The sequence below is a fragment of the Lactuca saligna genome, chromosome 5 (assembly GCF_052625555.1).
Source record: "Lactuca saligna cultivar CGN05327 chromosome 5, ASM5262555v1, whole genome shotgun sequence".
NCBI classification, from domain to species: domain Eukaryota; kingdom Viridiplantae; phylum Streptophyta; class Magnoliopsida; order Asterales; family Asteraceae; genus Lactuca; species Lactuca saligna.
This window is the reverse complement of record NC_136421.1, coordinates 230,813,882-230,885,970: the sequence shown is the minus strand read 5'-3', so window position 1 is coordinate 230,885,970 and position 72,089 is coordinate 230,813,882. Positions and strand designations below refer to the sequence as shown.

Below are 72,089 nucleotides of genomic sequence, written 5' to 3'. Positions count from 1 at the left end.
GAGACGAATATTACAAAGAAAATGACCACCAAATAGATAGATTTAATGCCTTTATATGTCCCACTCCCACATCGGTTCATTTATTAAAGCTAAAAAAGGAAATAACCCTATATATATATAAAGATGGGAACGGCTCTTATACGTAAAATCTTAGAGCCTCCTTTTGTTTCTATAAGGTATATTTTTATTCAGAAACGAGTTTTAGGTAGTAAGAAAGGGTTCGACATACACATCTAGAGCAGTGTTTTATTAGTTCGAGGAAGATGAGGATTTCGATTAAAGGAGGTGTTTGGACAAACACAGAGGATGAGATCCTCAAGTCTGCTGTGATGAAATACGGGAAGAACGAATGGGGTCGTACGTCTTCCTTACTTGTGTGCAAATCCGCTAAGCAGTGTAAAGCTCGTTGGTACCAGTGGCTCGATTCTTCCATCAAAAAGGTACGCATCATATTCTCAAGAATTGCTACTTTACATATTGATTTTAATCTATCGAGGTGTCAATTTCTGACTAATGTTTTTTTTATCTTTAAGCAATAACGTTAATTAAGTGGTATATATGTTTCATATATACACACAAACAAGTTTTTCAAATTCTGACATGGGATATACGTTTTGGTTTACCACATACAACAAAATTAAAATTTATATGTTGATGATGTCTGTATCTTGATGATTCTTTTCTCGGGTAATGTCATTGCAAGGGTAAGTTGCATGAACTTGTTAGGAGAAAGCTTGTATATTGTTAGGTAGAGACAAAGAGATAGGAGAGACCCTTGAATAAAGAATTACCACTAAACTCTAGCTCTTGATAAAATCATTAATATTCTTGGCATCAATTTTGTAATAATCGATATCCTGAGTGTTTTTCTCTTTAAATTTCAGACTGAGTGGACCAGAGAGGAGGATGAGAAGCTGCTTCATCTTGCTAAGCTCCTGCCGAGTCAATGGAGAACAGTCGCTCCCATGGTCGGCCGCACTTCCTGTGAATGCATTGACCGCTACGAAAAGCTTCTGGATGCAGCTTGTGTAAGTGATGAAAAATATGATGATCCAAGGAAATTACGACCCGGAGAGATCGACCCAAACCCGGAAGCAAAGCCTGCTCGACCTGATTCAGTTGACATGGACGACGATGAAAAAGAAATGCTTTCAGAAGCAAGGGCTCGATTATCCAATACAAGGGGAAAAAAGGCAAAAAGGAAGGCCCGGGAGAAGCAGATTGAAGAAGCCGGTCGTCTTGCTTCTTTACTAAAGAAGAGAGAATTGAAGGCGGCCGGAATTGATGATTATAGGAAAAGGAAGAATTTCGACTGCAATGCTGAGATCAGGCCGCCAATTGGCTTTTATGATGTTGCTGATGAAAGTTCAATAGTTGAGCAACCTAAATTCCCAACCACCATCGAGGAAATGGAAGGTGAAAGAAGAGAGGCCCGTTTGAGAAAGCAGGACATTGCGAAGAACAAAATAGCATGGAGACAAGATGCTCAAAAAACCGATAGAAAAAGGCCGAAGATGGACCTCCCGACACCACAGATTCCAGATTATGAGTTACGCAAAAATGGGTCTTCAAGCTTTCAAAGATCAATTATCACAAGGAAGTAGTGTCACACGTGCTCTCCTTCCTGATTATACATGCCAAGGAAGGATTAAGACGCCGCTGCAAGGAAAGAAAGAGATGATTATGACGGAGGCCGCAAATCAGGCGAGGCACAGGGGCGGACGCAGGAATTAGTAATAGGGGTTGCACAATTTTTTTTTTCCCGTCACACATAATATAAAACATCTATTCATCTAGTACATTTTTTTTTCTCGTTAAACATAATATAACAACGATATACTAGAATTTAAATTTGTCCTCTTCGTGCAGACATCTTTTGAAACCGCTCCATTACTTTTTCATTCTCAACTTTCGCAAGTGCTTCGGTCTCGACATTACACAGCAATGCGTCGTTCAAAAATTCATCGCCAATTTTGTTACGCAAGTCGGTCTTCAAGAGCTTCATCTTTGAAAAACATCTTTCTACACTTGCGGTCGCTACAGGTAATATCAAAGCCAACTTCAATAGCTTATAAACCAAAGGATAAGATCGATGCTTCCCCGTATTAACCATCAAACGAGAAAGGTCGGAAATTCCTTTCAAACTAGCGAAGCGCTCATCTTTGATGCAAGAGTGATAAAATATCTCAAGTTGTCCTTCAAGGTCTATCATATCTGAATCATCAAAGTCATACTTGTATAACTTACCCAACTTCAATAACTTTGATTTGTCAAATTGTGCAAATGAATCACAAGGGCTCAAAGCACCCATGTATTCTAGTAATTGGGTGCTTGTTTCACTAAACCGATCCCGATATTCTGTAAGTTGCATATCTACCATCGTGTTGAAGATTTCAACCTCAAAATGAAACCTATTAGTCTTTGTAGTCCTACGGTTTCTCGCACCACTATACAACTCTTCCATATCCAAAGTATCAATTTCGTGTGTTTCACAAAAAGATGATACTTTTGGCAAAATGCTAGCAAACCCTATGTTTTTAAAAGATTGCAATGCCTCCATTGTCCCTCTAACCATCAAAGCCGCTTCTAAAATGTCTAAATCTTTTCTTTGAAGTTGCTTTGACAATGTACCCGTGAGGTGTAAAATGTCATACATCATATGTAAGTAAAACACGAACTCATATGATTTAAAATATGCTAAGATTCCAGATGCTTGTTGACGGTTTGCCAATGACCCTCCCTCCTCTTTCACAAAATCTAAAACTACAAGAACATCCGCAAATAACTTCATCAAACTTGTGAGTGTGTTGAAATGTGAACCCCATCTTGTTTCTCCTGCTCGAACAAGTGTAGTCTCTTGATTTAACCCTCTTCTGGTTTCAAGTTCACCACTACACAAGCCTTTTTGCACCGTTTCTCTTGCTTGCTCTCGTAGTAAGTCTTTTCTTTTACATGATGCACAAACTACATTAACCACCAACGAAATTTGCTCAAAAAAGTCACTAACACCATCATGCTTCTTTGCTACAGCCACAACTACTAATTGAAGTTGGTGTGCAAAGCAATGTACATAAAAAGCCGTGTCATTCTCTTGTAATATCAAAGCTTTCAAACCATTGAATTCCCCTCGCATATTGCTAGCCCCATCATAACCTTGTCCTCTTATCTATTAAAATTTAAAACAATTAATATATATATATATATATATATATATATATATATATTAAATTGAAATAACAAAAAAACTAAAGAATAAATTACCTGACTAAAACTCAACTTATTACTTGAAAGTACTTCATTTATGGCGTTTTTGAGTGTCAAAGAAGATGTATCCTTCACGTGCACTAGACCTATGAATCTTTCTTTCACAAAGCCAAGAGTATCGACATAACGCAAAACAATAGTCATTTGTTCCTTTTTTGAAACATCACTAGATTCATCAACTAGTAAAGCAAAAACATCTTGACCAATCTCTTCATAAATACTTAAAAGTACTTCTTGTGCAAAACATTGCACAAGTTCTTTTTGAATTTTAGGGGAAATTAGTTGATTGTTTTTTGGAGCATTTTCTAAAGTATTGTTGAAAATATCTTCACTAGTCTCTCGAATGGCTTTTAACACTTCAATGTATAGCCCTCTATTTTCCGAGTTAACTGACTCATCATGACCACGAAACGGTAAACCGGTTTTCAATAAAAGTCTAACAACAATAATAGAAACACGTAATCGAGCTTTATATTTATGATCCTCTGCTTCGGTTTGCCTCCTAAAGACTACATTGATAGCTTGTTTTCCCCTCATTAAAAACTCACACTTTTCTTTTGCTTTGTTGTGAAAACTATCAATACCACCCACATGAGTCCGAAATGCATCTTTTTTATTCCAAGTATCAAAACCTTGAGAAACAAATGCATCTCTCCCTCCTTTTTGTCCCATGAGGTCCCCACACAAATAACAATATAAACAATATGCACTATCCTTTTTCACACTATATTCCAACCAATCAAAGTCATCAAACCATGAAGGAACGAATACTTGACACGGTCCTTGAAGCAAATATGCTCTTCTTACATCATCTCTTATATTTGGTTTGTAACTTGTAATCAATGGCCTATCCCCCGGGTCCTTTGGAAGATCCTTCAAGTCAACATTATCATTAGGTTGGTTAGAGCATTGTGTTTGTGGAGTTGCATTAGAAACCGAAGGGATTGATTGATTGGTGATTGGTGTTTGTGGAGTTGCATTAGGATTAGAAATGGAAGGCATTGATTGATTGGTGATTGGTATTTGGGAACATTCTTCACCACTTTCATTAGGATTAGGTCTTTGTCTTTTGGTAAAAAAAAACCAGTTAGTTTAACCTATAAAAACATAACAATGACTTCAATAAAACAATTTGATTTCACCTAATCAAACAATAAATTCAATAAAAACATAACAATTACACCTAATCAAACAATGACTTCAATAAAACAAGTTGGTTTCACCTAATCAAACAATAAATTAAATAAAACATATCAATTTCACCTAATCAAACAATCAATTCAATAAAACAAGTTGCTTTCACCTAATCAAACAATAAATTCAATAAAACATATCAATTTCACATAATCAAACAATCAATTCAATAAAAAACATAGCAATATAACCTAAGCAAACAATATAACTTCAACAAAACAAATCAATTTCACCCAAGTCAATCACTAACTTCAAAAACACATATCAATTTCAAATATCTTAATGAATTGATAATTGGTAAAACTTACTTGCTTCATTGTGAAATCGATCAAGACATCAAGTATTGTGAATTTTGATCCATCAAACCATTGAAATCGATCAAGCCTCAGCCCTCAAGGTCGATTGATCGATTGAATTTTGGGGCCAAAAGTCGATAGTCGTGGACGTCGTGCCTACTGCTTCATGCGTCGCTTCTAAGTCTTCGATCGTGTTTTTTTTTTTTTTTTTTCCCTTTCAACCAATGGTTTAATTAAATTTTCACAATTAGGATTATTGGGCTATCTTTTTTACAAGCAATTAGCCCAATTGCTAATTTATCAAATTAAGTTTCATTTGGGTTTTAGGGCTTTAGACAATTTGACTAACTACAATTGAATAAAACATTTGGCTCGTTATTATTATTTTTTTCGTTCGGTAATTCCCGAAAGAGTGACAATATTTTTTTATGTACTTGCACAATTTTTTTAGTACGTGCACGATTTTTTTTACGTAGTGGCACAATAGGTAAAAATTTAAAAAAAAAAAAAAAAAATTCTACTTTGTACGCGGAAGCTAGGTGTTGCCGGTGCCACACCGGGCACCTAGCTAGGACCGCCCATGGCGAGGCAGAAGGTGAGATTGCCATATGGTAAAACTTCTTATTAGGACATTCAAGTTTGAAAAGCACCTAAATATAGTAGTAACAAGTAATGCTTATGTCAATGACATTGATATAACTTTAAATAAACAAATAAACCAACCGTAACTTGCAATTTATTGCATTTAACCCAATAAAAGTCTATCAACTGTAATCGTAATTATGATCATTTTTATTTACAAATATTTTAAATTATTGAATTTGATATTTTTGTGGTAAACATGGGTGAATTTTCTAAGTTTCGTTGCTTTTAGTGCTGAAAAAAATTTGGAATGTTGCCTTTGCTCTAGTTTTAGTGGTAAAATTGGTTGATCTTGATTGCTATTATTGGCAAAAAGGCTAAGAATGTCGACTTTACCATATTGTTTATACATAATATTTTAAATTAAGTTGCCGTATTTTCCAAAAGTAAATAGGCAAAATAAATAAGTTCATGGGTATTTGACTCATATGTTTAAAGGGTAACACATGATTTTAACATTTTTCCCGACAACTTGCAACACTATAATGAGCTTAAGGAAGAAATGAGAGGCACCTCCAATGCCAGGATATTGCAATTACTCCCACCCTCAACTTCTGGGAAATCTCCTTAAATGCAATGATTGAATCCCACAGCCAACCATCCCAATTTTGTATATCCCTTTTTATATACCTATTCAGTTGCCATCATTGACCTGCAATATGACTAGATTTACAATCAAACTTTTTTTTTAATAATTAAACATAGTACAAAGTTAAATATTTATGGTACCTACACCTTCTCCACAAGCAACAAGAACTTAAAGGTCTTATCAGGAACCATCAACAAAATCAAGTTTTCGTCAGTGTCAAAAAGTATAAAATGTTCAAAGTCATCAAATGATAACAAACTTATATAATCAGAGAAAATTTTCATATTATCATAAAGTTGGGTTGCTGTCTTATACGCCAACCTAATCTTGTTTCCACCGGGAGAGATGGTTTGATGCATGGCAAATAACATATTTAAAATTAAATACTACGAAAAAATGGTCCAAAACTGAACATGAATAGAGGAAAATTATTAACACAATATCACATTTACGTCATCCACGATAAAAGTTAGAGTTTTAGCTGAACCCCTCGCTTTGAGCGTTCAACGGTCATCTTGCATTTGTGAACATGCTTGCGGTTGTTAATGGATCAAGATAAATGTCCCAATCATGTATTAGTATGATATATTCTTTTATTTTTTTTACTTAATGTCCTTAATGCATATAGGACTTAGTCTGGTAAGATAATTTATATATGAGTTGTTTTTACTTAATAGAGATAGTCATGGATACATGGGAACATGAGCACGAAAAATAGAGGGGCCGATATCAAAATTTTAAAACGAACCATTTAAAGAGAGACATTTTTATTAGAAACGACAAATAACATTTTAAAGATAGATTGATTTTCATAATGATATCCGCTACATAAAAATTAGCAAATAACTACATTTACATAATAATCCAACATAACGAAGGCAAATATCTACTAAGAAACAACGTTGTTATTTTTCCCTGATTGTGATAAACGTTTCCATTTGGATGTGGTCCACACTTCATTGATCATTTTTTCCCAATACTCCTTTTTTATCCAATTTGGGCGATAGTCCTTTAGCAAACTTAAATCACCTTCTAGTGAGGCATTTACATTTGCAGCTTTGGCAAGTTTTAAAGATGCTTCACGTGCTCTTCGCATTACGTCAGGAAATCGTTTCTTCATACAGTCTTCCCATACCTTGCCAGCAAGAACATCAGTCTCTTCGGGCCAAACATACAAACCCTACATGTACATCACGCATACAATTATCTTTTTCACTTTATACCAATTTTTACTTTGATAAATCATAAAAATAATAAGTACAAACCTTGAAGTGTTCCCACATTGCATCACGATGTTCTTTGTCAACCTTCTTCCATGAGGTCCATGGGCCGTCAAACATCGTCTTCAGTATACATGTGATGGCTCTGATCACTGAAATCTGATCCGTAAATCTTGCAAAAAATTAAAAATTAAAAAATTAGCATTAGTATTATCATTAACAAGTAAATTCATTTTCATAAACAATGGTAAAATTAACTTTAGTACTCCTTTTCAGAATCGACTTCAATGAACTTCCTTTTTGATGGGTTACTTGGAACTTGTTCTAAGATGTTTGATCCTCTAACTGAAGAAGAAGGTTGACTTTCTGCATCATTGTATGATTGGGATGCATTTCTATCTCCAGCATCACGACCACTAATGTGACTACCACTGCGACCACCACCACGGGCTCCTCGTTGCGCCATTAGTCAAAAAATAACCCTTAAAATCAAGAATTAATAAACTATTGGTTAGAACAAGTATGTATTATAATAGAAAATTATAGAAGTAAGAGAAGGTAACATGCTATAATACACAAATAAATGAAAGTGCAATGTATATAGAAAAAGAAAACGATCATTTTAGCTAAAAAGTTATTTATAAGGTCCATTAGGCAAAATATATAGTTCCAAGTACATTGTTTCATTCTACATTTTTAGTAATTACTCATCATCAGAATTATCATCACATATGTTTTCATCTTCAATATCATCTTCGGATGAATCATCCAAGTTATCATCAACTTCTTCATCCTCTTCTCTCTCAATGTCATTGTCATTAACTTCTTCTATTTCTCCTTCAATTACATGAGAAAGGGGTCCTGCCACCTCATTTGCACCGCTACTTGTAGAAGGTAAAGTCGCTTCACTTTCTTGAAAGAATTGGTCCTCTTCATCCTCATCATCACATTCTTCAGTAACACATTGTCGTAGATCATATACACCCCTTGGTTTCGTCTTGACGACAACCCACCAATCTTTCAAATCCTTCATTGCAGGATATGGTGCATAATACACTTGTTCTGCTTGTGACGCTAGGATAAACGGATCTTCATTTCTTAACCTTGATTTGTATTTAATATCAACCAAATTATGCTTTCGATCCACACGTACCCCTTCAGTAGGGTTAAACCATGTACACTTGAACAATACTATGACACAACGCCCTATGCCTTGATATTCTACTTCCAAGACCTCATCCAACAACCCATAATAGTCACACTCAGTCTCATTGTAACAAGTACCTCTTACACATACACCACTATTGTGTGTGACCCGTCCATCACCATATTTTTCAGTATGAAACTTGTAACCATTGACAAAGTATCCTTTATAGGACCTAACATGTCGTAATGGTCCTCGTGCAAGGCATTTCAAATGTTGATTGATATAATTTGATTGTTGAAAAACCTACATTGATAAATTCATTTGTTAACTAATTCACATGGGAAGACACTTTGGTAATACAAAATTTTCTCGTATCATACTCACATGATCTTTAAACCACTTAGCAAAATGTTGATCCCTAAACATTTCAAATGCTCCACCATCCATATCAGGTTGGCTTTGGATCACATAATTTTCAAACAACCTTAAAAAATAACAAAAATTTTAGAGTTTCACGAAATCAAGGAAAAACAGATAACTTGACATACCTTAAAAAAGGTAGAACCTCAACACAATTGATCAAGATGTAATTATGAGCAATACGCATCTCATCATCTGTCAAAGGCCTCCGTTGACCACTTTTTTCGAATAATCTTCGAGATGGAACTTTGAAAATGCTTAATCGAGAGTCGACCATGGTATAACTAGGAATGTCTGGGGCAAAATTACGCGACTCACGATTCAACCGAGTTTCAATTGTAGGCAAAAAGTATTGTGAGCAAAAAGTCGATATTTCTCCAATCATGTAAGCCTCAACAATGGACCCCAACCTTTGCATGGTTTTTTATCTTTCTTTTCATTGATCCCAATTTCCTAAAAAGATGTTGGAAAAGACTTATTAGAAATTCCATAGGTTTTATGGTAGAATATTTTGTATGGTAAAAAAAATACCTTTCATAAAGATACATCCACCTATATTGAACCAGACCACCAAGCATAGCTTCTCGAGCTAAGTGGATAACAAGATGCTCCATTGAATCAAAGAATCCAGGTGGAAATATTTTTTCCAACTTGCAAATGGTTTCAACAATACTAGTTTGCAACCGTTGTAAGTGATCTACGCGTAACACCCTTGAACATATTACACGAAAGAATGTACACAACTCTGTAATTGCATCCCATGTTGAGTTTGGCACCATACCTCTTAGAGAAATAGGCAACAATCTTTGAAGAAATACATGGCACTCGTGACTCTTGAATTTGTAAAAGCTATTATCATCTACATTAACGCACCCCCCCAAGTTTGAGGCGTATCCGTCCGGGAATTTAAGTTTAATCAACCATTGGCATATTTTAGCTACTTGTTCTTTGCTCAAAGAAAACGATGCTCTATTTTTCATATCCTTATTTCCCTTCTTCCATGTATGCCATTGCACTCGATTACAATACATTTCTATATCTTTTCTTGCATTCATGTTGTCTTTGCTTTTCGGAGTGTCCATCACGGTGTTGAAAAGATTTTCAAACACATTTGTCTCAATGTGCATGGGATCAAGGTTGTGTCGTATTAACAACTTCCGCCAATATGGTAGCTCCCAAAAGATGCTCCTCTTAACCCAATTATGAGTAATCCCAAAACCAGGCAATTTTGCATTCTTCGCTCTAAAAGGTTTGCCTTCATAAACAGTTGGAAAGTGTCGTACTTGCTCCCAAATCTGATCACCGGTTAATATTGGTGGGGGGCTAGATCGCTCAACCTTATTAGCCAGAAATCCTGTTTTGTCACCCCGATATGTGTGTTGTTCAGGTAAAAACTTTCGATGGCAGTCAAACCAACATGGTTTACTACCATGGTGTAACCGAAACGACCCCGACTCACCCATACAATACGGACATGCTAACTTGCCATGTGTGCTCCATCCCGATAACATTGCATAAGCAGGAAAGTCACTAACTGTCCAAAGAAGTATAGCTTTCATTGTGAAATTGCATTTAGTCGAAGCATCATAAGTGACAACACCGTCTGTATATAGCATCTTTAACTCGTCAATTAGCGGCCTGAGAAACACATCTATATTTTGACCTGGGCTCTTTTTTCCAGGAATAACTATGCTTAATTGAACATATGGTTCTTTTAAGCACATCCAAGGAGGCAAGTTATAAATTGAAAGGAAAACAGGCCAACATGAATACGGGGTTGTATTTGAGTTATTTGGACTGAACCCATCGGTGCATAGCCCAAGGCGAACATTCCGTGGTTCACTTGAAAATTCTTGATGCATTGAGTCGAAATGCTTCCAAGCCTCACCATCACTTGGATGGACCATCAAACCCGGTTCCGTTTGATGTCCATAGTGCCATGTCATTTGCTTTGCCGTCTTTTTTGTTAAATACAACCTTTGGAGTCTAGGAGCAATTGGCAAGTACCTCATAACCAAATAAGGCAGTTTGCCACTCTTGTACCGATCATGATCACACACGCGACACTTAGTCAAATCAGAATCTGCCCCATAGAATATCATGCAATGGTTTTTGCAAGCATGGATCTTTTTTTCTGGGAGTCTAATTATTTTCAAAAGCTTCTTCGTCTCATAGAAGTTCTCAACTAGTTTCTCACCTTTGGGTAGCATCCGCTTAATTATAGGAAGTATGTGATCATAAGCAACCTCAGATATATTGTATTCTGACTTCCAATGCAGCAACTCTGTTGCAGCTTGTAATTTTGAATAATTTTCACATCCATCCCACAAAGGTTCATCAGCGTCTTCCAACATATCATAGAACCCCTTGGCATTTGGATTCGGGAGTTCCTCCATTACATCCATCAACATTTGTGTACACCCATTAACATCATCATCATCATCATCATCTTCCATCGGATCCTGCATCGGATTAGAAGATTCTTCCTCATGCTGAGATATCGTATTTCTTTCACCATGTGCCCACCAAGTTGTGTAATTAGGAGTGAAACCGTTTTGTAACAAGTGAAGCTCTACATCACCTCTTGTTTTATAATACATGTTCTTGCATTTAAAACAAGGACATCTAATATAATCCCCATCAACAGTTGCTTCATTAGAAAAAGAAACATCCAAAAATCCTTTGACGGATGCATGATATGCTGTGCTAAGATACCCATGATCTAACCTTTTGTACATCCAATCTCTATCACTACGTGTTGACATAATGACTAGCTACAAACAAATATATAACTATTATTTAGAAATTAGATAATGCAGTCATATCCACATTACTAAAAGCATCCTTGGAAACTACAGTTATACTATATGAAATACTTATTTTTATTAAAAGCATCACCAAAAAGATAATTATGGAAAACTAGAACTATAGGGACCAAAAGTGTCTTGCTTATTTCCCTCTTTCAAAGTGTTGACATAATGACTAGCTACAAACAAATATATAACTATTATTTAGAAATTAGATAATGCAATCATATCCACATTACTAAAAGCATCCTTGGAAACTACAGTTATACTATATGAAATACTTATTTTTATTAAAAGCATCACCAAAAAGATAATTATGGAAAACTAGAACTATAGGGACCAAAAGTGTCTTGCTTATTTCTAAGCTTATGTATAGATTTGATACAAATTGAAAACATGGTTTTGACAGTGAATTACTTTTTTCTGTTTATTTTAAAGGTTGAAGGGATCATATGCTAGTTGTCTCTTCCATTTGATTATTAATATCTTTAATCTATTACCCACATGATCATATATGAAATCGTTGAATGAGTTCAGTAAGAAATGAGTTAAGAAGAAGATGAAAAATCCATTATTTATGATATGTGATAAGGGACCTGAGAAATCTAAGGGACCTGAGAAAGCTATTGATTTTGGCATGTCTATCTTCTTCAAGCCAGGTGACTATATCTCTCCTTCCAGAATTACCATAAATTAAGGATTACAGCTTCTAGTCAGGAAATTAGTAGACAATTAAGGTTCCTAATCATTGTATCTATTGGATACACACAATCTACTGTCTTATTCTACTTAGCTGCCTTATCTTAAGACAAATTCAATTCAATGATCTATATTAGAAAACATTACTTAACATGAAGATTGATATAGTTGGAATAGTTAGAAATCTTTAATGAACTTTCTAATAAACAAGATATTAAATATACATGTGAGAAGTTCTCTGAAATAGTTGGAAGCCCATATTACATGGCTCCAGAGGTCCTCCTATTATGTTCATATGGAATACTACATAGTATGCTGCTAATTATTGCTAGGATCATCTTTGCTTTTGTTTTTTTGTTTGCGGTTTCAGTACCATAAGCTCCTCCTACATTATTATGAAATGGGAGCCAAAAGTTCATTAATATGATGACCTGGCATTTACAATAAAAAAAAGTTTCTTCATCTCATTGTTTTTCAGAAAAAAGTTGAAAGAGTTATCATAATAAAACTAAGTCCAATAACTATAATGCTTACTCTTTTTCTGTTGTATACCCTGCATAAGCAAGAAAAAGAAAACCATAAAGCTTTTAGTTCATCCATTCAACTTTGTATGTTGTTAATGTTATATGATTAACACATGCTAAAAAAATATGTAATAATGACTTTTTCTTAAATCAAAGTAAGTATTTTTATATTTGAATGTTGGTAAAGATTTTTTTGCTGATTTGTCCTTCAACTGCCTCTCATATGTAAAAATTCCCTAAACATAAAGCCTGAATGTTAGACACTTTGTTACAACTAACATACATAAAACACAGATCCAAATACAGAAAAAAGATAAAGTCTGGTGTATTATTTTACACAAAGAAACAATCTAATGGGCAACAAGAGCATCTGGTTACTACTATGATGCTGCTTCTTGATAGGAATCCTCACCAGGTAATTAATTAAATAAATAAATCTATTCTATTCTTATTCTACTCTCACACAACTTTATTTATATATATATATATATAAATGCACCTTCTTCTGTTAACACATCGGTCCAGTCAGCAAACTTAGATGAAAGAAATAAGGAGAAAGAGAAGATGAAAGAAATAAAACTTGCTTCAAAAAACTAAATGAAATTAAATTGACATGTAAAGAAAAAAGTTTTTGTTTTTACTAAATAGAAAAGTAGTGATATATGCACCAAAGCCTGTATCTTTTTAGGTGTACTTCAATCTTGTTTATACATTTGGTATGTTAGAATGGAATAGATGATTACATTCCAGTATCATGCTTTGTTTGTTATGTCAAGTTAATAAACTAAATGAAATTAAATTGGCATGTAAAGAAAAAAGTTTTTTTTTGTAAATTACTAAATTACCCTGACCTGACATGACAGGTGAGTCATCATCCTACCCTGATAGCCTGCCACTGTGAGGGTAGAGGGTGGAAATTTGGGGGGGGGGGGGGCAGCAACATAAGAACAAAATTTTGGGGGAGATCAATTCAGCTTGACCCTATTGGACTTTTTACCCTTGAGTTTGATGATGGTGAAGTTTTCCATTGGAGTAAGGTAATGTAAAAAAGACGATTTTGCCCTTGAGGTCAAAAATCAAAAAAGTTTCATAAATGGTCCCTCTGTGGTATTGTAAAAGAGGATTAAAAATTTTCAAACCACAGGAACAGGGACCATCCTTGAGATTAAAAATTAGTAGGGACCATTTATGAAAATTTGAACTGTTTTTTAAATTATTGTTTGTTTTGATGAATTTATTAATTTTTTCGGACCTTGAAAAACTCTTTTTTTTTCCATTAATGTATTTGCACTGATGATATCATACTTTTTGTTTTATAATTCCTTAAGACTGAGGTGTTGAGGAAGCTGTCATCGATGCATGGATCGGTGATTTCCACGGGTGGAGGTGCTGTTGTTCAGCCTATCAACTGGTATGCATATATATATATATATATATATATATATATATATATATATATATATATATATATATATATATATATATATATATAAATTGTTAGCAAAGTGTGTTGCTAATTAATTTGGTAATTATATTGTTTGCGTTTAATTTGTCAGGAAATATATGCAGAAGGGTGTTACTATATTTCTAGATGTACCATTGGAAACATTGGCACTACGAATAGTCAAAAATCAAAAAAGTTTCATAAATGGTCCCTCTGTGGTATTGTAAAAGAGGATTAAAATTTTTCAAACCACAGGAACAGGGACCATCCTTGAGATTAAAAATTAGTAGGGACCATTTATGAAAATTTGAACTGTTTTTTAAATTATTGTTTGTTTTGATGTAATACAGGTGACAACAAGTATTAAAAATTAGTAGGGTCAAATAATGTTGCATCAACAACTACAAGTATGGAAGTGAATAATTCATGTGCAGTGCCATTTAGGACAGATGCATCTGCTTTGGGGTCTTACACACCACCAGCAGCTACAGTGAGTGGTAGAAGACGGTTTTCAGAGGCGCCTGTACATGTACATGGACATGTACAGTCAGCAATGTCTGGTAAAGAACAACAACAGCAGGCTCATAGTGGTTATAGGGATCGAGCTACTAAAAGGAGGAGTTTATATGAATAATTGTTTCAGTAGTAGTCTTCTTGTTATATTCATCTTATTAATTAATTAATTAATGCTTTAAATATGAAAAAAAAAGAGGAGGATATGGATATGTCATATGTCATATGTAAAAGGACAGAGGATCTGTTTGATGATGGATAGGGATACTAGTATTATTATTGACTGTTTATTTATTTAATATAATGGATGGGCTTGTTGTAAAAGATGGAGATTCGGGTATGAAAAGAGAGGGTCTTGTAATCCAAAAAGAAATAGCCCTAGCCCATATATACAGGGGCAGCAATGCAGTTACATAGACCCTTTTGAACTTTGTGAGGCTGTTTAGAAAAGTTCATGAAGAAAACTATAAACAGGCTAAACTAGATAAGAAGAAAGCTCAGAAAGAGGTTGAAATGGAGAGGGCAAAGGGTATTAACTTAACAAAAAAAACAAATATAATAAAATTACAAGAATATGCAAAGCATGTTGATACCCACACACCCAGAAAGAAAGTCAAAGGGTGTTTGTTGACCAAAGGAACCTGAAAAGGGTATGGTTGTCCATGCACATACACCCACAGTTCATGCATCTGTTAGTTACACTTCACAGGGGTGATGTTGAAGTTCCAGTGTTAGAAAAAGTTAGTCACTATTCTAGGAACATGTTCTTAGGTTTGTGATCATGACTTTTGATCCACCAGAGCTAACATGAAGAAATGAGATTTTAAGAGAATCAATGGGGAAACACATTAATGTTAGAAGCATGTTGCTTGAAATGCTAATTGATCTAGTAGTGACCATTACATCATAATAGCTTCTTGAACAATGGCATAAGATTGCCTCCTCTAAGTTTATAACTTACTTTTTTGATGATGCAGTTCATCCTATAACTATGAGATGGGTGATGAACCTTCTCCATTCAAACAATGATTGCCTAAGAAACTGGTGTTGTTGGGCTTGCTGCAGAGCATATGGATGCATGTACAAAGATGACAGGAGAGCTTCAGGGTGAGGCTTTGATGCACAAAACTTATGCTACCAGGCTTATATAGGACTAAAGCAACCAATTAAGCCCTATATCAAGTTCTTATTCTAAGTATCTATTCTAATAAGATTGTAAACAGGATTTATGGCTAATAAGAGGAATGACGATTGTAAAGAGTAAGAAATTAAACCCCGATATGTGTGTTGTTCAGGCTACAGACTTTACATATTTGAGTCGATCAGTAGCAAAGAGTAAGAAATTAAACCCTAACGCAATCAATATAAGAGGAATGACGATTGTAAAAGGAAAAAAAAACGGAGAAATTAAACCCTAACATAATATATTGTGCAATTGAACCAAACCTAACCTAATATATGACTAAAGCAAATAAAATCAAGAGGTTTACCTGAATCAGAAGTTAAGGAAGAATAGGCTGCGGGAATCGGAAGCTGCAATGGTCCATGGTGTCGTCATCTGTTTGAATGGAGATTGTGAGATTAGGTTAAGCTGCAACTCGAGAGTCAAACTTACACAAACTTCGCGTTCAATTGGAGTGATAAAGCAGATTTGGGAGGGAAGGAGACTTACACAAACTTCGTGAAACTGGACTTGGATTCGTCAATTTCAGCGAGAGATCTTCAATTAAAAAAACATAGCGTGTGTATGCTCCCTCGGCCTTCTATCGCTAAATACATACCAGATGGCAACAAGTCGATGATTTTTTTCCCTCGTTGAACCCTCGCCAAATGCCTTCATTTTCCACTGATTACCGAGGAATAAAGGCGCGTCGATAAAGACTTGTAAGATCCGTAACTTATCCCTCGCTAAATCCTCTCTGATACGCTATATGTTGAATAAATAAAATACTTGTTTAAACCATCGCAGATCTCTCGTAATTCTCTCTCTATAAGCCAAAATTTTGCTACAGAATAGATCCTTCTCTAAATCCGTAGCTGAAAGTCAACTTTCTAGTAGTGAACTATATATTCTAACAAACAATAATTTTAACAAAAATACTAATTGATGTAACAATATAAAATAAAATTTGGTTATTAATAGATACATTATAAAATTCGAACCATACTATGGAATATCTCTACTTTGTTTGTTTTATATTTTACATACTACTTACCATACGATTGTAATTATTCGTATTATGTTTTACATATATGAATCTTAGTGACTGTGTTAATTCTTTTTCATTTACATTTCAGTGAAATAACAAATAAGTAATAAGAAGTAAGAAGTAAGAAATAAATGTGTTTATTCAATAAAGTAAATACTGTTTTTTTTGCAGCTTTTAGACTTACGTCTTTTCATATCTTTTAGATAGATATACACAATCTGTTTTGACATAGTAACTAATGACATGAAGACAAGTAGATTACTCTGAACAATTATGGACAGAGTTCTTAACAAGCATTTCGAAGACAAGTGCTAAGCAGGGGATTTCTTGTGCACGATATTGGAGTATGATAGTCCAATATGTCTATCAGAAGGAAAAAATCGAAGTTCCGGAATATGAAGACAAAGCAGTTTTCCACATGTATGGTAGTCCGAAGGAGGTGCATGATGATCCGGCTATCTTTACCACAGTTGCTCGCATTCCGGATGCGATGCTCAAGAAGGTGGATCCCACGAATAATGTCTTGGTGTCATATTTGCAATCTATTGACACAACCGTTGTTACCGGGATGTTACAACAAGAAGAGAAGAAGAAGTCGAAGAAATCAAAGAAGACAGAGGGTGAGTCTTCGGAAAAAGGGGTGAAATCAGAACAAAAGAATCAAGAGTTAATAGTTAAATCTAGAACTATCGAAGAGGTGTCGCCTGTTTTTAACTTCAGTGGCTGATACACCGGTTATCGAAGCCTCTCCATCAAAAGAAACGATTCCTTCGAAGACGGGGGTTTTTCGAAGAATAAAAATCAAGAGAAAATCTCAATTGGTGAAGAAAACACAGGTTACTCATCAAGGGGTTACTGTTCGAGAAATTCCAGCTCCGGTGTCTCCGTCTTCTAAGAAACGAAGGGCTGCAGATAATGGAAAAATTTAAAAAAAAAAAAAAAAAAAAAAAAAAAAAAAAAAAAAACCCAACGTATAGAAGAAGTGGAACAAGTTCCTGAGACTCCTGAAGATGAAATTCCTAAAGAAGTAGAGACTCTTCAGTCTACTGAAATTTCGAAGCGTGATGATATAAAGCTCATTGAATCAACATCTTTACCTCAGGTTACTTCCACAACTGATTCTCCAACATTCCAATCTATTATGGATCAACCTTTCACCACTATATTCTCAACACAATCAACCGATCCACCAAATTCATCATCACCTGTTGCTGAAACCATGGCTGTTGATGAAGAAACTGATAACGAAGGATTTGGAGGAACATTCGAAGCTCTTTCCTTTGATAAAGCTGAAGAAGATTTCCCTGACCATATGCTAATGACGATGAAGCAGTTCAAGATATTGAATTCAAAATTAAATTCTATCTTGCAATCTCAAGCGGATGTGGGAAGTGCTGAAATCACTATCATGGAAGTTGATTCCATAATGAAGGAAATGGAAAGCAGGATGATTTCGAAGGCATCAGGGTTAATACGTGATTCTAAAAGCCGCATTCTTGAGAAAACTGATCAGAATGATAGTTCTACAAAGAATAGAATCAATTCTCTGAGATCTGATTTTCTGAAGGAAGTGAAGGATTTGAAGACTGTTACGAAGGAGCGTCATGTGCTCTTCGTACAGGAAGTTAAGAAGGTTAGAGAAGACGTTAATATGCAAATTCGTGAACTTTGTGAAACAATGACGAAGGAGGTTCAGCATATTCAACAAGGGTATGAATCAGCACATCAGAAGATCGACATTATTTGTGATGCGGTTGTTCAGTGTGTTCAGATGTTCGAACAAGTCAATCCTCAGATGATCTCTCTTTCAACCACAGAAGAACAACATTTTGGAGAGTTGGTGAAACTGTTGAAAGAACTCCAAGATATATCTTCGAAAGTTTCTTCACCAATTATTTTTCAAGAATTTCTTTCTCAGAAATTCATTCATTTCGAAGCCATTCTACAAAAACACCTTGCTCCATTGCTTCGAATTTCAAGCCTTTTGCCACACGTATCAGATGCCCCACCTGCTATCACAGGGATGCAAGGGGGAGAAAAGGTTGGTCAAGCAAAGGCTGGGGAACATGAGAAGAAAACTGAAGATATGAAGGTGGTAGGAAAGGTTTATCCTTCGAAAGGTTTTTTGTTAAGCCAACAATTGTTTCAGCTGCTCCAGTTATTTCAACTGTGACTACAATTGTTCCAATTTCAAGACCTATTGCAAAAGGGATTGTAATTCTGAATCAAAGTGATGTCTCTTCGTCAAAGAATGTAGCACCTTTGAATGATAAAGACAAGGGAAAAGGAGTTTTGGTTGAGAAATCTAACAAAGAGAAGAAAGCTGAAGTGGCAGCTGAAATTGAAAGAATGAGGCAAGTTCAAAGTATAATGCGACAAAGAGCTCTAGAAGGTTCAAATGTTGATAAGGGGGATCCTTCAAAAATGTACAATTACGAAACAATAGAATCCAGGGTGATGTTCGATCACATGTATTCTTTTGAAAAGATTCCGAAGAAGAGCTTTGTGGTGACAAATACTGATTTTTGTCAACTTGATTTTCCAATCAACGAAATGATGTTCGTTATGCCACAGTTCAAAGCTGAGACAAAGTCTATGGATACCGAAGAGGGAAAGAAGATGAAGATACGTTTTCATGCAGTATTAGCAAAGGCTCAAGAAGAAGTTTGGTTCTTGGAGAAAATTAAGAAGGTGATATCTATAAAAATGGATGTCATTTTCGAAGAGAAGTTTCAAAATGTAAAATATGTTGTGGCAAGGGCGAGTGGAAAGATACAAGAGTTTATTGTGGTGGACTTTCCATTGATGAACACTTATGATCTTATCAATGTTGCCCTGATACTTAAAGACAAGTCATTCTCTTTTCTCCAAGATACAGAACCAGATGTTTTCAGTCTTGGGTTTTTATAGAGTTTTAAGAGTAGTTTTTTGATTGATTTGGTTTCCTCAACAAACAAGGTTAGATTTATTTTTTTGCAGTGATTTTCGGATTTTCAGTTCATTGTTTATACAGTCTCATAGTTATATGTAAAACTGCTTAAAACAAGGGGGCCTAATTAGTCTTTTTGGTGATATTTCGTAACTGATATACATGTATACATGTATTATGAACGTCAAAACCAGAGGGGCCATGGCCCCTCCTAGCCCCTAATGAGGTTTTTATTTTTCACCATTACATTGTAATTTTCGAAAACGTGATAAAATTCCATTATTAAACAAAAGAAATAGAAATGAATTTATACTAATATGTTTATTATTACGTCAAGGTTTCACCAGTTTTATCTATTGCGGTATAATAATAAAAAAAAACTGTTACCGCTTCTCAAGAGAAGTTTATATGTCAACCAAGCCTTATAATAATGCCATTTTTCTATAAAATTCAACTATAAATTTACAAAATGACCAATTAACACAACCAAATGTATTATACAACAATTAACATACTGTAAAAGTTCTTACTTAACCAAAACAGACTTTTTGTATGCATTGAAGCAGATTGAAGAAGCCGGTCGTCTTGCTTCTTTACTAAAGAAGAGAGAATTGAAGGCGGCCGGAATTTATGATTATAGGAAAAGGAAGAATTTCTTCTGCAATGCTGAGATCCCCTTTGAAATCAGGCCGCCAATTGGCTTTTATGATATCGCTGATGAAAGTTCAATAGTTGAGCAACCTAAATTCCTAACCACCATCGAGGAAATGGAAGGTGAAAGAAGGGCCGATAGAGAGGCCCGTTTGAGAAAGCAGGACATTGCGAAGAACAAAATAGCATGGAGAAGTTCTACCCCACATGCTCTCCTTTTCGATTCTACCCAGAAACCATGTCAGGAATGATTATGACACCGATGCAAGGAAAGAAAGGTATGATTATGATGTAGGGCGGAAATTAGGCGAGGCAAAAGTTGGGATTTCCAGCAAGGTACTTATAGAGAAATTAAGTTGTTCACTATCCACTTATTAGTTGTTATGATTATCAATATCCTGGTTACAAGTTTTGCACATTTAATACCTAATGAAATGCTTGTTATAAAAAATATCTATATTAAAAATATAAGTATATTGGTATTAGGAGTAAAACCATACAATTATATTGTTATGATGGACAAAAATATAATGAACTTTTGTTATGTTTTATGTTTACTCTTATGTAAATACAAATGGCGATGGTTGTATTTATTTGCTTGTTATAGCCACCTACTTTTGTTTTATGATTTCAACAATTAATGAACTTTCCTTAAAATTTCTTATTAAGACACTGTAGTTTGAAAAACACCTAATTATAGTAGTAAGTGTAATTCTATGAATCTTGATGATCTTACTGATATGAGGAGCCCTCAATATATACAGCAGGAATAGGATAGATTACAGGGATATACAAAGAGATATTCTAGGAAATTGCTAATCACAATCAATTTACAATAAATACAAATATATATGGAGATATGTTATGTTCTACTAATAGTCCCCCGTAGTCGAAACTATAGCTGGTCGGATGGAGAGACTGGATCGGAAGCGAGTGAAAAGTTGACGAGGTAATCCATTTGTGAAGATATCAGCATATTGGTAATCTGCCGGAACATGGAGAACTCGAAGAGAACCCATGCGAACTTTTTCTCGGACAAAGTGAATATCAATTTCAACATGTTTTGTGCGTTGGTGTTGCACGGGGTTTTGTGTGAGATAAACGGCTGAGAGATTGTCACAATAAATGATTGTGGCTTGGCGTACTGGAAGGTGTAACTCGAGAAGCAAGTTTCGTAGCCAAGTTGTTTCAGCTGCAGTGTTTGCGACCCCTTTGTAAAATAGCCTCAGCACTAGAACGAGAGATTATGGGTTGATGTTTAGATGACCAAGAGACCAGGTTATCACCGAGGAAGACACAGTAGGAAGAAGTGGAGCGTCGGGAATCCGACACCCTCCCCAATCTGCATCAGAATACGCAATAAGTTTGGCAGATTTAGAAGGAGTGATGTGTAGACCGTGGTTGCTGGTTCCTTTGAGATACCGCAGAATACGTTTGAGAAAATTGAAGTGTGGTTCACGTGGATTATGCATGAAGAGACACACTTGTTGGACAACATATGCGATATCTGGTCGTGTGAAAGTGTGATATTGGAGACCACCAGCTAAGCTGCGGTAGAGAGAGGGGTCGGACATTGGTTGGCCAGCAGTGAGGCTAAGCTTGGAGCGCGTGTCGGCAGGAGTGGTACTTGGTTTGCAGTTTTGCATGTTGGCACGTGTTAAGATGTTGTTGATGTATTGAGCTTGAGAGAGAAAGAGACCACCATTTTGATGTTGAACTTGGATGCCGAGGAACTGATGAAGTTGGCCGAAGTCAGTCATAGCGAATTCTTTAGACAATAGGTCAATGAAACGGCGAAGAAGGGATTCACTTGAGGCAGTGAGGACAATGTCATCTACATACAATAAAAGATATGCCATTTGGTGTCCATGCTTGTAGACAAAAAGGGAGTTGTCATTGGTGGTGCTTTTAAATCCACATGTTTGGATGAATGTTGCAAATCTTTGGTACCAAGCTCGTGGGGCCTGTTTAAGACCGTATAATGATTTCCGTAAGCGGCAAACCTATGTTGGGTTTTTGGTATCGACAAACCCGGGTGGCTGGAACATATAGATAGTTTCATTTAAGTTCCTATGTAGGAATGCATTCTTTACATCTAGTTGGTCAATAGGCCAAGATCGTGACACAGCAAGGCTAAGAACTGTTTGTATCGGGGTGGGTTTTACCACAGGACTAAAGGTCTCATCACAGTCGACGCCTACTTGTTGGCTTTTCCCATTGATGACTAGGCATGCTTTGTATCTTTCAAGAGTCCCATCGGCATGAAACTTGTGCCGAAATAGCCACATACAACGTATAACATGAGCATCGTTTGGTCGAGGCACTAGATCCCATGTGTGATTGTCTATTAAATCCTTGTATTAGTTGGTCATAGCTGAGTGCCAGTTAGGATCAGATATTGCCATTTTATAGGATTTGGGTAGGGGAGAAATGGTTGGGTCAGTGGAAGTGGTGTGAAGGTTGAATGGGGTTTTAGGTTTTGTGATTCCGACTTTGGAGCGTGTGGTCATGGTGTGGGTGGAGGTAGGAGGAGGGGGGTTTGATGGGGGATGTGGTGGCCGTCTGGAATATGTGATGGGGAAGGATGTGGCGTTTGTTGTAGATGGAGATATGGGATTTATTGGGGTTGTTTCAGGCGAATGATTTTCGTATGGTTGAGTGGTTGTTGGAGCTTCAGTGTCGGGGCTGGGGTTGGGGTTGTGTGAAGGTGAAGAGGTAGGTTGAGTAGGGGATTGAGGAGTTTGATATATAATGGGTGAGGGATCGGTGTCTAGGAAGGAATAATTAGGTTGCGGGTTTGGAGTAGAGAAAGGGAATGATGTTTCGTCAAATGTGACGTGACGAGAAAGGAGGATCTTGCCGGTGGATAAGTCAAGGCATCGATAACCCCGATAGTTGGCCGGGTATCCGAGGAACACACAAGCGGTGGATTTAGGGAAGAGTTTATGTGGGCGGGTGGCAGTGAGGTTGGGGTAGCATGCACAGCCGAAGACCCGTAGGTGGTCATATGGAGGGTGTTTTTGGTAGAGTGCGGAAGTTGGAGTGTGGAAGTTGAGTAGTTTGGTGGGTAAGATGTTGTGAAGGTAGGTAGCTGTATGGAGGGCGTCAACCCAAAATGTAGGTGGGAGGGAAGCATGGGTAAGAAGAGTGAGTATGAGTTTGTTGATACGAAGAATCATGCGTTCAGCTTTCCCATTTTGTTGGGAGGTGTGTGGGCAAAAGAAGCGGATATGAAGGCCGGTGGTTGAGGCGAATTGGTTGAAGTGGTGGTTGTCAAATTCGCCTCCTTTGTCACACTGGAAAGTTTTTATATGTTTGTGGAATTGTGTTTGGATGAATTTGTGAAAGTGTTTGAATTTGTCATAGGTTTCAGATTTAAATTTTAAAGGAAAGACCCATGTATAGTGTGTGTGGTCATCAATAATTAGAAGATAATATTTATGGCCACTTTTGCTTGGTAAGGGAGAGGTCCATAAGTCAGCATGGATGAGATCAAATGGTTGAAGTGTGGTTGATGTGGAGTCAGTGAATGGGAGTCTTTTGTGTTTGGCTAGTTGACATGAGTTACATACAAATGAATGATCAAGTTTATTGCAAGAAATAATTTTATTAGAACTAAGGAAGTCCATTACATGATGGCCCGGATGTCCGAGTCTGTTATGCCAAAACAAGGAATTAGAGGAAACAAAAAAAGATAAATTTGTTGGAGCGTTGATTGGGTAAAGATCCCCGGAGCTATTGTGCCTCGTCAGTAGTTTCCCACTCTTGTAGTCCTTCACAGATAAACCATAAGGGTCAAATTCGACAGATACGAAATTTACGAACGGAAACGAGGTTTTTAATTATACCGGGTGTGTGTAAAATGTATTTAAGGTGGATGGATTTAGTGGGGTAGGGTAAGGTCGAATGACCTGATCCTAATACCGACACTCGATTTCCATTCCCAACAAAAACAGATTTAATAGATGACACAGAAGGGGTAGAAATTTTACCTGCATCGGCAGTAAGGTGAGTGGTGGCGCCTGTATCCATGTACCACTGATTGTCATTTGGCTCCAAAGTCATGGTGTTAAAAGCCGCTCCAAGTTCTGTTGCTTCAAGATGATTGATATCTGTAAGATGAGCCTGCTGTGCATTGCTAGTCTGGTTATTGGGTTGGCGATTTTGTGGGTTGTTCCATGGAGAAGCCCATCCGGGCATAGTTGGATAAGGACAACGAGGTGTAGTCCACCAGGGGGTAGTAGCCCAATAAGGTATTTGTGAGGGATTGGACCATTGAGATCTCGGTGGATTAGGTTGAGATCCACGTCGATTAGAAGAAGAGGCGTGTCATTGATTTGAGGTTGGGTTGCCAGGTCGATGAGTAGAAGGACGTCGCTGTGGTTGTCGGCGATTTGGGGCAGAAGTATCACGCCGATTAGGATAATTGGGAGGGGGATTTGAAGGCTCGTGGGTGACAGCAGCAGCGACATCGGCAGGGGATAGAGAATCTCGAGCATGTTGACGTTGGTGCTCAAGCTGAAGCATAGAGCACGCAGTCTCCCATGGGGGCAGAGTTTGATTGACATACACACCGACCGGGTCGTATTCAGTGAGAAGGCCTCGAACAAGCTGAAGTACGAGGCGTTTTTCATTCACCGGACAATCAACATCGTTGAGTTGATCAGCGAGTTCTTTCAATCTTTGACAATAATCTTCAAGAGAGGGCATCGCACGAAGAGTCAAGTTGTTGAATTCATGTTCAAGAGCAGCAACCCTAGAACCTTTGTTATTGAGAAAAATATTTTGTATTCTGGTCCAAGCTTCGTAAGCTGTTGAATCTGGTTCAAGAACACGGGTGAGGAGATCGTCTGAGAGTGTCCCGTAGATCCATTGAAGAACAATGGCGTCAATCTCATAGTCTTCATCTGTTTTGGCTGGGGGTGTGGTTCCATCAATGTGGGAGAGGACCTTGTATCCACGAGCATGAAGTTTGAAAAGCTTAACCTAAGAGGAGTAGGTTACCTTCTTTCCATCCAGGATTCTGACTTTGTTTTGAATGTTTGCAACAGTGTAAACGGGATGGATGATTTTGGTGGTGTTAGGATCGGTTTTGTCACCCATAGGGAAAGGGTAGTGACTTGTTGGGAGAGAAGGTGGAGACTACACAGTCGTAGCTGTTGCAGAAGGTTCAGAGACGGTACTTGGCTCTTAGCTCTGATACCATGTAATTCTATGAATCTTGATGATCTTATTGATATGAGGAGCCCTCAGTATATACAGCAGGAATAGGAGAGATTATAGGGATATACAAAGAGATATTCTAGGAAATTGCTAATCACAATCAATTTACAATAAATACAATATATATATATATATATATATATATATATATATATATATATATATATATATATATATATATATGGAGATATGTTATGTTCTACTAATAGTAAGAACTAATGTGTATGACGATGACATTGATATAACTTGGTAGATTTTTCATGTATACTTTTAAATAAACAAATAAACGAAAGTAAATTGTAATTTCTTGCATATGACCCAAAAAAGGTTTATCAACTTTAATCATAAGTTTGATCATTTATGGTCACAAATAGTTTAAAATATTGAATTTGATATTTTTGTGGTTAATATGGGTAAATTTTCTGAGTTTTATTGCTTTTAATGGTGAAAAAGGTTTGGAACGTTGACTTTGCTCTATTTTTAGTGGTAAAATAGGTTGACCTTGATTGCTTTTATTGGCAAAAAGGCTAAAGAATGTCGACTTTGATTTAAGGGGTTCATCATTACCATATCGCAACCAAATCCCACAACTTCTTAGAAATCTCCTTCAACGACCAAATCCCACACCCAAATTTATATATCCGTTTTTATATAGCTTTTCATTTGCCATCATTGACCTGCAATATAACAAGACTTATAATCCAACAAATTTGTTTTATAATCAAACTAAGTAAGAAATTAATTATTTATAATACCTACACCTTCTCCACAAACAACAAGAACTTAATGGTCGTATCAACAAAATTAGGATTTCTGTCATTGCAAAAAATAATGGACATGAAGCTGCAAGTGTCAAAAAATATAAAATCTACAAAGTCAAAAAGTATAAAATCTACCAATTCATCAAATCGATAACGAACTTATATAATCAGAGAACTTTTTAGATTATGAAAAAGTTGGGTTGCAGTGTTATAAGCCGATCTAATCATGTTTCCACCAAGAGTAATGGTTTAATGGCCTCACATACAAACATAAATAAAATTAGTTACTATGCAAAAATGGTCCAAAAATGATCATGAATAGAGGAAAATTATTAACGTAGTTCCACGACAGATGTAAGAGTTCCAGCGGTCCCCTCGCTTTGAGCGTTTAACATGTGTGGCTCCGCAAACAGTTTCAAGATAACACAATCATCATCGTTTACTTTTATATTATTTTTTGTCTCCTATGCATCTTGCATTTGTGAATATGCTTGTGGTTGTTAATGAATGTCCCAATCATGTATTAGTACGAAATTTAATTTTGTTTTTGACTTAATGTCCATAATATAGGACTTAATCTGGTAAGATAATTTATATACCAGTTGTTTTTACTTAATAGAGAAAGTTATGAAAATGAGGTTTTTACTTTTTACCATTACGTTGTAATTTTCGAAAACCCGATAAAATTCAATCATTAAATGAAAGAAATAAGGATGTACTTATATTAATATGTTTATTATCGCATAATTATTTGGCCTTTTTTATTACAGCATAATAATAATAAAAAAAAATATGATTTAAGTTGTATTTGGAAAACCTATCATGTTTACCATTGTACTTTGAAAGCTCTATACTATTCATTTTTTATTATGACAATTTAATTTTTAAAACACTTCCTAAGTATATAATTTTCCTTGCATCTTTTTTTTTCTTATTAATACGTTGTGAGTTAGAAAATCAAAAATAGGATTGTAATTTCAACATTTTTCTAATTAGAACATTGTACTTTAGAACTTTTACTAAGTCTTATTAGGACATTATACTTTTAAAAATCGACCAAATTATATAATTTCACAAGTAATCAATTTGTTTTTTTATTTGTTTTATAGAGTCGACTAATTTTCATGTTATATATTTTTTAAAATGTCCCAGCAATTGAAAAACAAAATTATAAATGTCGAGCCAAAAGACGTGTAGTTTTCTTTGTTCGCATTATATTTAAATTTACTCTGGATTATTCGGGTCTATGTTCTGAAAAAGAAAATCAATTTGAATTCATTTGATACAATTGGATCAGCTAGATCCGCTCAAACGAGCACCCCTACTAACATTTAAAAAAAAAAGTTTGTTAATAATATTATGATTATACATATTCCATGTGTGTATGTAATCTAACAATATGACAATACCCTCTTTTCACATGCTCATACACATCTTACCCCATAAACCCACACTCTAATGAATATAGTAGGTAGAAACACTCCATATCCTTGTCAAGGAAGTTTCTGAAATGGTTTGGCTTATAAAGGTCCCTAGGATATCTAATTGTCATGATATCCTTAACATTTACTTTTTGAATACCCATCTCCTAAACTTAGAAATTCATGCATTATCCTTGACGGGTAGTTGGCCCAATCTCAATCCTGTCATTAAAAAAAATGATTAGGCATGACTAGTAGTTCATGCTGATATCCCTAAATAAGAAATTTTGGTTGATAAATAGTGGATAACACTAGATCTCATGTAACATTTGAATTCCAATGTATCAACTTTAAAAGTGTTTTGAAAAAAAATTGGCTGGCCACGATGTGGTGCAGATATCACCATGACGTGACAAAGCTTGCTTGAGGTGCACATCCTAAATGAGTACCACGACGTGGCAATATGAAACATCTCAAAGTTTCCGAGTAAAAATTTCATTTTAAATAAGTTGAAACCATCCATTCATTATCCCAAAAGACAATCATAATAAAAGTATTCTCAAAACATCAGAGTAAAACAATAAATAGTCCATGCATAATAAATCTCCATGGGATGTAGTGCGATCAATTTGGGCCCTTTCTTTCGAAACTAGCAGTACCTAAAAACATTGTAAACATAAATCGTAAGCACAAAGCTTAGTGAGTTCCCAAAAATACCACATACCAAACATACATAACAACTCAAAACTAAATTTGGTCTATTTCACCCTATAAGTCTAGTTCAACTCTTTCGGTATCTTTCAACCGATACCGGGTTTATTTCACCTCTGATTTTAACTCCTTCGGTATCTTTCAATAGGTATTGGGTCTATTTCACCCCCTGAGTATATTTCCACTCCTTCGGTATCTTTTAACCGGTACTGAGTCTATTTCACCCCTATATGTAAGCATACAGTCATATCAACAAGAGTGACAAGAAGATGAAGACCTTGCGCAACAAGGTAGTGGGTTTGGTGAAGGTGTAATGGTGGCACCATAACGGTTCCAAGTGGGCACGGGAACCCAAGGAGAATATAAGGGAGCATTACCCTAAGTTATTTGCAGCAGCGGACTTCGAGGATGAAGTCTGATTCAGTTAGGTAGAGTTGTAATGCTTATTGTTGTCGGCTCCATTGGTGAACGAGGTTTCCCCAAATGGGCGTTGGTCCTTGAAAACCTCTCATTGCAGGAGGTCAGATGGCTGGTGGGGCATTATACACTTATGGTTCTGTATCAATCCCCTCAAACTCTTCTTCTTCTTCTTCCATGGGTTCCTCTACATCCACAATTTTCTTCGGGATCCTCTTCTGGATCATCTTCCACCCAGCCTCCATTACCTTGGTTTGGGTAGTAAGGGTCCCCTGGTAGATGAAATCTGGCCATTGTGTCTGCACGAGAATAGGGATATGAGAATTGTCTAAACACTAATTCATATAAATTTGAACATCAGGGTTAAACTATTGCGTTTACAAAATACTCCTATAGTATTCTAAATGTTATGTTTGATTCTAAAGATTACATGTTTAGTAAGTTTTAGACTTGTCTTCCACTGCAACTATTCCCTGACGTATGTTAGTCGGTTCTCAGATAAATATAGTTGATCAGACTATATTCATCCCAGTCCCGATTACATATTCCAAGGCATACCTGTAGTGCACAACTCACCTATAATATTTCTATATTGTTTTTCTTATGATATTGTCACTGTCATGTAATGTATGCATGTATACTTTTAATAAAACTATATTTTTTTAAAGTATATCTCTTAATCATAGTGTTTTTGCCTAGTTGTGTTTATACATGTATATCAAAAATGGTTTTGATATACTTAGTTTACTATAAACAATGCTCTGATACCAATCTGTCACACCCCCAAACCTGAACAGCGGAAACATTCGGGGGCGGAGGACGTCATGTACAGTATCATAACAATTGAATAGTAAATAAAGTACACACCACCATAATATATATTTGAAATTTTTACATGATTGTTTTATTACATGTTTCAAAAGTCAAATACAATATGATGTTCCAAAAGATGTTACTAATGCCAGAGCATTAGTTCCCAAAAGCAGTTGTTAACCTGGTGTTTAGCGATTCCCTGAGAATACAAGTTATTTCAAAGAAAAAGTGTCAAAAATTAAGTTGGTGAGCTCATAAGTAGTTATTTGAGTAAATGCATGCCATTCAAAAGTTCGCGTTTGTTTTCTAGAAAATCTGATATTTTCTTACAAAATGAGTTATGAATCGATGTTGTATAAAATGGATGTATTTGGATCAGGAAAATCCTATATTTTCCTAAAAGAAAGAAGTAGTCTTAAATCTCCAAGACTGTAATTTGTAAGTAAAAATGACATACTTATACTGAAAATGTATAGTTGAATTAGTGAACAAAACTAGAGGAAGCCTGTATTTTTACGTAAAATAACGGTAATATTAGTTTTCCCGTGAAACATAATACCATAATAATTGTCTATCATGTGAGTTTTCATAACCGTACTATGATGGATTTGCATGTAACGATGTTCTTCAGGCGTCGAAATGTTATGACGCTTGTCACCCTTAACCTGTCGGTCCGGCTGTAGCTAGCAGCCAGGGTGCGGGATCATCAGTCCCGTATAGATCTATACACACTTATCACGTTCTCCGGACGGAGACTCTAGTTATAAAACATGGCTTTCTTGTATACCTTGATAGGTACAATGAAGACGAATGACTCACATATTCTCAATTAAGTCACGTATTTTTGAAATGAATGTGTTTATTGTCCGAAATGATTACCCTCTTTACTATGTTGATAAAGGCATAACAATCATGTGTATTTTCTTGTATATAAGTATTGTTATAGTTGAAAATGGTTACCCTTGTCAAGATGTGTTATGCAAACATATAAATAAAGCACATTTTCATTTACAAGCATAACTCATCCCGAGATGGTAAAATGGTATCGTAAGATGTTTTGCGTGCTAACATTTTTGTATGATAGTTATAACAGCAGCAAGGAGTTTATGGTAAAAGATTGATGTTTTCACACAATTTTAACAGTGTGTTTAATTGTATTCCCCCCCCCCCCCAACACCTAAAAGTGTTTAAAAAGCATTTAAAAGTGTAGTGATAGGGGTATGAACTCACTTGGTAAGAGTGATGGTTTGATGAAGATGATGTTTAACTCAGGTAACACTTCGACTAGAAAGAAGCAAGTTTCTCGGGAAATTCGGAACTTTGGGCTTCCATCAAGGCTTGGGCACGTAACCGGGGAGTTGGGGTAGTCTCGGGATGCTTAACACAGAGTAGAAGTATGAGAGGGGATAGAAATGAGCAGCCAAACTCGGAACCCTCGACTTCTATTTATAGGGTGCATTTTATGAGTTCACGTCATGAACATGAAGTTGTTCACGTCGTGAGCTCGATCTTATCTCCTCAGTAGACTCGACGACTAATAGCCCGACTCTGGCACACATTAGTCACTAGCTCACGTCGTGAGCTTATGGTTCACGTCGTGAGTTTCCTGACAGTGTGGGGTTTCGTGTCCCGAACTTCATAAATTCATATATCTCGCATACAAGTTCCGATTTCGACGTTCTTTATATCCACACGTAGACTTTCGTTTAGATTCCATCAAATAATTTTGACTTTATTTTTAATATTATATTTTTAATAGGCCGGGACTAGAAAAGTCCGTTAAAAATCCATAACTTCTTCATCCCACGTCCGTTTTTGTCTGTCTTTTTACCGTACTACTGTTGTCGAGGTCTTCGATTCTGGTTTAGATGGCGTAGGCTAAAAGTCGCTCGATCTTTATTTCGAATTTTTAACTGTCTACTGCTATATTTGAAAGTTAGAAAAACCATAACTCCTCAGACAAAGTTATATTTGGAAGTTCTTTTTATATATGTTTACGGTTTAATGACATCTACGACTTTCATTTAGATACCTATGGCTAAAAAGTATTTTATTGAAATTTCGTGTTTTATGCTTAACAGTGATTTACCGGCTGTGTTGCGGATCTTCGATTGGTCATAACTTCTTCGTTATATCTCGGATTTTAGTGTTCTCTATATTTTTGAAAACCTTGTTACGACATCTATCACTTAGTACATTTGAATTGAGATTTTTGAACATTTCATTTTTAATGCTATTTTTATTATTTCAAAAATAAGTTACAATATTTGACTTTAAGTCGTTACATTGACTTGAAATATCGGTTTGTTACACATTCATTCGTATTTAAGAATCACAATCACAATCCAGAATTCATAATCGCCATGGAAAATTTAGAAACCATGTTCTCGATTCTTATCTTCACCCTTCGACCTTTAAAAATCACAATCATCGACTCTTCTAATCTTTGTGAATCTTGATTAAAATTCAACTCGATAGTCTTTTAAAATTACTAATTCTAGTGGCGAATCTAGAACATAAAATTATGTGGTTCCTTAATTACATGTACTCGATAAAATGGAAGGATTAATTATACTTCGTGACGAGTTGGGATGTATACCTTTAAATATTTTAACATATATCTTATAGTTATACATAAAAATTTCTTACAATTACATGTACTCAATAATACCGAATGGAAGAAGACTTGAACACGACATAACAAGATGTTAATATATATCATATTACCCTTCAAACAATATATGAAATGTAAGCATCTTCATAACTAACTAATAAAAATGAGTACAAACAAAACCTATAGCAAACTAGCAAGTTTTATTGTTTTCAAAACCATATATATTCCATCGTTACGAAAAACCAAATTAAACAAAATAAAATTATAATGTTAAAGCACATAAAATCAAAATAATAACTCTAATTTAAATTTGTTTGGTTAACAACACACATTAAGTATTGTGCAAGCATAACAAGAATCAAGATAATATCATGCATGTCAAAATCAAGGTATTGTTTCTTTTCCCTTATAGATATCCTTGGGCCTCTCAATCACCAACACCATCACATATTTCTCTTATCTTTTTCTATGTTTTTAATTCTTTGGTTTTTTCTGTGTGTGTTTGTGTTTTTTTTTTTTTTTCTCTTTTTAATGAGCTTCTGATTCATGCCATATCTAACATCTCATTCAACTTGATAAAAAAATCTAGATCATGTTTTTTTTCCTGTTACTTTCATCCAAAATGCTCTAAGATAGTTCCTTAAAAATTTACTATGTAAACTGTATATAAATGTAGAACCTTAGGAAGCCGTAAGTAACTTCGCCCCTAACTAAATCAGGTATGTTTTTATTGTAACTTTCTATCTTTTTATCTTTTTGTTTCTGACTTAATGCATCTAGATTCTAATAGACTAATTTCTAAAGTATTTGTTCTAATTCAGATTTTTACATTGAGAGTCACGCTTGTTTGCTCAAGACTCATGAACAGAGTTCATTTTAAATTCAGAATTTATCAATTTATCAGTTAGCATGCCTCGTGGAACTAAAAACCATGAAGCAAGTATATTTTTTGTGTAATTGTCTTGAAAGTATATTATGAGATGAAATGAGAAAGTACTTTATTTTTTTATTTTATATATTATAAGTTTTAGGTTTATTTTTACTAAACTGCGCCTCCTTAGGTTATGTTTGACGTACTAACTGAAAAACTAACTGTTAGCTGAAAAGCTGGCTGATAGCTGAAAAACTAGCTGTTAAATTTAAAGCTAGCTGATAGTTGAAAAGTTAGCTGATAAAAAATGATGTTTGGTAAAGCTAGTTGAAATATATAAAATTACATAAAATAAAATGTGAGAGTATGTGTTACTATAATTAATTAAGGGGTGTATCTAGAAATTTTTAAAAAAGGCTTTTAAAAAGCTAGTCTAAGTAGTTTTTCAAAAGGTAGCTTATAAGTTAGCTTATAAGCTACTTTTTGGCTTACCAAACACAACAACATCAAAAAACTCGAAAAATAAGCTAACTTACCAGCTAGCTGTAACGCGCCAAACACAGCCTTAATGGGTATGATAGGTTAGTTGTCTTTTTAAAAAGAAAAAAAAAAAAAAAAAAAGTATACTCGTTAGAAAATAAATTCTCTAACATGTTTATTGTTTAACGTAAGTAATTCATTGTGTATTTAAATGAGTTGTATTTATTTTTATAATCTTATCTACTTTTTTTTTAAAACACCCCTTAAATCAATGTAAACGTGAATGTTACTTTCCAAAAACGGTTTTATGAAGAAAGAGGCGATTTTCTCACGAAGACAGTGGACCAACGATGTTATCGTGGGTCCGTACGGCAGCATATCCCGGACCCCGTTGAAAAGAAGAAAACTATAAATATAAAAAAGGCACAATCCTACGACATCCATCCGCCATGGCTTCAAAAGCGAGGAAGTGGGCAACAATCATTTCTTTCACTGCTTCCAGAATATTCTTTTTCTTCATCTTCTTCCAAATTCCTCTTTTCAGGTATCAATTTTATCGCTTCTTTGTTAAATCCATATCCTGACATTTTAATCCGCAACTTGTTCATCGAAAATCGTTGATTGAGACGTCAATTTTGACCTAATTATCTTTATGCATTCGACATTATCAGAAGCTTTTGCATTTTCATATTCATGCAGCAGTCTGATTTTTAATTACTTTTTGTACGATTTCTGACGAAAAGCGGTTCTCGATTAGGTTTTTTTTCCTACATTCAAGTGATTTAATGGCAATGCGGAAAGAAAAATCTGTTCACGCTGTTATGATCACATTTACATTCGCAAATCGTTAATTGAGAGATTAAATTTTTCCTAATTATTATTATCTTATCCGCAATCTGTTTTTAGTTACTTCATTTAACAGTTTCTGCGGAAAATCAATTCTTCCTCGTTGATCTTCCCACTTTTTCTCCAACGAAGTGATTTAACAGCAATGCTTACAGATCAGATGCCAACAGTTTTATCGCATTTTTATTTAATTCATGTATTAGCAGTTTACATCTGCATTTACTTCCTAAATTTGACCTAGTCATCATTACGTTACATCATGCACCAATCTATTTTAAATTACTTCACTTTACAGTTTATGTGCAAAATCAGTTCTTTCTTCAATTCCTGTTCATCTTCCAACAGAAATTACGTTTTTTTTTTTCTACAATAAAGTGATTCAATCGCAATGTGTAAAGAAATTTGGGATTTTTCAAGAAACAGTTATTGATACATATATATAATTGTTATATTTATGCAGATTTCCATGTAGAATTGGAACATGCATGACACCAATGGAGCTAACATCTTCTCATTTACTTGCGAGTGAAGTAATTCCTTCAGGGGTAGTGACAGCTGTCCTTTACCCTGGAGCCATTGCGAAAGCTCTTTTCAATGATAAACCTATTCCAAAATACAAAGCCTTATTAGACTCATACAAGTTAAAAAATCTCAAGCAAAACCCTTCAGTTACTGATCTTCAACATATCGAGGTTTGTTTTTTTAAATAAATTTATGTCATAATTTGGTAATGATTAATTGAAAAAAAAAATGAGTATAAATTGATGAGAAATCCATTTTTTTTAGGTTTTAGCAGGGAGTTATTTGGCGATTGCTGGTGCGATGATAGGGTTGTATAGATCAAGGAGGTTGGGGTTTTTTGGTATGATTTTGTTAATTTGGGGACTTTCTAAAGAACCCCATTTCTACAAAAGACATGAAGTTCTCAAATATTACAAAAATGCCATTTCGGTTTACTACCCGACTATGTCTATCACGGTCGTTTCTGCTTTCCTTTCTATAAGAAATGATGTTAGGAAGATTGTTTCTTGTTTCAAGTGGAGTTTTTCAAAGTCTAAATACAAATGAAGCTTTCGAAAAATCATGTATTTTTTTTTTTTTTTTTTTATTTAGTCCAAATTGGTTCATATGTTAGAATTTGTTTCTCATTGATGGTTCATGGGATGCTTATATGTTTCCTTTCTAGTTACATTTTTTATGTTATATGTTTGAGATGTGGTCAATAAATAAAAGTTGCATTAACTATGTTTCGGATGAAATGAATGAGTTGAAAATATTTGCATTATTCTATTTAATTTATCATCCATAATGACTTTTAGCGTGTTTAAGTAGGCCATTTTGAACATGTGCAACTCTTCGTGCCAGCCCTTTTTTTTTTTTTTTTTGGCAAAAAAAATAAACAATAATGATTAAAAAAAAAAATCAAACTATATCAATCGTGATTAATGAAATGAAAGAGAATGTCTTTTTCATGCAATAGTAGAAATCAACGAAACGTAAATTCTATGTGGATAACAAAACATATATTTTATGTGCATGACCTCACATACATATTTTGCTTTTGCTAACTTATTATTTTTGAATAATTAAATTTCATATCAATTATCATCAAATAACACAAATACCCATCAATCACATCATCTAAAGCTAACTGGAAAGATTTATATCCATTTTGTTCTTATTTTATTTTTTACATAAAAATGTCATTTTTTTTCACTTTACTAAAAAAACCATTTCGGGTTTTTACTATATTGTTTTCCCCAATATATATATATATATATATATATATATATATATATATATATATATATATATATATATATATATATATATATATATATATATATATATATATATATATATATATATATATATATATATGAAAAAGTTCAATAGAGATTCATAATTATCAGTTCTCCAAGGAACAAATACGTTTGGGAAAACTGCAATAAAGTCCTTACATATTGGTCTCATAATCGATTTAGCCCTTATATATATTTTTTATTCAATTAAGTCCAAAATACCGGTAATCGTATTCAATTTAACCCTTTGACCCGGTCAACAGGTCATCCAACTTTAAAAAATTACATTTTCAGCCCAGATTTAAAAATTTATTACAAATTTGGTCTAAATTTTACACTTTTGGCCCATATATTAAATTTTTTTACAAATTTGGTCCAAAATTTACCCTTTTTGACCAAATTTTAGAATTTTATTATGAATTCATCCAAACTTTAGTTTTCTTTACAACTTTTTTTCTTAAAAGTTTGTTTCTAATATATTTTTTCTTTAAAACTCATATTTATACAAAAAAAAAAAAAAAAAAAAAAAAAAAAAACATATTTTCACTTAAAAATCTTATTTTTTCTATATAAAAACTTTTTTGTATATGAAATATCTAATTATAAAAATAGGTTTGGATTATTTGTGTGATTTCTCTTAAAAATCAATTAAGAAATTAAAAGTAACCCTAAATTATACGATTAAATTATAGTTTATCAAAAACTAGTTACACTCATTTTAATATTATTTATTTGTTCTTTAATCACATTTATAGAAAAAGTTTAAATAATAGAAGATGTTACATATTGAAAACTTCGTATTTTTGTTTCTCGCTGAATACATGTTCATACATATAGTTCATCATCACTTTGGATTTCTTTATTTAAACTTCTTTGTAAAAGCGGATTCATGTGTCAATTTTGTTTGTTGTAATAACAAAAAATAACTATCTAGAATGGAGCAATTGTCATTTGTTGATAAGGAGGTTTTTGGCAGAAAATGGCATTTAACAAATATAAAAAAGTATTACAAACGTTGATAATTACAACTCCTACTGAAATCAATATGGATTGTCATATATGAGATTAGAACAACTTTACATACCTTTTGTCATACATATGTGATCGAATGTATGATTTAATTTACGAAGATGCAACAGATTGAAAAATACACATAAACAACTATATTAAAATCTCATAGAAAAAAAAATACACACTAAATAGAACACATATTAAAATCTCTATATTAATAGTATAACTTAGGGTTACTTTTAATTTAGGGTAACTAGTGTAACTAGTTTTTTTTTACAAACTATAATTTAATAGTATAAATTAGGGTTACTTTTAATTCCTTAATTGATTTTTTAAGAGAAATCACACAAATAATCCAAACCTATTTTTATAATTACATATTTCATATACAAAAAGTTTTTAAAAAACGTTTTTATATAGAAAAAATAAGATTTTTATGTGAAAATATGTTTTTTTGTATAAATATGAGTTTTAAAGAAAAAAATATTATAAACAAACTTTTGAGAAAAAAGTTGTAAAAAAACTAAAGTTAGGATGAATTCATAATAAAATTCTAAAATTTGGGCAAAAAGGGTGAATTTTGGACCAAATTTGTAAAAAAAAAATTAAAATCTGGGCCAAAAATGTTTATTTGGACCAAATTTGTAATAAATTTTGAAATCTGGGCGAAAAATGTAATTTTTGAAAGTTGGATGAACTGTTGACCGGGTCAAATGGTTAAATTGAATACGATTATCGGTATTTGGGATTTAATTGAATAAAAAATATATATAAGGACTAAATCGATTATGATGCCAATATGTAGGGACTTTATTGTAGTTTTCTCAATATTTTTTTCAAGTTCTAAAGCTTATTCTTTATCAAAAAAAAAAAACTAAAAATATATAAATTCATAACTTAACATTATGAATGTTAAATATATTTTTCAGATTCACCGTGTGAATATAGAATCACTTTGTAAATTTTCAAAGATTTACATTATGAATTTAACGGAAAAAAAAATTAATAAATTTGATATCATTGGAAAATGATAAAAAGTTATGAATTTCTATATTTTTAGTTTTTTTTATACAAAATAAGTTCTAAAAGTTGAAAAAAAAGATCGGTTCCTTAGTTCATTGGTTAATTATGGTTTTCTATTGTACCTCACCATATATATATATATATATATATATATATATATATATATATATATATATATATATATATATATTATGTATTATGTATAGTTTTAATAAAAGACTCATAAACCACCACGTGTCCCCTTATAACCCTCTTTCTTTCCACGTGTCACTCCTACAGGCATCTTTTCGCTACTTTTCTCGTCCATTGCTATATTGAAGCCTCAATATCATCTCTTACTAATCACGAAATCGGTTTCCTTAAAATCAACAATGTTTTTTAATTACCTTATCTCATACCAAATATACATGCATCATAATATGAATGAAATCATGATTACATGTATATCTTTGCCTGTTGATTACAAGTATATTTTTGCAATCTTTCTTCTTTGATTTATATCTACTTCTTCCTCTCTATAATTCTGACATAGCATCATAGAAATAGGTAAGTTGATTTTTGTTGTTTATTATTTTTCCCGTTGTTGATACTTCCGACTAGCTTCACTCAACGCCGTTGCTTCCTTCTTGTCGTTGCTACTTCACACAGATTTGGTACTTTTAATAGGATCCTGATGCTTTTCTTGAATTTGTTTTTTGAACATTTTTTTCCACTGGTTTCAGATTAATAAAAAACGATTTCAAGCATCATTCTCTTAACAAAATCCTTACAGAAGGTATGTTTTCCATGATTTGAATGAAAGTTCATGATTAACTGATATAAGGATTTTGATTACTTGTAAGCGTTTTGTTGGCGCAAGTATTTTTTGGAATATTGATCATTATCAAATTGAAACAATGGAACAAGTATTGAAGCATAACACAATAGTGTTTTTCACTTCTTGGAGACCGGGTCAGGCACATAGGTATGTGTAATATTTGCTTCCAATATGTTTTTTTATACACACGATCATTAGTTTTTATCTTTCATTGTTGTGTAGCAAGCGGAGAATGTGAGAAAATATGTTGATATGAAAGTGGAAGAATATTAGGGTGAAAAGGGTGTTGATTTTTAGAATGCTAATGATCGGAAGAAACGGCAACATGAAAACGATGACGTTTAAAAAAGGCTACCTTTAATTGAAAAAATTAAATCCCGCCTCTCCTTTTCTTCATCAATGCTCTTAAAACCCACCTCAAGTTTCCATTCAAATTCAATTATTTCAAATTACAACTTTATCTCAACCTATTCATGCTTCCAAGTCTGTCTCCTTCGATATCTGTCTTCATCTCTTCATATATTTTTGTCATTTTTATTATTTATAGGTTGTACATTTTAGCAATAAAAATGGAAAACATTACAATAATGGTCACTGTGGCAGGAAAAATACTAAATCATTGTAAGTATATTGCTATTATAGTTATTTTTTCCCATGCAAATGGTAATTATACTGAACTTATAACAAGTATTACAAATTGAAATTATTTTGTTGTAATTTAATGAATTATGTATGTCAATATTGCAATTTTGAAGTTATTGGTTTAGCGTGAAAGTATCTATCAACTATTATGTATCCTAAGTTTGGAATAGCTTTCTTATTTATTTGGTACAATATAGAAGAAAAAGAACACCAGGTCCATATTTTAGGTATTTGTCAAAGCGTATGCCAAAATCTTTTTCTTTGTCATGAATCTGTGTAAAATTTAGGGTCTCAGTCAAATCTGAAGCCAAAGTCATGGGAATCTTCTATAAAAGAATTTGGTGCCTCCCTAAACGTAAGAAACATAATTATTTTCTAAATTTCTCATTGTACCTTTAATTTTTAAATTTTTGAACCTTATTTTGATTTAATTTTCATCTATAGGTACCATGCAAGTCATATTCCAAAGTAAAGTCGTATGGTGATGATATATGCTCATTTTAATGGAAATTGGGGTTAGTATTGTTGTTTATCTTGGCTTCCTACTAATTTTAGGTGATAGTTATAATTAATTATAATTTTTCCAAAAAGAAGATATAAATAAATAGTTTTAAATAATTACATGTCCTATTATGAGCACTTTGTACACAAGTAATCTAAAATGATTGATTGTGATTGTAGTGACGAGTTGGAGTATATATCTCACATAAGCTACATGGGTATTTTCGTAAATCGTATTTTTTCGGTATTATTTTTATTTTTCAAGAGTTTTACAGACAACCTAAAATGAAAATGTTAAAGCCTGAATAAATAAAGGGTGTCTTTTGGATTTTGGTTGCAGTTGGAATGAAATAAAGGGTGTCTTTTAGTGTTAAATACAAGAAATAGCAACATACTTATGGTGAAATGCAAAAAATCAAATTGTTATCATTATTATTCTCATTGGTATTTTTTATTTGTATTTTTATAATTTATATTCATGATGTGTGTACCAAATGATTGATTCCACTTAAACATTTTATTAGTAATAATATATAAAATAATATTGTTTATATATTCAAAACATATTACAGTCCTAATTTATATTAAATTTTATTTGACATATAATAATGTCATTTCCATGATTAATTGTATTTGTTTTTTTTTTTCACTATATTGAAATTTATATTGCATTCTACATAATTAGGATTTTATCAAATATCAACATACAAATTGTCGATAAAAAATTCAAACCAGTTTTACATATTAATTTGAACTCTCATTATTATTATATCACTATAAACTTATAGAAAAAACATTTATATTTGTGAATTATTAAATTTATTATAATCATTGGTCAATCATCACACTTATCATTTAATTTTAATTTTTAATGCTTTACTTTGATGACCCGTTGTATCTATGGGTTATAACCTAATATATATATATATATATATATATATATATATATATATATATATATATATATATATATATATATATATATATATATATATATATATATATATAAAGTGATTTATCGATCAAACTTTTTTTTTTAATTTTTGCTCTTTATAGTATGTACTTTGTTTAGATTACCTTATGCAATAAAACTTATATATTTAATAATTCTTATTTTGCTGGAAAATTAGGTAATCTAACCATAATTTGCTATGAATCTAAAGAAAATAACAAAAAAAAGTTTTTAGCAAAAACAACCACTTGGCCCGGAACAGATATTTCGGACCAAGAGAAAACACTTTTTTTGACAAAAAATACTTTTCGAACTGAATTCGGGTTCCGCGCCTACATTTCGGATTTCAGACAGAAATTTAAGATTTGTGAGAAAAAAACTCTGGAATTTTAAGAACAAGTCTAAAATCTGATAAATAATTTCGAAATTTCTAGAATTTTTTTTACTTAAATCTAAAAAAAAAAAGTTAAACAAGCATAATAAATGTGAAATGTGTGTGTGTGTATATATATATATACACATATACATACATACATACATATATATATATATATATATATATATATATATATATATATATATATATATATATATTAGTGCATATAATCAGATATTTTATTGAAAACAATGACATTAAATAGGGCTGTAAACGAACTGAACGTTTGGCAAACCGTTCGTGAACTGTTTGGCGGGAAGTTCGTTTATTTAATAAATGAACGAACATGAACAAAAATTATCGTTCGTTTAGTTAAATGAACGAACATGAACAATGGTCTCGTTCGTTCATTTATGTTCGTGAACGTTCGTTTATGTTCGTTTACGTTCGTTTATGTTCGTTCGTTTCAGTTTATTTATATTCATCTATATTCAATTATTTTTTATTATATTGCTATGTTATATGTTCGTTTGTGTTCATGTATGCTCAATTGTATTTTTTTTTTTAATCTTTGTTCGTTTATGTTTGTTCGTTTATGTTCGTTTAGCATGTTCACGAACATAAATGAACGAACATGAACAAAGTAATTTGTTAAACGAACGAACATGAACAAGAAAATCTCGTTCGTTTATCCGTTCGTGTTCGTTTGTTGTTCGGCTAACTTAAACGAACGAACATGAACAAGACCTTGTTCGTGTTTGTTTGGTTCATTTACAGCCCTAACATTAAACACTTAGAAACAGACTTTTCGGATGTAAATGAGGAAATTTTTTCTATAAAAAAATAATAATAATAATAACAAAAAATAACTTCGAAATTTGAAGATCAAACCCAGAATTGATGTCACACCCCCAAACTGGAATGGTGGAAACATTCGGGGGCGGAGGCATCATATGTAGTATCACAACACATGCACCATAGTAATCAAAGTAACAAACAACCATTGCATTAATATTAAAGTGTTTACAGTGTATGATTCACAAAAGATTTACTCCAAAAGTAAATAACAAAACAAGACATGAAGCTACTATACTCCATTATATGGATCCCAGTGTGCGTACCTGTCTACTAGTTTCATGAGAATACAAGTTATTTTGAAAGAGAGGATCAACGTTTAAGCTGGTGAGTTCATAAGTATTTTAGTTATGTAAGTAAACTATAAGTTCTTTTGAAAAGTTCGCATGTTCCTCCAGAAAATCCTATATTTTTTATTATGATGAAAGATAAGTAAAATTGACTCTACAATTCCTTCTATGAGTACTAAATGAAATACAAATTATATACAAATTAGAGTAAACAGACAATCGATTGGGTGAATCTGCCTTAAGCACACAACCAAACAAGGAACAGAAAGTAAAGCGAAAGTCACACATCCCATTGTGCATTGTTTGTTAGATCTTCATTGTATACAACCCTGACGTATTCATTTGGTACTTACGGAGTTAACTGTAATAGTTCTTTTATATTTGAAGAAAACATTCCTTGAGAAAATCATATATTTCCTTTGGTAAAATGGTAACCACCGTAGTTCCTTCTATAATCACTTAGTTTATACTATTTATATATAATCTAATATCGAACAGACAGGTAAATGCGTAAATCTGCCCTAAACCCACAACCTAACAAGGAACGGGAAGTAAGGCGGGAAACACACATCCAACTGCTTGTTGGACATTAATTATATATAAACCTGATGTATAGACTAAGGTATTAGAGAATTAACCACCAAAGGTCCTTTAAGTTATATTGGTTTAATAATGCAAATCAAACCTTTTATAGATAAATTTCTAGTTTCACTTACTTAATGATCTATCCGAAAAGTATGTTTTTGTACTAGAAAGTGGTATACTAAATTTGTAAGCTATGACTTGACCCATACCGGATACACTCTATGATTACTTGGTGTATACAGGATACATATATAGCTAAGATCGGGTAGATAGTAGACTGTGAGAATCTGCTCTAATCGCACAACCAAACAAGGAACAGGAAATAAAGCGGAAAGCACACATCCCACTGCCTACCGGATCCTACTAATATATATCCCTAATGTATCAACCAAGTAATCCTAAAGTGTAACATTATAGGCCTCTTTCTAACTAAATGTTCATGTTACTATGAAGTAGATTACATTACTCGATGTGATAATATCACTATATGAATGTAGTGGGAAAATGAAAGTGTATAGTTATTTTGTATAAAGTAACTACTGAAGCACTAACTACCTTAAAACCAATTTGTTAATTAAGGTTAAAATGTGAGGTGGTTATAACCATGCTGATTGACTAGTGGTTAACACGACGACCTGTTGGCATCGAAACTGATGTGACATTTGTCATGCCCTTGGTCTGCCATCCGAATTGTAGCGAACAGTCAAGATGCGGGATTGTCAGTCTCGTATAGATCTATATACATAATGTTTGTTCTCCCTCTAAGAAACTCTGGTTACAAAACACGACATAGCAAGTATATTGCTATGTCGTGAAGTAGTGGTTTCACATTATTGTTATCTTATTCTTATTATTATATGATCCAATCTGTTCTTGTTATAGTATGTACGAACTGATTCATGTAAGTTTTACTATTCTAGAAATAGTAAGTAGTAATCCTCTAAACTATGCCTATTATAGTTTACTAGTGTGATTGTTTGAATTGTTGCTGACTTGTTGAAAAGACTCAATCATCTACTGAGTTAAGCATGTACTTTTAAAAACAGAGTTTTATAAACAATAATCTAACATCTTGTAAAAGAGTTTTTTAATTGATTTACAAACATATAAAAGCATAAGAATCTCTTTAATGTCATGGCTATCACAGGTAAAATATTAACATAATACTATTATGTTCAACTTGTATTCCCCCCTTAAAAGCATTTAAAAACATTTAAAAGATTGGTTATAGGGGTATGAACTCACATTATGTAGGTGATTCACTAAAGATTCGAATATGGATGATAAGTTCCACAAATGAAGTCTCGAGGCACAAACGAGTCCAAAATAGTTCTAAAAGCAAGATAGGAGGCTGATATGGTGTTCACAGCCCAAAGGAAGAATGGTTCACGGCCCACTTGAAGGGTTCACGGCCCACTGGGTGTTCACGACCCAACGAACACCAAGAACACGTGAAGATTTCGATGGATTGGTGAGTGTTTGAAGGCCCTTTGATGTAGTCCAAGAAGAAGGATAAAGAAGAGTGAAATATGAAGTTCTTGAGGTTGATACTTGAGAGAGTTTTGAGAGGATCACGACCAAGGAAGTGAGAAATGGCTGAAAATGAAGTCCAACATATATAAGGGTTAGTTCACGGCCTAAGAGGGGTTCACGGCCGTGAACATGGTCCTTGGCCATGAACCTCACTTGTTGAGGTTTTATGGCTCAAATGTTGTTCTAGGCTCTTGGTTCTTATGTGGTTCACTTCCTAACACGCAACCCTTATGTATACTCGGTCGAGAAGCCTATAAGTTTGACCTTAAGTTGATGTGTTTGACCTAATCCAATAAAAATTTTCGGGTTGTGACAATTGAGCATTCGGAATAAAACATTCTATGAAAAAAATGAAAAAAAAAAAAGAAGAAGAAAAAGAAGAACTCGGGAATATTAATAGTAGTCTTGAATGAGACATTCAGAAGAAAGTGATTTTCAAAAACCGAACTATAACCAAATTAACCGATATAACCTAATCATTTTAACCGAACTATTACTAAAAGATATGACTCGGTTTCTAATTTTTTATTAATCAAATACATATGGTTCGATTATGATTTTCATCAATAAACCGAACTACTATAAACCGAACCAAACCAATAATATTAATAATGTTTTAATATAATATAATATTAAATATATGCTATGTAATTATATTGAAAATTGAAATTTTAAAGGGTAATTATTTGGAGCTAGATATGAAAAATAATACTTTATCAATACAATTATATATACATGATCATTCACTTTTTATAGGGAAAATGACACAAATGCCCTACGAACTTTCTAGGATTTACCCGTTAAGTCCCTAAAGTTTTTGTTGGGCTTTATGGGTCCCTAAACTAGGATCACATTGTGCCCCTATAAAACCAAAAAACTAAGTTCGGGGATCAATTCGTACCAAAAAAAAAAAAAAAAAAAAAAAACTCTCATTTTCTTATAAAGTCGATTCACACTCAATTTGTATTGATCCCCGAACTTTTTTTTTTTGCTTTATAAGGGCACAATATAAGTTTTCTTGGTCTAAAAGGTCACAGAACTGGCTATTCCAGGTTAACAGGGACTAAATTAAAAAGGTCATATCCTAGTTTAGGGACCCATAAAGCCCGACAAAAACTTTAGGGACTCAATGGGTAAACCCTAGAAAGTTCGTAAGGTATTTGTGTCATTTTCCCCTTTTTATAATGGTAGACTTTGTGTTTTTCAACTTTTTATAGAAAATATTCTTATTTTCATGTCATTGGACCATTTTGGTTAACTAATATTAACCATTAACAAACTAAAGCCACTAACCAAAATCAATATTAAGTGTTACCCAATTTGTATCGAAATACATTAACTAATTGTAATGATTATGTGTAACACCGTAAATTTTCAAACAAAATTTTCAATTTTAAAAATTACATAATTCTCATAACACGGTTCACTTAAATCTCATTTATTTAATTTATAACGCAACTCCATAACTGTTTAATTAATACTCCAGGATCCTCAAAGCATAACTCTTTCTATAGTGTGTACAATCGAACTGGCGCCCTCCCACGATCTTGAGAAGAACCTGAAATACATATCACATAACACGGTAAGCACGAAGCTTAGTGAATTCCCCAAAATACAACACACATACAATTAGCCACTCGAGGCTATAACTCTGTAAGACCCTACGGTCAATGTGTCTCAGCGGAACCCTCTAGTCTCACAGCTCGTTGGACCCTCCGGTCCGGTCTGGTTGGGACCCTCCAGTCCCATGGCTTGTTGGACCCTCTGGTCCGGTCTGGTAACACATAATATAGCATATAGTACACATCACACAAAAATCATAACTTAAACAAGCACATAAGACCCTCTGGTCACACATAATTACCACTCCAGGTAAAGTATAGTGAGAAGACTTACCTCGGATGATGAACAGCCTCTATAAACATTGCTGCTATGCACCAGCCACTAACTCTATGCCAAACCCACAATTATCCAAATTAGAAACTAAGCCCAAACTCTCACTAATTAGGTCTAAAGGTAGTCCACTAACCAGCCCATCAATGACCTAAAACCCATTGGGCCTACCAAAGCCCAATAATAAATGGGCTCTCCCAAGGCCCAATTCTCAATCTAAACAATAGGCCCAACCCAATGGCCCAAAGCACAGTATAATGTTTCTCTATTCAAAGTCCCTAATACACAAGCCCAAAGGTCCAGGCCCAACCCTCAAGGCCCAAAATGAGACTTAGCCCAAAAGTCCACAGTGAGGTTGCACAGGGCGTACCTCCCTTGGTACGCTCAGCGTACTCACGCATGCATGAAACTGATCGGGGACACCAACCTAGTATGTGGGGAGTACTGGATCTTACGTTGAGTGTACACTCAGCTTTGCTTGGTCCATTCTCTTGGTCTTAACCCGTTAAGACCTTAGCTTATTTCTCATATCTAGACTCCATTATAGCTCCTACTCCATAAAGTCAGTGACTTTAAGCCTTTGCATGGCTGATAAGGTTACAAACACACAAAACTCGTACTCTCTTAACTCAAAATGCTCATATCTCATGCATGAGATGATTCTCACGTTCAAGACCTCATTTTTATGGATCCTCTCCACTAGAAACACTTAAAATGACGGTTATTAAGCTCTGGAGTGCAACAACTCATAAAGCCTCAAGCTTTGGGACCAAAAACCCTAAAATGGACAATATCATGCACAAAACAAAAGGATGGGAAAGCTTTGAACTTTATACCTTCAAATGATGCTCCAACCATAGAAAAGCTCAGATCCAAAGCCTAGGCTCCAACTCTATTCTCTTCCATGCTCCTTCTTCACTCCAATAATCCCACAATAACACTTAAAGGCCCCCATGGTCACCTACAAGCTCAAGAACGAGGATTAGGGTTTGAGAGGGTTTATTGACTGAGGATGGTGGCCAGGAATGAGACCATCTCATTCTTTATATGGGGACATATCCAAAATTAGGGTTTCCATTTAGTGCCTAGTACGCGCAGGGTACCCTCTGGTACGCCCAGCGTACTAGGTGGCTCCATTTAAAAGTCACGCACATGAGTACGCTAAGCGTACACACACGTACGCCCGACATACTCCACTGCCACCTTTTTCAATTAAAGGACTTATCATGCCATAACTTCAAACTTCCATTGCTTCCTCAATATAACTCTGTTCCTTAATGAATCTCATATCCTCGGAAAAGTGTCCCGGTGCTCTACGCTTCCAGCAACTCGCCGCAACCCCGAGACTTCCTCATGCCCGGGTTGCAGCCCACAAACCCTAATATCGGACGATCCAAAACAGGATTTTACATTATGATTCGATTTTAACTAATAATTGAACCAAACAGTCTCATACACATCCCTATTATTTTGTTAACTTTTCTATTTGTCATTTTCTCAAAATTTAAAAAGTGTATATGTATTTACCTCGCGTCTAAGAAGAAATACATTTTCTCACTATTATTATTGATATTCCTTGTACGAACTATATAAAACGTTCACAAAAACAAGAAAAGAGTTTTATTTTCAATAAATCTTCTAACTATTTTATTTTTAAACTTTTTTGTAATCAATTAAAGCCTAATATTTATATTTATATTTTTAATTAAATTTAATAACCATAAGATACTTGTTACTTTCCGCCATTCTGTATAAGAAAACAAGTTTATGAACAAAAAAAGCTTAAACGTTCAAGTCTCGTTGTGGACATAGGTGGATATAAGCAATAGTTTACGAGTATGTTAGATTTGCTGTTTCAATATATATATATATATATATATATATATATATATATATATATATATATATATATATATATAGAGAGAGAGAGAGAGAGAGAAAGAGAGAGAGAGAGAGTTAGGTTCAAATGTTTTCACTATCTATTATGTGCATGTATGATTGATTATGACCAATTATTTTAGTTGTTTTAAGAAATTAATTAATGCATATTAAATGTTGAAGATGTAATTAATATTCATTATATCTTTAACATGTAATATGCATTAATTACTTTCTTAAAATAACTAAAATGATTAGTCTAGAATCAATCATACATGCACACAATAGATAGTGAAAACAATATAACCTAACCCTATATATATATATATATATATATATATATATATATATATATATATATATATATATATATATATATATATATATATATATATATTATTCTTAACATTGAAAAATATCAAATCAGTTGTATTTAGAGTGTTGTATATTTAATTTGGTTTTGTTCATAACAATTCTATTTAGTTGAAGAAATAAGAGACAACGATAATAAAAATTAGTGGTTTATATTGTAATTTTTAAATGTTTCTAATTTAATAATACATAACCTATAAGCAGTTCGTATATATTTGATGAGTTCCAAAAGATAAAATGTTAACCTTTATTAAAAAAAATCATTTGAAAAATATATCAATATAAAAGTAGTTAAAATAGAGTATATTTGACAAACTATAAAAATAATAAAACATAAAGAGTATTGTTGCAAAACATGAATACATAACAGTTTTTGGAAAATAATAAATTTGTACATAAAATAACAAAGTTATAAAAAATAATAAGAAAAATACTCGATAATTACTAAATTTATGTTTAATAATAATAAAAGAAAATAAATTTTATAAAAACTACTTATTATAAAACAATAATAAAAACAAAAAAAGTACAAAAATTATGAGATTGATAAAAATGAAATGACTTGTATGGATTTATTTAAGAAATTATGTGTTTTTTTAAGATACAATTTTTAATCGGCTTTGAAATGGCATTTTTTGGGGTAACTAAAAAATAAAAAGAGAATTACAAATAGTCTAATTTTTTCATTATTTTTTTTTAAATAACAAAAAATAGTGTTTTTCATTAGCAATAGTTGTGATTTCCTACCCTCTAGTGTTAGGCTAAATTTGTAATTTTCCCAAAAACAAAAGGGCATTTGTCATTGAGGTTGTTTGGTGTGACCTGGTCGAACTGTCGGGGATAAATGGGTTTAGAAAAAAAAAAAAAAAAAAAAAAAAAAAAAAAAAAAAAAACCTCATTCTTACATTGTTAATACACTTAGATTATAAGGCCAAACGGTATACCTTCGACGAGGAGTTTCGTGGTCGAGCTGGCCACGAACAACGGGCGTGCACACCACCCCGTTGTCTCGTGGTGGCTCGTTATCGGGCAACAAACTCGCACGGCCAATGAGATTCAAGATGCAAAAATGGACCGTTATCTAGCCGTTGAACTAGTTTTGTAAAAAAAAAATAATAATAAACAATTTATTTACCTATAAATACCACATTTTTACTCCTTATTTTTTACACTATTCTTTTCTTTCTCTATACACAAACTACACACTACATCTTCACAACCAAAAATCATGGATCCCAACCAAAATACCCCTCCAAACTACAGAAATCACAAACCCGATAACGCTTTTGCGTTAGATACAACACCTCGACGATTCCCAACTATGGAGTCACCTCAAGGCGGTTTTATCAATCTACTTCAAAGTGGTTCCCTTATCCAACAAACACCACTTTTCCAACAACAAGATCAACCTTTTCCGGCTTTCCGACAACAACAAATGCAACAACAATACCAACAATTTCAACAATTCCAACAACTACAACTCCAACAACAATCGTCACAACAACAACAACAACCACCAATTTCACAACCACCACTTTCGCCGGATTTTGTTCCGGAAACGCAACCTTCACCACCACCTCAACCAAAAAAGAAAAAAGGAAAAAAAACCGGCCCGACCCACTACCACCCAAGAAAGGGTCCCATGGACAAAAGAAGAAGAAAAAAAGTTAGCGGAGGCATGGGTGGCGGCTTCCGAAGATCCAATTGTAGGAGATAGCCAGCCTTACAGAAGTTTTTGGGAAAAAGTCCGAGCCATTTTTTACGAGTTAATGGAAAGTGAAACTCAAAATGCCGATCAAATTACGTCGAAATGGTGAGATATTCGACTAAAATGCACCGAGTTTGGAGGAATCTACAACAACCTCCTAAACATACGCAAAAGCGGCTCGGACGATTTTGATGTTTTCAAGGCAGCCATGGACACATTTGAAAAAACAACGCCAACACGCAAAGCTTTTCCGTATATGAAACCGTGGCTATAATTGAAAGACACCCCAAAATGGAAAGAGCAAACGGAAGGAAGTTCCCAATCTTCCGGTTCAAAGCGTTCGAGAAACACCGATGGAACTTCTCAACAATCGGACGGCCGAACACACATCGACATCAACGACGATCCGATAGATCTTGAAAACGACCAACCTCTTCGTCGGTCCGTTGGAAGAAATAAAGCAAAAAAAGCGGCGTCAACATCTTCGAATTCTAGTGTTATGGATATGTTTGGCGATAAATTTGATCGATATGTGCAACTTCAAGAAACGAAGGCCGATGTGATAACTCGGATGGAACAAAAAATGATCGAAGCACGAACATCATTTCAAGAGGCACAAGAGACCCTCCAAACAAAAACCGATATAGAAATCCTGAAAATGAAAGTGGACGACCTTGAGGGCGAAGACTTGGAACTTTTCCGAGCAATGAAAGAGTCGGTTCGAGCCCGACGTAGGCGTAGGGGGTAGTTTATTTTATTTATGGTTGGAATTTTTAGTTTTTTTTAATGTTTTTTTTAATTTTTTTTTTAAATTTAACTAATGTAAATTTTATTTTGATTGTTATTTTTATTTTATTTTTTAATTTCAATTAATTTAGTTTTTATTTAATGTAATTTGGTATTCTAATTTAATGGAAAAACTAGTATTAAAAAAATGTTTTTAATGCATTTTTGAATTAAATTTAAATAAAAAAAATGAGATGGAGTGGTGTGTTTAGTGGTAAGTATCTCATGTTAGTAGTAGTGGAATGTGGTACTGATGTGGCACCCACCACATAAGTGGTATGTGGTGGGTATAACGGATGGTCTAATTATTCAATGTCACATAATAATTTCCACAACAAACATTATCTGCTTTTTACTTGATAAAAACTACAACCTAGCACTTTACAACTTTTCCCTGATTTATACTTTTATTCCAAGTTTCCCATGTGTTATTTTCTCTAATATTTTTAAACATAATTTATCCACAACAGTTAAAAGTTAAAAATATAGTAATTTATATAGATATAGGTGGTGACATGTTCGCCAAGCTATAGGACACTGTCATTTACCATTTACCTTCTCATGTATGCAAAATCTTGAAATTTGAAAATGAAACTCCAAAAAAGGTCTCAATTTACACCTTTATTAGATGTGAGCTCAGTCATACAGGCCATAAATATATATTTTAAAAAAAAAAAAAAAATATTCTTCCTAAAAATGGTAGTTCAAAGATTCTCTTGCTTTTTTGATGGATTTAATTATATGCATGTATGAGTACTTCAATCATCCAATCTCAACAAATGAAGAAAAAACAGAGTGACACACCACACCACACCTACTGAAGCTTCTTGATTCCAGGAAATGAAGGAAGGATTGCAATCAAAGCATCACCATATCCCACGGGTTCTGTTCATATAAATAAAACATATATTAAAAAAATAACTAATATTAGTTGTATTTAATAAAAATAAGTTATACATACCACCATCATCACGAAGTATCTTAATAACTTCTCCACCTACATCAGACTGAAAAAAAAAAAAACATAAAAGAAAAGTGTCAGCTGTTGTTTCTTTTTATAATTTGTCATCATTTATTTCTTACTTACGTTTTCTCATATATTATATAGTGGTGTTTCTTTTTGACTTTATATAAACAAATGGGCTTATTGGGTTAACTAAGAGTAAGATATCTTTATCTATTAAGAACTCATTTCTACCCATTAAACAAACTCTATCCTTATTTTGTTTTCATTATAAACATATTCAAATCAATGGTAACAAATATTTGGATTTGACTTGTGTATTTGACCTTACCTTACTAAATCTTATGTTCAATCTAAAGTTATTAATCATGTTTTTTTAAATTATGGTCCACTTACAATTTCGATTTCTAAAGGTCATCAAATAGAAGATCAATTACTATTCAATGTCAGTTCTAAACAAAAGGGTAAAATGGTCATTTTCTTCATGGTCAAACCATTCATTCAGTCTAAAAAAGAAATAGTTGCCAATAAATAAACCTCAATGGGAAGCTCTCCACCAAGCTGCTCGACATAACAAATAACTTGCCCTTCCTTTACGATTTGCTTCTGTTAAAATAATGATGCAAATATTATTAAATACAACAAATGATATTTAAAACTTTAAAAAATATGATTATTTTATTTTATGGGTGAAGATTCACACAACAGTATATTACCTCTTTGCATGATGGAGGTGCTCGCTTCCCCTTAATGGTGCGTGATCTTTTGAAGTACCCAACCTATTTTTTTTTAACCAAGTTTCAAATTTTATAAAAAAAAAAAAAGACTTACCCGTTATAAATTATAAAAAATATATATTGTTTTACTCACCCTGGGAGACTGAATTATAATCAATCCATCATCTGCAGCTGTATCAAGAAAACTCTGAATCCCACCAGAACTAGGTGCAGCTTTAGTAATGGCTAGAGAGGATGATGATGATGATGATGATGATGATGATGATGACCCATTTTGTTCAGTTGACTCCACAGTTACACCGTTGACCGGAGGTGGTGGTGGAGGAATCAAACTTTTTCCGGTCAAGTCCCTCAGTACATATAACCGGAATCCACCAAGCTGATAATAGTTATCAACAACAAAAAGAATATAAGAATTTCATGATAATACTTAGATAAAAAAGGGTTATTCGTTGTTACAAAATTTGTTACTACTTACTTTCAGTTCAAACTCTGCAATTGAGGTTGTATCACAGATTCGTGTTAGAAGAGACTCCACCTGTAAATAGTGTATAAAAGATAAATGGATGAATGAATTGTGTACACGTGTTTATGAATCACTTACATGTGAAGCATTTGGAGTGAGTTGACTTGTTGATTCGGATGATTTTTCCACCTTTGAACAAGCTTCTAAGTCTGTATCAGCTGTAACATTTTATGATTTTTGAATATGAATGTTTTGAGAAGCTATGCGGATCATGAATGTCATGGATCGATCTTATTAATGTACAATTTGGTGAAGTATCAGTTTTTGTACGAAGAAATCAATTAAACCCTAATGAATTTATTATAACTTTAGAACAATTATGTATAAACAAACGATTGAAAGGAAATTTCTTACATTGGGCGTTCTTGGTAGGCAAACAAAGACACCGATTGAATGCCTTCCTTGAACGTTGTGATAACACTAAACCATCAAACTTCGGCGAATTTGAGAGCCTTACAACATGCGAATTCTTTTGTGAATTAGTTGATTCGATAATAGCAGGACCCTTGTGAATTCTCAAACTTGAAGCCCCAAAGCTACCTGGTGACAAAAATTCAAATGCACGATCAAAATCTCGAGCTACATCATAATGCACGCCTTATAATCAATCCAATTGTGAACATAGAACCCTAGAAAATAACTCAAAGTGCCAACAAATGACTTTGTGTGAAAATGCACAATCGATTTAGGGTTGAAACGTGAACGCCATAGCATAAAGAGGGGGACTTACAGGCAGCCATTGAAGCCGGTGAGGCTCTGGGAGTTGCAGTTGTGATCGAATTCAAAGTGGGGTTGTGAAGATGAAGTTGAAAGAAGAAGGGAGGAAGAAGACGAAATTATAACAGGTGGAAGTGGTTGGACTGTATGTGCAGTAATCTGTAATCTTCTTCCGTTACGTTCGAGGCCCAACCATCTTGTTTTGGGCTGCTGACAACCGTACAATACTATAATTGTGTTGTTTTGACTTTTGACCAATACCCTACTTTTAAAAGTTAATTCGTTTAATAAAATGATTAATATTGGAGTGGATATTACTTGGAAATTATTTTTAGGAAAATGATTATGATAGTTTTTTTTTTTTTTTTTTTTTTTAAGTTCTGTAAAATAGCCAAAAATAGAAAATGCTTAAAATAGTCATAATTTTGGTAAGTCATATATATATATATACACGTAAATCTGCAATAATTTATATGGTTTGTCCTACATCACATATGAAAAAATTAGTTTTTTTTTCCAAACTTTGTATAACTTTTTCATATAAAGTTTGTTCGTATTGATTTTTTTATTTCTTATTGTGTTAGTAAAAAGATCGATCCATGAACATATCTCACATCTAATTTGGAAATCAAAAAATCATACTTTTAAGTTCATCGGTGAAAAATATGAAACAATAACAACTTTGAACATCTATAACTTTTCATACCAAGTCCGTTTTATGTGAATTTTGTTCATTGTGTTTTATCACACTTCAAATTTGGAGGTCAAGTAGTCATGTTTTATGTTTGTTTAGCTACAAAGTAGGGTAATTTTTCAAATTTTTAATTTTCTAAATATCATCATTATCATGGATTGCCACTTTTGATCCCAAGTTCATACATATTGACTACAAATTCAGACAATTTGACTACAAAATACTTGTATCTTTTATGAATTTTGAAAAAGTTAAATAAATAAACTCTTATGTGATTTTTAGATTTTTTAGTGGTGTGTTTATTTTATGCACTACTACTTGTATGTAACATCCAAAAATCACAATAAAATTTAACTTTTCAAAACAACTCATTTCTTCCATAAAGTGTTTATAAAACCAATGTTTCAAAAGTATTATTCAAACTCAGAGTATCCTAAGATCCGATGTCATAAATACAGGAAGATCTGCACGATCATGGCTTCATTTTCCCACAATCATCTGGAGTACCTGAAAACAATAAACCAAAACCGTAACCACGAAGCCTATTGAGTTTCCCCCAAAGTACCAACACATGACATAATAACAATAACATGCAGATGTGAGCCTTCAGCATGACTGGACCACCTCGCAGGCCTACAGACTATCTGGATCGCTCTTAAAGCCTTTAACATGACTGCACTGCCACACCGGGCCTACAGCCTATCTGGACCGCTCTCTGGGCCTTCGGCCTAACTCGACCGCCTCGCAGGCCTTCAGTCTATCCGGACCGCCCTTGGTGTCTTGGTATTCAGCACAAAGCAAGACCACCTCAACCCAACAAACCATAACAGTCAATAGCTACATCATAACAACATTCTATATACCACGATACAGATCTAACAGATCACTACAACATAACAACATCATATATATATATATATATATATATATATATATATATATCAGGATACAGATCTAACATATCACTACAACATAGCAACATACAGTAAACCAGGATATCAATCCAATGGGTCGGCCTTGGTGCCTTCGACCCGTAAGTGCAGTGAGGAAAACTCACATCTCACCATAACAGTCAATAGCTAGCAGATACGATAGTCATACAGATCTAATAGATCACTACAACATAACAACATCCTATATACCAGGATACATATCTAACATATCACTACAGCATAACAACATCCTATATACCAATATACAAATCTAACATATCACTGCAACATAGAAACATATGGTAAACCAGCATATCAATCCAATGGGTTGCCATTGGTGCCTTCGGCCTGTAAGTGTAGTGAGGAAAACTCACATCCCAGCTTGAAAACAATATGAATGAATCTCTGCTCTGACAGTCAGCTCTACAAGTCACCTTTAGAAGAAAGATCAAGGTGAACAAAGTCTGGATCTACAAGCTCCAATGCAACCATGATGGGTGTCGAATCTATCAAACAAATAAATCTTATTTGTACTCGTATGATTTATAAATAATAGTAATAGTAGCAAACAGGATCGATCCTCAAAGACTCGGTTTTAATCCATAAATACACCAAAATAATCATGTTTTTATTCCTATTGCATAAAAAGTAAATACGGATGAGGATATTAAAAACGAATAAAACTAAATTGAAATATGGTAAAAGAAATACAAGAAACAAAATTAAAAACGATCCGGTTTTGAGTTCTATTTTCCTAATGATGCAGGCTAATAATGATTGATGTCAAATTGAATTCTAATCTAAGTTGGTACTTGGAAACATTAACGAGCTCTAACACTTCCCATTCACCAAATTGTTTAACCAAAACAAGTTCTTTGAATTAAACCTAACCCTTCTAATATAATTTAAACAAGCTCTTAAAATTAAACTAAAAGATTGCACTAAGTTTTGTGTGAATGTTCCCAACAACATCCAATACTCCTCACAAGCTTGGGGGCGTAAGAATGTGTGATTTTGGTTTACATTAAAATCATTCAATGGAAATCAAATTAATGTTTGTTACTTGTTTTAATTCACAGAACAATTATGGATTTTGTAAATCAAATAACTTGGATGATCTAACCCTAATTCAAGTGGCCAACATGAACCAAAATTAAAATTAAATTTTTTAATTAATTAACACAAAACCAAATTCACTAGATTGATTGCCCCTGATGCTTGAAATTATACCGCACTCAAATCCTAAAGCCTAACGACAGATGCTCCAACCAATACCTTAGCAACAAGCCACTTCCCTTGGTGCTCCTAATGACCAATCAATAACGGTTACCAAAACCACTGAATTTTGACGATGCAGAATAATCATCCTACAGACACTAATCACATATCCTCCCATAATGCCCCTGACAAATCTCTACTACGAACCGAGATAACACTGAACACCCCATAACTAGCAACACGAAAAACAACCTTTCATTAATTACTTAGTATTTCATGGTATGCAATTGGCATATGACATTTCTTGAAAATACAATCCAAACACAAGAAGTATATACTTACCCAAATCTGATGCAAGAAAATAACCACAAATACGGATGGAACTGATAAGAGCAACAGGTATATACCCGCAACGTCGCCTTTTGTAATCGTGATCTCTCGTGCATGTCACTATAAGTCCGACTCCTCTTTGTTTGGGCTCCTGCTTTACCCTCTTGCCCGTCAGTGATCCTCAAAGTGTCTGGGGCAGGCGCGCTCACTTATCCTCTCCTCATCGTTGGACATTTGGCCTTCTTATGACCCACCCGATTACAAACAAAAGCATAATGGGCTTGCCCTCTGAGGACAATCCTTGCTGACGTGGCCAACCCTGCCATACTTTTAGCAGCCTAAAACCTTGGAATGGAAAACTCCCCTGTGCACTTTACCGCATGTGTTGCACTGACTCCGGCCCTACTGGCCTTTCACCTGACGATCAGAAGTCATGGATCTCTTCCCGGGACCCTCTACTATACGTACCTGGCATGACCCTTTCTTCCCAAGGTGCTCCAAATTGATCTCGCATCCTCGAACTCTGGAAGTCATATCCTTCAGGGTATGACACCCTGTCATACTCACTAGCTCACTTGCTAATGGCTGAACTACAACAGCTGGAACATCCTCTGCCTCAAACCGGGTCACAAACTCTTCCCAAGACATAATCTCCAATTCAGAAAGCGCAATAGATCACGCAATTAATTCCCATCAAGTCCTTGCCCCCCGGTACAAGAGATCCAAGGCGAACTGAACCTTGGTTCCTATGTAGTAGGGACTAGTGCGGAAAACACCTTCCATCTCCTCAATCCAACGCGAACTCAAAACATTGGTAGTCCTTCCCTCGATTGGCTTACCACCTAAGCCGATACCTAATCTTGAACCAGTACCATCTCTTCGAGTGCTCATCTCTAAACTGAAAAACCATCAAAACCAATGATCAAGACATACTCAAGGATTCTCCTCCCCGAAGCTTCTCAGATTCTCCAAGACTCTCACTGATTCGAGTATGGATCGTGTGCTTTCAGTAGTATTGGCATAACACTACCTTCCACACCTATCCATACTTTCCTCAGCAATCCTCCCAAATCCTCCAAGTCACTTCCTCAAACTGATGCACCCAAGTCTCACTAAACCTTATTATTAACCATTGAAGCATATCCTAGGCTTTCCTAGGTTCCCGAACCCACTTAGTTCTCAACTGCTGAAAGATTCCCAATAATGTCAACTAGATACCTCATGAATATAGCCACATGCAACAAAGATTAGATAATCCTTCGAGTAAAAGACACATCCCTATAATTGTTGGACCTAGACAAAAGTTGCGTAATAGGGTCAAGTCCATCACTCTGAGATTATTTGGCTTGTGTCCCATGTGACTTATCATATTCACTCAGTAGCTAACTCCCATCACTAAGAGTCCCATAAAGCACAAAGCAAGGAGCATTTTGACAATGGAAAATCTAACCAACATACTCCAATTAAACCATTTTATCCTCAATCAGGAATCTGTATATGCAATTCAAAGGCTCATACAATCAGGCATAACCTAAACAGGCTATCTTACCACTGGCTGATCAGTTATAACATGCAAATCTACAAGCTCATACAAGCATACAAAGGCACCTATCCTAGATACTTAGCTTTAATCTAGCATGCAAATCATATCATATAATAATAACAAACATGTATGGTATATTGGGAAAATTTACTTAAGCTCGACCGATTGCACGCATCACACTCCTTGTTCTTTATAAAATACTCTTTATTTTAAATTTTAGAAAAATTATTTTCTTGTAAAAATCTTTCAAATCCTCGATTTGAGTCCAGAAACCCCAAAGGTGTGTCCGAATCCCTCAAACCAAGGCTCTGATACCAACTTGTAACATCCCAAAATTTATAGCCAAAATTTTCATTTTTAATTAAGTATAAAACCAGTAATCTGAAACATCCATAGTGTTATTGTTAACTCATTTCGTAATAAAAAACCGATATTTCAAATAACTAAATCATGCCATAGAAAAGTATTATCAGAGTACAACTCCCAAAGATCTCATAATGCGGAAATCATAGTGTGATGCGTTGCGATCCTGCCAACTCCTTTTCCTTTTGAAAAAGAAGTACTTGAAACCAAAACTGAAAACCGTAAGCACGAAGCTAAGTGAGTTCCCCCATCACACCACATACCATACAATAAACATATTACCGAGCATATCTGGGTGCCCTGCCGAGCATACCGGGGTGTTCAACCTACCCATGTCAGGCATACTGGGGTGCCCAACCTACCTCTGTCAGACATACCAGGGTGTCCGACCTACCCCTACAAGGCATATCTGGGTGCCCGACCTACCCTCCGGTTTATCTCAACCGGTTACGGGACTATTTCACCCCTACCATTACCACATAATAACATATCATAACATACTGTCAGGCATACATGGGGTGCCCGACCTACCCATATCAAGCATATATGGGTGCTCGACCTACCCTCCGGTTTAGCTCGACCGGCTACGGGGTCTAGCCTACCCTTCCTACAACTATCACATAACATCATAGCATACTAGCACATAAAACATAATAGATAGTGGCATACCATACAATTATCACAAAGACAATCATCTCAACTATATTCAACTATGAGTGAGCCGACATTGGTGTCTTCGACCCACTTCTACTAGAAGGTAACTCTCCCCGATAACTAGGAGTACCTGCAAGAACTCCTGCTCTAAAATCAACCCCTCTCGACTCCTACACATAAACATTTTCTTTAATTATTCCTCCGTACTTATAACCCCTTACCGCCCAAGTCACCAACTTGGGTCAAAGTCAAAGTCAAAGGTCAACACGCTGGTCAAAGTCAACCTCTTGGGTTGACTCAACTCGCCGAGTTGGTCCATCAACTCGTCAAGTTCCATGAATCATAAACCCTGAAATCGCAATCTAACTCGTCGAGTTCTCCTTTATCTTATCGAGTTCTTTCCTATAACAGGATCGATATTGTTCCATACAACTCGTCGAGTCCTTCCTTGAACTCGTCGAATTCTTCATTCTTCAGAACTTAGAAAACCTTAGCCAACTAACTGAGTCATCTTCTAGACTCATCAAGTTGCTCAGAAATCCGAAAGATCAGGGGACCACGATCCAACTCGACGAGTTGGATGAACAACTAGTCGAGTCCCCAAAGTATTAATCCATTCAGTCACTTTCCATCGAGTCCAACACTTTCAAACCATAGATCTGGTCCCCTAAGGCTAGAATATCACGTAAAGTTGATAACTTTACGTCCATGAATGGTGTCAATAAGCTAAAAACACCAAAACTAAGCTCCAAAAGAGGCCTAAGGCATGGGGAAAGGCCAAGACTAGATAAAGTTGGCAACTTTCAGTCTCATGAGGCCACGAACGTCTATATCTGAAGTCATGATCTCAAAGCATGATCAAATCCAATAATGGTTTCAAAACAAGCTACTAAAAGCACTAAACTCCTCCATGAAGAGATCTAGCAAATGAATGGTCAAGGTATAGACTTTATACCTTAATATGCCTGCCTTAACAGAGAAACCCCAGGATCCAAAGCTTCTTCCTTCAACTAAACACCTCCAACTTCAACTCCTTCAAGAAAATACCAAAAATCACTCTCTTTTCACTCCCCCACACTCAAGAGGGCTCAAGCTCACGAATTAGGGCTTGCTGGACTGAGGGGGGCGATGCGGGAGGACACAATGAGGCATTAAGGTCCTTAAATAGGGTACAAAACCCTAAAATTAGGGTTTCATTTTTGCCATCCTACTCGTAGAGTTGAGGCTCCTCAACTTGTCGAGTAGACTTTATAACCCGCGTCCAATTCCTTTCCTACTCGACGAGTTTGGGGCCTCCAACTCGTTGAGTTTCTACGTATAAGTGAATAAATTTTGATTTAATTACATATAAGGAACCGGACGTTACAATATGAGGATTAATAAATTTAGTTTTATCAATGTAATTTTTATTTTTAGAGTAATGAATTTATAGTAATTTCTTTAGTTTTGTTAGTAAAATCTTTATTTTGATTTGGAAAGCATTTTTTTCGTCTTAAATAAATAAAAAATAAAGATGTATAGATAATATGGTTTGTTGTATGTTTAAAACTATAAACATATCAACCACGTCCTTTTATCATAGATGCCCAACTCACTACCTTATACCATCCATACATTTAAGGGCCTCCACATAGAGAGAATGAGAAAAGGTTGTGGGTGCACCACTTGATCCGACTCGGTGCTCGAGCTCGTTGAGGTGTGATGTGCCCGAGCAACCGCCTAGCTCCACATCGACCCTCAAACTTGTTCGAGTGTGGTATACCGTATAACCTAATAAAGATGTAGTAAATCTGAAATGACATTGACATTTAAACATGGGAAAATTTGTAAAATGACCAAAAAAATGGGGGTGTTTGAAAAAAATGATCAAGAAAATGAATGTTTCAGAAAATAACCATGAGTTCAACAGAGAGGGACTCTGCGAAACTCCTTCAACTCTGAGGAATTGAAAAGACTCTGAGAAAGTGACGTAGCAGGGATAAATTTGTAAAAACACAAAAACTTAACAGAATTGAAAATATACACATAGTTTTATAGTTTAATTTGTTACATTGAATCAATGGTATGTAAAAAATGGTGAAACCTCGTTAAATAAACAAGAAAACACTTACCAAAATCGTTTTTTGGCCATGGTTATGCGAAGAACAATTCCTTAGTGGCATGTGTTTGAAGAACAATTCCTCAGAGGGACAGAAAAAAACATGCATTTGAGGAATTGTTCTTTAAACACATGCCTCTGAGGAATTGTTCTTCGAATAATCATGGCCAAAAAACGATTTGATAAGTTTTTTTCGATTTCAAACACAATTTTTTCAAACGATTTCAAACATATTTAATTCGATTTTGGTAAGTTCAACACAATTTTTTCGATTTCAAACACAATTTTTTCGCAACACACTTTCAATTTTGTTATGTTTTCTTTGTGTTTTTACAAATTTACCCCTACCACATCACTTTCTCATAGCTTTTTCAATTCCTTGAGGCTAAAGAAATTCTGTAAAGACCCTCTTGGTGAAACTCGTGGTTATTTTCTGAAACATCAATTTTCTTGGTTAATTTTTTCAAACAATCCTACTTTTTTTTTTTTTTTCCACAAATACATTTTATCTTTTTTACTGGTGGATAATGATGGGTTTTCGTCATAAGACATCCTATGTGCTCATACAAACCCTAATGCTTGGATCTAGGTTTCTCTATTGTACATGCTTTGAATCCAAGACTATAAATCCTAATTCTAGCATGCAAGTAATCATATTAACATGTAATTAGGTTTAAGAACATACCTTGATTGTTATGTAACAATAACAATCCCAAATCTCCTTGTATTGTCTTTGGAATGCATAGAGTCACAAGTGTCACTCCTCTAATGGCTTACAAACACCATAAGCAAGTGGAGAAGGTATAAGGAGAGAAGTGAGAGGTTAGAATTCGTATCTAGGACCTCTTGGGAAGGGATACACGAATTCATGGCCCTAGGGGTGTTTATATAGGTGTAGAGATAGGGTTTCAGTCATTATCCTTATCTAGTTGATTATCCATTAAGCAACCAATAAGATAATCCTTGAATCCTTATCATACTCGAATTCTAAGGGATTTACACCTCAAATTCGTTCACCATATATATAAGATAATCCTTACCTTATTTTGTAACTATCACATAATTACAATTCAGCCCCTCTAGTTTAATTAATTACATTTGATCACAAAACTAATTCTTAATTAATTATTGACCAATATTAATTAAACAAATATGATTTCTCCTTTAATATGTTATTCTTATAACATATTAATAAATCATATTATCCTCTCTCTCTTTATTCATTTCTCCAATCAAGTTGCTTTGGTGAAGGCAACCCAAAAGGACCATGCACCATCGGGTCAAGTACATACCAAAATAGTTATGGACTTAGACACTAATCCAACAGTCTCCCACTTGGATAAGTCTAACAACTATTCTGCGTATGACTTTAGATCCTGATCTGCAATCGTAGCTTTCCAAAGCCGTTGTCAACTCTGATCATATCAGATACGCGTGTCCTTAGATAAGGGATCATATATATTCCTCCATTCTAGATATCGTATGAGATATGATTTCTAATCATTCTCTTTGTACTATATCTCGATTTCTGATTTATGACGACAGACTAATTGAACAAATCAAATTAGCCCTAGCCCGGCCGAGCATTTACGTATGTCATCACTAAACCATCGAGGGGCCCAAAGATATCGCTTTTATCCTACTTTGGATAAAAGGAACGGATAAACTTTGATACAATGTTTGCTTGCACTCACTAACCAAATCACACACAACAATATGTTTTATAACACCAAGTTACTAGTGCGTTTACATATTATCAATGTGCAACCGATTCGCAAGATACAACTCACACATCTCGGTTTCAAGAATATAAGATGTTATCGTCTCACCAATCACTCATAATACAATTCATGGAGTGATCCAAGTGAGCGTGGGTTTAATCCAATGCTCAAATCATATTCATAAGCACTCATGAACGTTGCAGCAAACATTTGCTTATGTCTAATACTCTTCTAGACAATCCACACACCAATTCACGACAGTCTTCATTCATATCTACTTCCAACATATGAACGACTGTGGCCCGTTTGAATAATTCGATTATTCTTAATAAACTCAATTATTCTGGAAGTCAAAACATGCAAGGTGAAACACAAGAATAATACTAATCCCATATGGTCTCAAACCTTTGAGTATAAACAAAACACGTTTTATTTATCACCATATCGATTACTCATTATTTGTCGTTTCGGGTAATCAACTTCGCATTTTAATTCCAACACTTGTCCCATGCTCCTAGCATGCACACAATGTTTACCTATGGTTCTTACTTTTGCGAAATAGACAAATTGAACACATTTCCAATCATTCTCATTTTACAACACCAAATCCATTTTCTTAAGTGTAAGAATGTCAAATTCTTGTTACTTATAGAATATACTAGATTCTAACACTTTATGCAACGATCCTTTTGTAACGTCACTGCACCAAAGTCTCAAAGACTATTGCCAATGATATTACAAATTCCTCTATCGGAGATTGTTACAAGACAATTCCTTAGATATGATGTCTCTCACTCAAAGTACATTCCTTTGAACATCCTTTCGCATAAAGTTTTTAATCTAGACATAGATTTTACTTCCCAACATGGACACACTTCCATATTTTCTATATGACAACTCATTCTTAATAGAATCTTATCTATTCGTAATGATGTTGATATTGTCCATCTAATGTGGAATCATTTCCATAATTTCCAATACTATACTTCCAACTACTCACAAGCGACCAATTCTCGTCGAACTTCGAATCGTCCTTTGATAGTTGTTTAATTATTTTAGTCCAAAACCAATTCTAGTCCCTTTTCCCTCTAAATGCACTAGACATTTGGAAAATTTTAGAATGGTCAAGCATTTGCAATCGATCCTATACCCGAAGCGTAAGGGACATGATGCACAATGTTTTATTTGCTATGTTCTCAAAATTCGAATTGCAAAGAGGAATGCCGTAATCACAATCGAAATTTTAAGAACACACTATGTACCTTTGACTAAATTTATCAACATTTCGCAACCTAATCCTTTAGATTTGAAATGAAGCATAATATTCTCTCCCTTAATTATAGCAAAACAACCTTTCAACTCTTACAACTTCGCAAAGTATGACTCTTGTTTTCTATAATTAATATTGCCAACTATGCAATACGTGCCTTAATAATCATACAATCATAACATTTATGCTCCCACTATCATGATGATTATTATAAAACATAACACTTATGCTCCCACTAGCTTCGACATGTATTCATAAACATCTTAACTTCCAGAAAAACAATACTTATTGAATTTCTTAAGTTCATGTTTCTAATACTTAGTGCTTTGATAATCTTTTATCAAGCTTCTTGAACTTATACACTTTTGCCTTAGATAGTTCATATGTGTGTCTTAACAATTAAGACTAATTGCCAAACCTCACAATTCAAATTATGGAAAGGGATGCCGTAACCATGATCGAATTTGAGAATGCAATTTTACAATCACTATCTTTTAAAATCTTTCTTAGTGAAAGCATTTTCTCACAATCATTTTCATGAAGGAGGAAATCTTATGACACTTAGATTTAAACGGTGTATGTGTTCCTATCCATGCGAATTTGTTAAAACCAAAGTTTACGACAAATTCAAACTCATATGGATCGAACTTTCTTAATCTTGATTTCTTGCCTTATGGTAGCACAGCTGCCCACCACGTCTTCCAAGTAGTTAAGTATCTTACCTTTTTCCTATCAATGTACCTTTCATTGATCAAGGTCCTTGCCTTTTACGCATTCAAATGAGAACTCATAGGACTCACATGCATAATTAACTCGATTGGATTGGCACAGAAACAAAATAATGTCTTTACGATAGGTTGTAAACCTCAACTCGTGTGCTAGTGATGATCGATAAGGTTTATTTGATTTGTTCTTGAAACTTTTCGAGACCATTAAGACTCCCACTGACTCCTTGACATATAAGATTCTTTTGTCAATAAACATTTCTTGACAAACAAATTTTCAAGAGTTAGTGTAGCTTGTATCAAAACACTTCATAAATTGGTCATAGTTGGTCTTTGTCTTATCCAAGACATCACAACTTTCCACATTTGATGAATGTTATAAACCTTTAATACTTTTTACTCATTGTCACAATCTTAACTTTAAGACTTGTTATTGGAACAAAGTATGATTGTCTTCTTGATTTGACCATTTCATCAATCTTTGATTCCTCTTCTTGGACATACAATTGTACCAAGACTCACTTAGAGGATCAATTGAGATATGGTTCTTAATCATTAAGACCTATCATAAAGCATAAAAGCCACTCTCCCTTCTTCTTAGAATGGAGAAACTCTTATCTTTCTGCCTATTTGATTCTTCTTATTCGTTTTGCTATTGATCTAAACCCTTTAATCAATTCAAAATTACACTTAATCTTGTAAGTATAATCATATTTACTAAACCTTTAGTAAATGATGACGAATATCTTTGTTACTCTTATGGTGAACTTGATCAACACACAACTTTGTGTACTCGATCTCCTAGTCCTTCACTTGACACTTTGTTAACGAATTAGTCTAATTATCAAATATGAAATTTCTCATTCATCATGCAACCAAGTTGCATGATTCCAAGTTTTTGTCCAATTGAAACTTGGGCGATGAGAAACTCTCCCTATTTGGTAAATTCTTGACTTTCCATAACACAATAAGAAGCAAATCCATTATTGCTAATAATTTTAACATCAATTTTTCATACACGCCATTGTAAGGATAAATAAATAAAATTTAAAATCAAAATTTATTTTATTGCGGAAAAATTTGTCTTTCACAATGCAACTCATTGAAAAACTTATGCGAATACATCTTTCTTAGCAATCTAATTCTAACTCTAAGTAGTAGCTCAAGAATCTAATCTTCGAGAAACGGAATCGAAATCCATTCCTTCACGGTTAGATTCTGCTCACTTCTTCCCTTAAGCTTCTTTTCTTTTCTTTGATCCTTCTAAACATCAATTGTAATCTTATCACATTATGTATTCAGTACCTAGAATGAAGCTTAAAAGAGTTAGTCAATGGATTTTACCTAAATTAGAGCCATACGTTTCGACTCTCCCATCTCTTAGATCTCTTAGGTAAATAGGGCAGCTTCGTCTCTAATGCCCCTTCTCTTGGCAATAAAAGCAAATTGACTCTTTTTGGAACAACACATGGAACTACTTCAGACATCGCCTTTCTCTTATGATCAAACTTTTCGATCATTGCATGTCTTTCATTGCCATTGTCTATATCCACAGAGGTCTCGAAGGCAGATTCACCAATCAACTTTGCTTTTCTATTGCGCCAAACCATTGCTGATTCAGCAGCAATAAGCATATAGGTGAGATCTATAAGGGTCACGTCGCGGTTCATCATATAGTACTCTCTTACGAACTCACTATATGAGTTAGGAAGTGATTGAAGAACCCAATCAACAGCCATCTCTTTACCGACAATGGATCCTATCATTCTTAGTCTATCAATGTGCGACTTCATCCCTAGGACGTGTGCACACACCGACTTTCCTTCTTTATGTTTACTTGCCAAAAGGGCTTGAGTGATATTGAACTTTTCAATTTTACAATCTTGTGGGTTAGGGAGAATAATTGGAGGAGGAGGAGGAGGAAGTGAAGCATGATTTCTTGTTCCTCGATCGAATCGTGGAATATCATCTTCATGTGGAATGCTTGTTCCACGGGATTTGAGAAGACCATAGTTGTCGAACTTTGACATCGGGAGAAAAACGAATTCAAGTTAGTTGATTGATTGAGTCCTTGGTAAATCACCCAAATGAAATTCCAAGGCTAGGACCCAACACAATATCCTACAACTCGGGAGAGGGATGCCGTAACCCAAATGCAGAACATCTGAAGGTAAGTGAATGACGATTCACTAATTTCCACCATGAAAAACGAAAAAGAAATTTAAGTTTTAAATTTATGAAAACTCCTAGATCCTTTGAGATTCATTGAACATTTCAATGGCATGTTTAAATCTCGATATGCCCCTCTAGTTTGTGACTGGGATGCCGAGGATCACAAAGCGGGTGTGAATAACCATGCAAACTACATGGTGCCCTCACATGTTACAATCACCTATTCGATGTGCCGGTAAACCACACACGCTCCACCGAACTATGACAAACATTGAGTCACCCTTTGCTACCTTTGCTTAGAACCATTTAGTGTGCCGGTAAACCACACACGCTCCACTAACGTCTTCGCAAGGGCACAAAGTGTAATTTCATGGAATTGCATCAATTCACTTTTGCCTAAGTAACTAAGATTGGGAATTTGCGAAACATTTAGTTACTCTGTATTTCATTATACTTATAATGGAAGGTTTCGTCCTATCCTACCCGTTCGGCTAACGACCCTCCACTAGTCAAGAGTGCGGTGGGTAAGAGTGGATACCCATTCAATCGCCATTTTATAGGCAATTTCCTTAAACACCCCTTATAGACCAGCTTCGTGAATGAGGCCTACTAACGGTAAGACTGACTTTTACTTATACATATATATAATGTTAGACTTTTAATGTTATATATAGTATAGGGTGTACTTTATACTTTTAAAATACTATATGGTTAACTTTAACAATTACACTTTTAATTCCATTAAAAGGTTAACCTAAACTTTTATGGATTTATTAAACCTCTTTTAATTATACTCCTTAATTAATTAATAAAACCATAAGGGTGTGATTTGAACTTTTTCAAAACGATACAAGAGTTTTAGAATTTAACATTTCTAATTAACCTTTTAATCAACCTTTAAATTCCAAAATTTGAGTGCAAGTTTTGAAACATTTCAAACCATAAGGGTTTAGAATTTAAATATGCATCAAAATTAAACTATTCAATCAAAATTTAAATTCCAGAACTTGAGGGCAAGTTTTGAAACCTTTTTCAAAACATTAGGGTTTTAACTATTTAAATTTCAAAACAACAAAACTTTTGGGGTTCAAATTTAAACTATAAAACCTAAAGGGATAAATTGAAACTATTTCACAAGATAATTCAAATCTAAATTACAAATAATCAAACTTTATCTAATAAAACAAGTGATTATCTAAATTTTGACAATTATCTTCTATTTAGGTAAGGATAATCACATAATAATGAAAAAATTCGGATTTTATCACAAAAACGAGTTTATGGTAATTATCCAAAACCAAAACAGGAAGAAAATCGCGAAAACGAGCTGTCAGACACTTTGACTCGTCGAGTCTGGGCTTGGACTCGTCGAGTTCAGCTGACTCGGCGAGTTCACCAAGTGACTCGGCGAGTCAAACCTTCAAAACTCAAAAAAATCGATTTTCAGTGCTTATTACGATCAAATATGCATCAATACAATTGAAACCAATCCAGGCTCTGATACCACTGATGGGTTTTCGTCATAAGACATCCTATGTGCTCATACAAACCCTAATGCTTGGATCTAGGTTTCTCTATTGTACATGCTTTGAATCCAAGACTATAAATCCTAATTCTAGCATGCAAGTAATCATATTAACATGTAATTAGGTTTAAGAACATACCTTGATTGTTATGTAACAATAACAATCCCAAATCTCCTTGTATTGTCTTTGGAATGCATAGAGTCACAAGTGTCACTCCTCTAATGGCTTACAAACACCATAAGCAAGTGGAGAAGGTATAAGGAGAGAAGTGAGAGGTTAGAATTCGTATCTAGGACCTCTTGGGAAGGGATACACGAATTCATGGCCCTAGGGGTGTTTATATAGGTGTAGAGATAGGGTTTCAGTCATTATCCTTATCTAGTTGATTATCCATTAAGCAACCAATAAGATAATCCTTGAATCCTTATCATACTCGAATTCTAAGGGATTTACACCTCAAATTCGTTCACCATATATATAAGATAATCCTTACCTTATTTTGTAACTATCACATAATTACAATTCAGCCCCTCTAGTTTAATTAATTACATTTGATCACAAAACTAATTCTTAATTAATTATTGACCAATATTAATTAAACAAATATGATTTCTCCTTTAATATGTTATTCTTATAACATATTAATAAATCATATTATCCTCTCTCTCTTTATTCATTTCTCCAATCAAGTTGCTTTGGTGAAGGCAACCCAAAAGGACCATGCACCATCGGGTCAAGTACATACCAAAATAGTTATGGACTTAGACACTAATCCAACAGATAATACCTATAGCCTTATGAAGAGATTAAGGTGCTGTTTGTTTTTTTGGAAAAAACCTCTTCAAACCTCTTACTGCTGCGTGGCGCAGCACACGCGCAACACTTTTCATCTCGCAGCTGTTTGTTTTTTAGAAGTCTTCTGAGTCAAAAACCTCTGCGCAGGCTCTGTTTGGCGCAACACTTGTACTGCCTCTTCTAACTTTTTCCAACCTCTTCTTCTTCTTCTTTTATTGCTGAAATTTTGATTATATGTTATTAAAACTTTATTTCACATTTTATTTCCGTTTTTTTTTTCGTTTATTCTTATTGAATTTATTTTTCATTTTTTTTATATTCAATAATGATAATTTCTTGATGAAACATCATTATTTTTTACTAAAATATTTTTATTTTTTGTTGAAATATCATTCTTTTTTACTGAAATATCATTAATTTTTACCGAAATGTTATACATTATTAAATTTTACGTATTAAAAAGCTATTTTCGGTTTATAAAATTAGTTTATTTTAATTTTTTAATATCTGCAGCAGTATGCAGACGTTAAAAAAACAAACACGCTTCTTATTATAGTCTGCAGCCGTTTGATCCACCTCTTCTACTGCAAAGTGTTGCAGAGATGATCCACAGACTTCATGAATTTTTGCTTCAGAATATCAAACATCACCAAAATCATCGTTGACTGAACGTTTTGGAAACGATGAAACAAACGGCATCGATTAATGGCTACACAATAACGATCTACAACCACCTACACCGCATAATTATCACTTCAACAAAACCCAGTTCCCCTAAAGTCATCGTCGAAAGCTCCACCGTTGCTCTTCAGCACCGCCCTCGCTTCGATCGGACCTAACCTTTTCCGACGATCAAGATATATACCCACGGACGGAGAAAGAGGTGAACGGAGGAATTCATCGCGGAAAAGCTGAGAGAGAATGTCGCTAACGAGTGTAAAGATGTCGGAGGATGTGTGGTTAACATGTCTCACTCATGCATTATCCACCGAGACTGAAGAAATCATGGGGCTTCTTCTCGGCGATATTCAGGTCATACCTTTGCATCGTGTCTTTCTCTTTCTTAACTTTTAGCTATTTACAACTGCTTTTAGGGTTTTTTAGCTTATCAATACATTTTGTCCGCTCCAGAGCTATTGCCATTGCTTTCTGTGAATAAAATCGTAATCTCATCGACAACGTCTGTGTAATTCCGTCTATTTCTTCGAAACTCTTCATGTGCAAGCGGCATAGTTTCATCTTTGCTAAACCCGTTGTTAACTATTCTTCTTCATATGTATATGATTAGGACCATGAATTATGTTTCTCACAGTCTACCTGATTTGATTTCCTTACCAAATCGGAGTAATTTGTCACTGTGTTTAGTTGTTAATT

General features: G+C 34.2%; 6 protein-coding genes, 1 long non-coding RNA gene and 1 pseudogene across 8 annotated transcripts in view; 3 read left to right on the top strand and 5 right to left on the bottom strand.

Annotated features, from left to right (window-relative positions):
- The first annotated feature begins 263 nt into the window (after positions 1–263).
- LOC145046351 (cell division cycle 5-like protein pseudogene) lies at positions 264–1,734 on the top strand (annotated as a pseudogene).
- Positions 1,735–1,846: 112 nt separating this feature from the next.
- On the bottom strand, positions 1,847–4,266 carry LOC145046350 (uncharacterized). Its single transcript, XM_078994631.1, has 2 exons — positions 3,262–4,266; positions 1,847–3,166 (listed from the first exon to the last, which is right to left on the bottom strand). Exons 1-2 carry the CDS (start codon positions 4,264–4,266, stop codon positions 1,847–1,849), a joined length of 2,325 nt encoding a protein of 774 aa, XP_078850757.1.
- A 2,608-nt stretch (positions 4,267–6,874) lies between these two features.
- Positions 6,875–7,687, bottom strand: LOC145046349 (uncharacterized). The gene is made up of 3 exons (XM_078994630.1): positions 7,472–7,687; positions 7,251–7,377; positions 6,875–7,165 (listed from the first exon to the last, which is right to left on the bottom strand). The coding sequence occupies exons 1-3, from the start codon at positions 7,669–7,671 to the stop codon at positions 6,875–6,877; spliced, it is 618 nt and encodes a 205-aa protein (XP_078850756.1). The 5' UTR covers positions 7,672–7,687.
- Positions 7,688–9,153: 1,466 nt separating this feature from the next.
- Positions 9,154–11,537, bottom strand: LOC145046346 (uncharacterized). The gene is made up of 2 exons (XM_078994629.1): positions 9,336–11,537; positions 9,154–9,225 (listed from the first exon to the last, which is right to left on the bottom strand). The coding sequence occupies exons 1-2, from the start codon at positions 11,535–11,537 to the stop codon at positions 9,154–9,156; spliced, it is 2,274 nt and encodes a 757-aa protein (XP_078850755.1).
- A 12,599-nt stretch (positions 11,538–24,136) lies between these two features.
- Positions 24,137–25,882, bottom strand: LOC145045985 (uncharacterized). Its single transcript, XR_013681928.1, has 2 exons — positions 24,542–25,882; positions 24,137–24,322 (listed from the first exon to the last, which is right to left on the bottom strand). It is a non-coding gene; the product is annotated as an uncharacterized LOC145045985 (long non-coding RNA).
- An 8,396-nt stretch (positions 25,883–34,278) lies between these two features.
- Positions 34,279–35,967, top strand: LOC144997722 (uncharacterized). The gene is made up of 3 exons (XM_078957593.1): positions 34,279–34,404; positions 35,167–35,398; positions 35,493–35,967. Exons 1-3 carry the CDS (start codon positions 34,310–34,312, stop codon positions 35,772–35,774), a joined length of 609 nt encoding a protein of 202 aa, XP_078813719.1. The 5' UTR covers positions 34,279–34,309; the 3' UTR covers positions 35,775–35,967.
- Positions 35,968–52,334: 16,367 nt separating this feature from the next.
- LOC145045980 (uncharacterized) lies at positions 52,335–54,824 on the bottom strand. Of its 2 annotated transcripts, none has more exons than XM_078994267.1 (9): positions 54,688–54,824; positions 54,312–54,497; positions 54,036–54,115; positions 53,910–53,969; positions 53,565–53,810; positions 53,411–53,473; positions 53,232–53,300; positions 52,692–52,737; positions 52,335–52,615 (listed from the first exon to the last, which is right to left on the bottom strand). In XM_078994267.1, the coding sequence occupies exons 1-9, from the start codon at positions 54,695–54,697 to the stop codon at positions 52,545–52,547; spliced, it is 831 nt and encodes a 276-aa protein (XP_078850393.1). In that variant the 5' UTR covers positions 54,698–54,824; the 3' UTR covers positions 52,335–52,544. The 2 variants fall into 2 exon arrangements, with proteins under 2 accessions (XP_078850393.1, XP_078850394.1); XM_078994268.1 differs by having other exon boundaries at positions 54,036–54,106.
- Positions 54,825–71,445: 16,621 nt separating this feature from the next.
- Positions 71,446–72,089, top strand: part of LOC145045977 (uncharacterized) — a 3,015-nt gene continuing 2,371 nt past the window's right edge. The window contains exon 1 of the mRNA XM_078994265.1: positions 71,446–71,747. Within this exon, the coding sequence (XP_078850391.1) occupies positions 71,637–71,747 (111 nt within the window). The 5' untranslated portion in view covers positions 71,446–71,636. The remainder of the gene's footprint in view (positions 71,748–72,089) is intronic.

What these genes read in the sequence shown, in the direction of transcription:
- LOC145046350 (XM_078994631.1), bottom strand. Translation starts at nt 4,266, where the DNA reads ATGCCTTCCATTTCTAATCCTAATGCAACTCCACAAACACCAATCACC. An exon ending in ATAAGTTGAGTTTTAGTCAG is followed by an intron (nt 3,167 to 3,261) that starts GTAATTTATTCT and finishes AAATTTTAATAG; the next exon opens with ATAAGAGGACAAGGTTATGA.
- LOC145046349 (XM_078994630.1), bottom strand. Translation starts at nt 7,671, where the DNA reads ATGGCGCAACGAGGAGCCCGTGGTGGTGGTCGCAGTGGTAGTCACATT. An exon ending in GAAGTCGATTCTGAAAAGGA is followed by an intron (nt 7,378 to 7,471) that starts GTACTAAAGTTA and finishes ATTTTTTGCAAG; the next exon opens with ATTTACGGATCAGATTTCAG. An exon ending in CAATGTGGGAACACTTCAAG is followed by an intron (nt 7,166 to 7,250) that starts GTTTGTACTTAT and finishes ATGTACATGTAG; the next exon opens with GGTTTGTATGTTTGGCCCGA.
- LOC145046346 (XM_078994629.1), bottom strand. Translation starts at nt 11,537, where the DNA reads ATGTCAACACGTAGTGATAGAGATTGGATGTACAAAAGGTTAGATCAT. An exon ending in AAGCTATGCTTGGTGGTCTG is followed by an intron (nt 9,226 to 9,335) that starts GTTCAATATAGG and finishes ACATCTTTTTAG; the next exon opens with GAAATTGGGATCAATGAAAA.
- LOC144997722 (XM_078957593.1), top strand. Translation starts at nt 34,310, where the DNA reads ATGGCTTCAAAAGCGAGGAAGTGGGCAACAATCATTTCTTTCACTGCT. An exon ending in TTCCAAATTCCTCTTTTCAG is followed by an intron (nt 34,405 to 35,166) that starts GTATCAATTTTA and finishes ATATTTATGCAG; the next exon opens with ATTTCCATGTAGAATTGGAA. An exon ending in CTGATCTTCAACATATCGAG is followed by an intron (nt 35,399 to 35,492) that starts GTTTGTTTTTTT and finishes CATTTTTTTTAG; the next exon opens with GTTTTAGCAGGGAGTTATTT.
- LOC145045980 (XM_078994267.1), bottom strand. An exon ending in TTATAATTCAGTCTCCCAGG is followed by an intron (nt 53,474 to 53,564) that starts GTGAGTAAAACA and finishes AAAAAAAAATAG; the next exon opens with GTTGGGTACTTCAAAAGATC. An exon ending in GTGGAGAGCTTCCCATTGAG is followed by an intron (nt 52,738 to 53,231) that starts GTTTATTTATTG and finishes TTTTTTTTTCAG; the next exon opens with TCTGATGTAGGTGGAGAAGT.